General features: G+C 42.9%; 1 protein-coding gene across 1 annotated transcript; it reads left to right on the top strand.

The window, feature by feature from the left end:
* The first annotated feature begins 35,026 nt into the window (after window positions 1-35,026).
* Window positions 35,027-62,015, top strand: ISX (intestine specific homeobox). Its single transcript, XM_065626684.1, has 5 exons — window positions 35,027-35,198; window positions 42,551-42,793; window positions 56,229-56,380; window positions 60,987-61,103; window positions 61,779-62,015. Exons 1-5 carry the CDS (start codon window positions 35,027-35,029, stop codon window positions 62,013-62,015), a joined length of 921 nt encoding a protein of 306 aa, XP_065482756.1.
* Window positions 62,016-72,089: the final 10,074 nt, after the last annotated feature.

Raw genomic sequence — 72,089 nt, 5'->3', positions numbered from 1 at the left:
CATGCCTAAATCTGTTTATTCTAATGTTTCCCTTAGCACATGTCATCAACAAAAGATCTGTTAGTCAGAATATTTTTCTCTCTCTGACTATCTTCCTGTCTGTCTGTTTTTAATTATATCAGGATTAGGTGATTGCTGCTGTAGATTAGGTTTACCTGAAGAACATCCACTGTGATGACTGTATTTTCGTACCTTAGCATAAGCCTTTTGGCTTAGTACAACGTTAAAGTCTTGAAATCCAGTACTCTGAAGGTAAGATATCCCAAAAAATAATGATGTGTCTGCAACAGCATCTCATCTGCACCTAGACACCCTCTATGTTTGAAGGTCATATATTAACAAAAGCTGTAAGATGACATCTCACATATAACAAATGAATCTGGAATAGAAAGCAGTCAATGTGTTCAAACTACTCTGGCTAATATTGTGGAGTAAACTTATTTTATGTCTGATGCTTGAATGATTCCATATCACAACCTGAAGAATAAATTATTGACAGTTAAGAAAATAATAATCTGGTTTTCTGGACTATTACAAACAAAAACAAACACTAAAAGAACTAGACTCATTTGTCTGTGAAGCTTACAAAGTCTGTGTCAGATGAAGAACAAACCTCCAAAAGTAGTAAGATTCATAGCAGACAAAGAGCTGAACTTGAGGTGTTTGGGGCCAACAGAGCTAATGCAGTTTTGGGGTATGACTGGAAAGGAAGAGTGAATAGTGTATTGAAAAGGCTCTATCTCCTGTGCACAAGTAGCAAGCTAGGAGGCTTGAAGCAGATGTATGTTCTGCATGTGGAAGCCCTTGCCTCTCCCTGGGGAGAAATTTTTTTTCTCCTGGGGAGAAATTTTTTTTCAGTGGTACCCAACGATAGGATGGGGGGCAACAGGCACAGACTGAAGCACAGGAGGTTCTGTCTCAATATGAGGAGAAACTTCTTTACTTTGAGGGTGCCAGAGCACTGGAACAGGCTGCCCAGAGAGGCTGTGGAGTCTCCTTCTCTGGAGACATTCAAAACCCGCCTGGACACATCCCTGCGTGATCTGCTCTGGGTGAACCTGCTTTAGCAGGTGGGTTGGACTGGATGATCTCCAGAGGTCCCTTCCAACCCCACCCGTTCTGTGACTCTGTGAAATGCAGAGCTCACACCCGCTCCAGGTGATGCAGGCAGCCCCACGCTCCTTGCTGAGCCCTCGAGGCACTGAGGAGCAGAGTGCCATATGCTGCAGCAAGTCCCTGTCTGATGGCACAGCAGCTTTCAAGTCAGGTCTGCCCCACACCAGCAAGAGCTCAGAAGAAACCAGAATCCAGCCTGTAGCAGGTAATTAGTGATATTTGAGTATCTGCAGGAGTTCGGAGTCCAGAGAGTTGTTTGGTGTGATTTTTTTGTATTTATTTTCTGTTTGATTGTTTGTTTTAAAAAAAAAAGCATACTGTTTACTATAAAAATACTAAAATTAAAAGTTCTGGCATGGTTGATAACACACTAAGAGCATTGCAGACAGAAGAACACTGAACTACCCATTTTATAGAAAGGTACCTCAAAACTAGACAGGAGAGAGAGGAGAGTAACAAAACGTAATTCAAAGACAGGGGGTGGGGAAAGAACAAAAGAGCCTGCTGCCTTTCAGGGAAAGACTTAAGAAGTTCAATCTGGTTTTGTTAATCAAAAATAAGATTGAGAAGCGGTGTGGCTACAGAGTATAATTACCCACATGGGGAGAAAATACTGGCTACAAAAGGGATCTTTAACCTAGCAGAGAGACACATAACAAGAACTAATTACCAGAAGGTGAAGCCCAGCAAATCCAATGTAGTAATGGGGCACAACTTCATAGGAGCGCAGATGATTAATCACTGGAACAAAATACCCAGGGAAATGATGGGTTCTCCATCTCTGTAGTCAGGTTGAGTGACTCTCTATAAGACCTGCTTTCAGTACGAGATGCCAGACTCAATAAGGACACTCCCAGTGAAAACCTATGGCCTGTGTTGCACCAGACCAGTTTTGGACTCTTCTCTCACATCCATTATCCCTCAGCATCTCTTCTGCACAGAGACTCTCAACCCCACACCTATAACACCACTTTCTCACCTTAAGTTTGCCACTTTTTCTGCTGCTTCTTCCATGGCCAGTGCTGGCATGAAGGCTTGGATGCCCAGCCTTTTGCTGCTCCTGATCTCCATCCTCTCTGTGACCTGGACATCTGACCTGGACCTATTTTCCCCATGCCATACTATAATGTCTCTCCACTTTGCTTCGTACAGCCTGCTCTATTCCTTTGCATGCATCCCTACAAAAGCTGTCTGTGCTACTAAAGAGCAGAACAAATCAGAGCAAGAAGCTCCAGGATCTAATCTGTCACTATCAGCTCCCACTTGCAGGCCACCCATGCTTCTATCATGAGACCGTCCTTTCTGCAGTGGCAGCTACCCTCTGAGGGACACATTGATCCAGAAAGGGCTTCCCGGTCAGAGTTCTGCTGGTGGTACCACACACCTTACAGCATTTTGCCTTGGGGAGGTGTTTGCTCTGCCTCTGCTTTGCCTCCCCTTCCCACCCTATCAGTCTGACCCAAGGCACTGGAGTCACTCTCGCCACCACTCCCATTCTTTATTTACCCAAGTAGTTTTTCCCCTTTTTATATCCAACCTACACACACGGCTTCCCTGGTAATATATTCACTGCCACAGTTGGAGCATTTGTAACCTGCAGAGTCTGTGCCAATCTGGAGACAGAAGGTTTCACTGAATTGATACAGCTTTTAAATAAAATGACCCGACTGCTGGCATTTCAGGGCCAAATGTGCTTTTAGGGTGGTCCCATTGGTGAAGCCCATTTGTCAAGAATGGTGCAAAGCTTCAGAGTCCCACCAGGATCCTCACTAAGCCTGGGCAGCCAACTCACATTAATTTCTAAAAATGTTTTTTTTCATCTTCAGCTTGCAAGGCAACTTTATCTCTTCCTCCCAGGAGTGAGACATGGCTAACATAATTATGCATTTATCAGCATCGGCATAGATTATTAGAAGCAAAAATATCTAGACCACAGTTTAAGGTTGCCACTCAATTCCAGCTGGTACAAAATGTTGCCTTCTGTAGGGCTGAAGCTGTCGCATGCATGCAGAGCTTCTGCTCTGGTCCCTTCCCCAGCTGCAGATAGCCTCTGAGATCCATTCAAAGTCTCATTTTTCAAAGATGAAGGATTGAATCCCTGCTCCATGAAGGACCAAATGTCAATCTGTGACCTCTCTTGACAGCTGGGCTCCTCTGAGGCAATGCCTCTGAGAACTGACAACAAAACAGCTCTGATCAAAGAGAATTCTCTGTGGAAATTATTCAAGCAGGGGAGCAAGTACACTCCCAAGCCTGGGAGTCTCTGAAGGGTGTCACTAGGCTTTCCCTGGGGACAATTTTACTGCCAACACTGACACTAACAATACAACAACCTTTATTCCACCTCATGCCCTCATTCCATCCAAAGAGAGCAGCCATGCATGCAGAGTGCTGACCCCAAAAAAGGAAACTGCCAGAGGCCCCATGAACTCTATGTGGGATTTAGGGCCTTTTTTATTTACATGAAAACGTGCTTGGAGGCTGCAGTAATGGATTCAATATGAAACTCTACAAAGAACTTGACCCTGAGTTTCTAGGTTAGCGATCAAAGAAATAAACCTAATTTCTTGCACTCTGGAAATGAGTGCTGTATAAGGAAATTGAACAGATGAGGAGCGCAGCTTACAGGTGCAGATGAAGCCTAACCCAGCCAACTCCAACTTAATTCTAACATCAAACACGGTTCCAGAGCTCCCTCCAAAAGTACTGTCACTGTATCTGCATCATTTCCATTGCCCCAGGAAGACCTATGCAAGATGTTGCACCTGGAGAGTTTAGGTGTCCTGAGTTCTCCTGTGTCTTGCTTAACATCAAGATGCCTGAGCTTACACCCTTTTTTTTTTCCCTCTAGAGTTGGGAGGGGTGGGGGGAGCCATGAAGGAGCAATAATCCAGTACATTAAATATAAATGCATGTATATATATATATTTATAAAGAGAGGAGGGAAAAGAGAGCTAAGAAACTGCAAAATCCACGAGCCAATTACAACTGACTTTTTTCCCCTTCCATCTTTTTCCATTTATAGTGCAAAATGGGCCTTAAGTTCCAATTCCAAAATACTCATTGCAGTAATTCCCTCTAGCAGAGAATCATTCTTTACTGTTTGCATTCTCACTTCAAATAGGAAATATCAAGCTGGAAACATAGAAGGGCCGGGGTTAAAGAAAGGTACTCCCATTTTGCTCAGAATGGCATCCCTAGAAGCATTTATTGCCATATAAAAGCTGTGAATTCTATTAGAAATTTTCACTGAATTTTCAGTGAAAAAAATCTATTCTTTCTGGAGACTTTGTATATGATATTTAGCTCTTGACCACCACTATATGGCATGGAGTAAGACCACAAAAGCAAACACTCTTTATCACTCAATCACTGAGCGTTGGTGGGAAGCAAGGGGAGGTGATGAAAAACTGAGAAATACCAAAAAAGAACCATCGAACCATCTTGGTAACAGATGTGACCTCACTTGTGATGTCAGCAGACAAATATTGGTGATATTCTATTGAAAGTTACTATAAATCAAGCATCAGAAGTCATAAAATTACATTGGGATCATGCTTGCAGCTGCATCCAGGACAACACACTGATGTTTTCATCATGCTAACAATGCTAGTCAATTAACAAACCTTCCAAGCCAGTCTAGCAACTGAAAAAAGAGATGCTAATCCAGTCTCTGAAGTGCTGCAGTGCACGAAGTGTGGGCTCACTCCATATGTTCTCTCCCTCCTTGCAGAGTAAACGTCAGTGCTGCTTTTGCATGTTTAATGACAGTTTTCTACAACCGACTGAGCCTAGGAAATATTAGAGGAGCTATGAGTGATTAAGTTCTAGGGGAGTGAGGCCAACTCATCTCACCATTCTTCAAAATTGGTGGTAAATGTACACCAGTAAGAGGTGCGGGTAGTAAGTTCCCCAGTACTAAACAAAGCTGCCGCCCTGCTTAAAGTTTGCCCCAAAGAGTCCATCTCCCATGTGTTCATGCCTCAGCCCTTGCCATTCCACCATCTCAGGCTTTAATATTTGTTCATGGCCCCTACGCTACACCCAGCCTCACCCCGATCTGTCTACCATGGGACTAAGAAATTTATAGAGCAAATAAATAATGGGAGGCTATGAATCATGAAGCTATTATTCCTTCAAGGGTTCCTGTTCTAATTCAGAGCGGGGTCCTTCTAATGATGCCATCAGCTGCAAGAAAGGAAGCTTGAGTCATCATAGCCCCCGGAAAAGATGATATGTGTGCAATACACCGTTGCCTCTTTGTTTAGAGAAGCTGGTTTTGTTACCCACGAGCCCCCTGACTGCCTGTAATAAGGAGCAATCGGTTTGATACTCACCCCCACTGCAAGCTAAGAGCCAACATGCTGTAATGCCACTCTTTTCCTTCCACTTAAGTGCTGAGAGACGGATCACAAACAGCCATTTGCAAATCATGAAAAATGTGTCTTATTTGTGCCCGTCACGGTCGTATCATACACCTACTCCATCTCCACAGACCTTCACCCATCTCCCTCCCTCCTTCCCTTCCTAGGAGCTGTGATGTGAGTCAGGGGTGGGATATCTCACACATGGCTCTCCATGCTCAGCTCTGCCATGGGGCTCTGGTGTCCCTGCAGGCCAGAACTGGGAGAGGTCATCGCAGCTGCAGAACCAAATTTTTGGGCTGGTATCCTCAGACCGGCATCCCAAACCTGTGGTAAGGGCCCATGAACCCTATGGCTTATGAGAAGATGGGGTGGGTATGTCAGAACAGCCTGAATCTGGCGCTGAGCAACGTAGTGAGCATGTGGCTGAGCAGGGCTTAGCACTTGGGGTTTCCTGTCTTTTGAGAGAGTAGAAGTGCTCTACCCAGCACTACAGGGAGATGTTCCCATTCCCTCTTTGCAAAGATGGAGAGTAGAAGGTTTGCCCTTATCCAGTGGTGGGTTTGGGGCATTGTCTTCCTGGTGGAAAACTCAAGTTTACCTCCCTGCCTAGTAAAGACAGACTCATATGTGCAGAAGTGCAGGCTGGATGAATGCACAGTAAGATGGGTCATGAACTGGCTGGATGGCAGTGCTCAGAGGGCTGTGATCAATGATGCAGAGTCTGGTTGGAGGCCTGTAGTTTGCAGAGTTCCCCAGGGGTCAGTGTTAGGTCCAGTCCTGTTTAGCCTGTTCATCAATGACCTGGATGAAGACACTGAGTGCATCCTCAGCAAGTCTGCTGAGTGGGTTGGACTAGATGATCTCCAGAGGTCCCTTCCAACCCTAACCATTCTGTGATATCTACCTTTCTCAACATTTGAGTTGCTTAACAACCTGCCCATCTTCTAGGCTTTCCCAACCCTCATCCAACATGAACCATGAGGCAGGTAGGAATGGTCAGTCATCAGGTCAGACAGCAAGAACTTACAAGGGACTGTTGCTCTCTACTCCACTGATCAGAGCATTTGCCTGGGTAGGGAGAATATCTGGGTTTGGCATTTTACCCTAAACAGTTGTTGAAACGTTAAGTAACAGTTTCCTGAGGCAGAGCTTATTAACTTGGGCACATTAACATGACTCGAATGCCTTCAAACTGGAGCTTGCATTGCAATGTGCTGCTGCATTGTGGAGGTGCCCAGATGGCAAGTGGCTGGCTCTGATGCCTCTAGGCAAGTCTATCTTTATTACAGGAAGTGCCATACGACAGCAGAAGACAGAGCATGTGTGGAAACCATACATGCTTTTCCTTTGCTCAGATTCCCTGAGTGAGTGGCAGTGCTCTGATAGACCCTCTGATAACGTGCTTCCAGAGGTCTTCTAAAAAAATGTACTAGGTGCTTCAGCTGTGCTCTGTTAAGCAAATCCTTGCCTAACACCTACCTTTCAATGTCTATTGCTAACGTATTGTCTCTTGTGTCCACCTCCTTTTGCAGATGCCTGCAAGAATTGCTCAGAGACTGGAAAGCAAAGCCCAGTAGAAAGAGTTTCCCAGGCTTTTTTCTGCAGTAGGCAGTTTCCCTGTCACCTTTAATAGCTGTCGGATGGGACCTCTTTTTGTTAGTGTTTTAACCAGGCTTGCCAAAAGCTCGCTGTTCCAGCTTCAGCCTAGGAATTGCAAATGTTCATCTCTTGATCAACTGCCAAGTTCTTCTTCAGGAACAAGGAGAGGGATGGCTGCTTAGTGAAGCCAACCTGCAACCTGAACTACAGCTTTCCAGCTCCCGCATTTTAGATTGCACCCTTGTTCAGAGTGCAGCAAACAGAGGCCATATATTACATGAAGATATGAAGTCCAATCACAAAAAAAAAGATCAGAATAAAATTCAGGAGTGTTTTTCTTCCCTGTCCTGTGTATATTTCCTATAAATCACAGCAACAGGAGAGAAGTGTGTACACCCTAAGAAGAGTGCTTCTTTTGCTGGGAGTCTGGGTTCTTCAAATCTGTTTTAAGTTGTTAAAGCATTTGAAATATGATCAGATAGCTACAGTTTATGTCAGTAATACTAATTTTAAAAGCATGTAACCCTATTTTATAAAGACCTGCTCCCCATACAGGCTGTATGCATCGTGGTCATTCTGTTGGAGCCAAGGGAATGAGCAAGAAAAGTTAAGCACTTGTGTAAATCTTTCCAAGATTAGGGTTGAAAGGCCAAATCAGCGAAAGGGGCGGGGGGCAGGGGAAAGTGCCTTTACAGTGCATGGTCAGTATGGGATTTTCAAACGTCCATATCTCAGTTAAATAAAAATCAATTTATTTCACCATAAGGCTGGGCATTACAACTTAGGTATAGCTATTTCCACGGCAAATCAGAGTTTTCAACTGTCAGTCATTTTGCCCGTAAGAGCTGTTGAAAAGGGTCACAAAATACAGCAGGAGAAATATATTCTGCTTCTCATATTCATTTGAAAATGGTCTGAATACTTTCTGTGTAAACTTTTCAAAACTATCCACAAAGCATGGCAAATTTTAGCCTAGGAGATGGATGTTTCACAAGTTATAACTATTGGAAAATACAGTTTTATAATGAAAACCATTTTCCCATCTTAAATATACACTTGTCACTTTAATACCTTGTAATATGGTTTTATAAATATACAAATAACATAACATTTTGCATCTGGTACACTGATTCTAGGTTTTTAAGGCTGCTAGGAAGGAAAAACTAACCAAATATGAAGGAACATGATAAAAATTCAAGGTTTTTTTTCCATTCACTTCTGAAGCACAAGAAGCATAAAGGTATTAGTGTTTGCAGGTGCTGGAAGAACCGATAAGGTATTGGCTTACTTGCTTTTACAGTGGGATCATTCTGCTATAATCTTCCAAGAATTTTAAAGTGATAAATATAAAGGAGTTTCTTATGCTTTTTCCTACACTAAACAAGAGACACCATCATCATAAACCATATTCTCCAACTTGGGGCCAGGTCTCTGTTGTGTAGCAAAAGCTTCTTCAGAAAACGAACTCTAACACCAAGCAAAAATCCAGTGCCTTAAACTCCATTCCACCTCTCAGGAAGAAGCCCCCACTACCACAGAAAGCAAATATTCATCCTCACAGCAAGCTCCATCTGGGTAGTGCTCAAACTGAATTATTTTTTTTTTTATCCATGCTGCAGTGTTACAGCTAATTATTTACTTTCCTCACAAGACTTAATTAGCGCCTGCTGTAGTCAGCGGAAAACCGCCTACCAACTGAATGGGAAGTGGTCAATCTTACAGAGAGCACTTGGGGTGATATGATAAATAGTGCAAAACAGCAGCAATATGTGGACAGATACGCTGGTTACACATGTCACAGCCACAGTTAATCACAGCAAGATTTGGCTCACTGTGGTATACTGAGGTTATATTTGTATGTCTGTATACATGTAGCTCAACATGGCTTTTAGCCCTCTGATCAAAGTTCATGTTGTGCCTGCAACACTGTTTCCCCAAAAATAAGACCTACCTCAAAAATAAGCCCTAGCATGATTTTTCGGGATTTTTGAGGATGCTTGAAATAGAAGCCCTACTCCAAAAATAAGCCCTAGTTACAATTCATTTAAAAAGTCAATTTAAATAGTGTCCAGGCAGCTATAGCTGTGAAAAAGTAATAATTTTTGGAAAAAAAATTAATATAAGACCCTGTCTTATTTTCAGGGAAACGGGGTACTTGCTATGAACCCATACCGCATTTTGTAGGAATTCTTTTTTAATTTTTAATGGAAGATACAGTGTGATTCCTTGTGGCAGCAGATCTGCTCCATAGGAAAGCTTGGTCTTTTGCGAACACAGGATGGCCACATTCCAGAACCACACACAAACTCCAGCTTCTGCCAGATACAGTTTCTCAGCCAGGACCAAAGCAGCTATGGAAAAACAACAGAAATGGCAAGAAGCTTAACAGTTCTTTCTAATGACTGGTCAGTACCTCGTACCAGAGGATATAATTCTAAATCTGCTCCTGAAAAATCACAATTTGCCTTCATTTGTATTGCACGTCAGGAGAGAAATGCTACCTTCTTTGTTGAGATATGTAACTCCACCTGAAGTGCAAAGATTTTCTGTGTTGATTTTTGATTCCCTGTTCTCTCAGCATAAATGTCTTCTGTAATGTCAAAGAATGATGTAATTCTTGGTCATTTGCACAGCATATGCACTGGGCTGAATTCCGATTTCATGCAGAGATGTGTGAAATCGAGGAGTTGACACAGCAGAGCTGCAGCCTGCCCAGCCCACTGTCCTGCCTCCAACAGCCATGGATGCACGCTCATCTCCAAAGAGAAATCCCCAGTCCCACCCTCACCTCAGAACCTTTCTTCCTTTCTTCCACCTTTCTTCCAACGCTGCCTCAAAGCTTTCATGGCCACCAGGGAGCTCACAACCTGTCTGCAGGAGAGCTGCATCCCTGCATCCCTCACTTATGTTACACAAACCATGGCCTCCTAGAACCACTGCTAGGTGACAGGATAGCAGGGAAAATACCATTTCGGAACAGAGCTTCACAACCAAAAGAAAAAATGTCACACTGTACCACCCTAGGCAGATACCGTGGTACTAGCTGTAACAGTACAGTTGCATTTTCTTCTTCCCCGCTAGACCTTGTATTGGTTTGGAGCGGCTAAGGTAATATTAGCGGCTCCTCTGTTGGCATTTGAGAGTATGAAGATTTCAGGATGTGTCAGACTTTGCAAGGATGCAAAATGACATTCAAGACAGATCTAGCCCTAGGGTAGAGAAGCAGAAAATCAATTCAAGCAAATATTATTGAGTGATTTTAATACATTTGTTGTTCTAAGTATTTTTTTTTTAATTTTCTTGTTGGTATAATTGATCCTTTGGACATTAAAAAAGAAAGATTTGGCAAATTCATTTTGAGTTATAAGAAATAACAGCTTTTGGGACAATTGCAAAGTGCCTAAATTAGGACAAAATATTAATTTGTAGTCGCACATACAGAAAAAGGATAAGGAGAAATGGAAATTATGAAGTAACATTTATGATTTATGAAAAATGCCTCGTTTTACTACTAATCATAATGGACTCCTGCTGCTTATAACCTTATTGTAATCAAAGGGGTATATTCATTTCTTGCATAGTTATGTGCACATAACTCCTATTGAAGCTAATAAGTGTTATGTGCTTGCTGTGAGGGGCAAAGAGGTGCTACACAACTAAATCATTTACCATTACTGCATTGTAAATGATAAAAATGGCCCAGAATGTTAGGATTATAGATAATATCACCCATTTTTAATTTTACAAAGGATTTATAGCATTGGACCTTCGACCTTGTGTTTGGGATAAGACAGAAATGGTTGCCAGGCATTGCAGGCAGTGGGAAGACAGGTTTCTGTGCAAGGCTGAGCTCTCCACAGACCTCCAGCAAGTCTTGCTCCAAGCTGTAAGGAGACTGCTTAACCACTGTTAAAGAATAGACTGCGTTAGCTTTTTCCAATAAAGCTTCCCATGGGTGCCTGCAGGGCTGAGTAAAGGCTGCCCACTTCACCATGCCTGAAGCTGTGGAAGAACTGGATCTTGGTAAGACCGGACACCACGCCGAAAATATCATAGATAGCAGCTTTGGGGAAACAGCAGAGATGTTTGCATTGACCAGCAGGAAATTAATATCCCCTTTTCAAGGGTATTAAGGAACCTGCAAGTAATTGTCCTGCATATCTTGGTTCTGTATATTTCGGATGTGATCCATTGGTCAGAGTCTGACATCAGAAATCAAAACAGTGGCAGGACGTTCAGCCAGAGCAGTTATTTTATGCGTTCCCTTCTGGGAAAAGTGTGTCCAGATCCACCTTGGACAGTGTAACCACAGCCGCAGGTAAACTGGAAGAAGAAAATATTTATATATAAATAGTGCCATTTTGGCCGTATCATTTTAATTTTGTATGGCAAGCTGAGATGAACTTACAATGTTAAAAGCCAAAGTGCTATAGCTTAGCTATGAGATTAGAGATAAAAGCTCTTTTGATAATGCTTAACCAAAATGTTTCCATTGTGCTGAATGAGATAATTTCACACAAGGTGATGTAGATGAAATTGATGCATCCTAAAAAAATACTTTGATTTTGGTAAATTATTACTTTCTAAAAGGCAACCAAATTAATGTTCTCCAGTCCTAAGCAGTATTTTCCAAATGTTTGCATTTCCCTAAAGGAAATAATATAAAAAGAAAATAACAAAAAGTTCACACACCTGGCTAAGGGACTATGAAATTAAGTATCATAGATAGTGAAGAAGCAATTCATCATAGTACAGTTCAATGGTACAGAAGTGTTTGAAGGAGTGATATGTTAGGCTACTGAGCTTCATGCAATCCCAGGATGCCCTGACATGCATATTCTTGAATGTAGCAGTCACAAGGCACCTTAGGAAAGCAAAGATAATGCAGAAACCAGAAAAAAAGCACATTCCAAAGATGAATTCTTCAGAATTTTTTTGTCATCTTGAGTTTAAACAGCCTGATTTGGAACAAAAGGCACCCTGTGGACTGATGGAATTTGCAGCAGAACTAGTCTTTCCCCTACTTCACCTTAGAAATCAGCATCATAATCCTCTCATGTAACACACAGCATTCAATGGAGGGGCTGCTACCAGTAATTAAAGCAGCCAAATCTTCAAAGCTTGCATGGTACACACAAGACCATGAATATTACAATCTAGAAATAAGGACAAACATCAAAATCCCTATTTAGTTAACAAAATAAGTAGCACTTATTCTCAGACATACCAGACCACCCAAGGCTACAGTTTAATTGCTTTCAGAGGCTGTGGACAAACATCCTTCTTCAGATCCAGCTGTGCTGCTGGATGTTCCTACTGTAGCTGCTCATCTGTGGCATCCCCTGTCCTCCGATTCCCACCCCTTCCCTCCCCTAGTGCTAAGCACTCTTTTGAACCAGCCCGCACAGCAGTTTGTGTCAGCATTCCTTCGTTTGTGCCAAGTAAATTCATCCGGGTTAATTTAATCGGTTTAAATAGGAGGTGGCAGTGGTGACTGTAGCCTCGATAGGCACCAGTCTTTGGGCAGCAAGGCAAGGATGAATGGCCAGCGGGCAGCAGCCTGGGAGCTGATGAAGAGAACAAAGAAACTCAGGTGCAGAACAAAGGTAAAGTACCAGTTCGGACCAAATTAATCCTTTTGTGGTGCTGGGGAAAGACAAAAGGGGAAAAAAAAAAGTTGGACTATATGGGGCATGCAGCATTTGCACTTGCAACACATCTTCTCTTTCAGTCAGTGACTCCGAACAGCAAATCTTGTAGCCCTTCTCACTTAGGAGATGATTCAGCCTGACTTTCCCCCCTTTTGCCTAACCCCAGCTGTTTGAAGATGCTGCCATGCAGTGTTTGCTAATAATACTAACGTGTCAAAATGGTGGCATGACAAAATAGTAGCACCCATGTGAGACACAGCCCAATCTCCTCACCCCTGTCTTTGGGAAGCTTTGCCTAGTGATGCATGAAGCATCCCAGCAACTTTCTCCTCAAGTGAAGCTCGGCTGCAGAGAAGTTGGGAATCCCAAACCAGCAGATCAGGCTGGAGAGCTGGGGTGTGGGAGGGAGTGCAGTCCGTCAGAAATCAAGAAAGGATTAACTGAAGTCACCTTGCTCTCAGTGAGGACAGGTCATAATCCTCCCTGAGTCCCAGCGGGAACATAAGAGCTTAAACAATAAATTTCAAAGTCTCCTTTGTGAGGTACAGTAATGTCACACCTTTCTCCTTCACAGCTTGTCCTCTGCAGCTGTTTGATTCCCAAGGAATTGCAGTGAACTTACAGATTCTCCCCTAGCACACAGAGGAGGAGGGAGCATCCACCAAGGAGCTTGTCTCACATTTTCGATCACCTTCTGTCCTGCCCCAGCCAATTATATGGTTGTGATAGAGACTGTTAAAAAGTGACTGTATCCTGCCCCAGAGTTAGCTGCATTCAGAGAGGTCAGCGAAATCTGGGCTTCTCTCAGTTTCAGTGTCCTCTGGATTAAAAATTAAAGAGGAGTTATTTGTGCTAGCTTTTCTCATACACTGGAGAAGGATTTAAACAATTTGAAACCTCAGACAGCTTGTGAGACAGATTCTGCAATTGTGCTACCAGGCACAGTTATTCCTTGTAAACCTGAGGAAGACAGGGCAAAGCCTTCTGGTAACAAGTAGCACTTTCATGTATAGAGACAATGATTCTTATTTCCACTATCTTTACAATGGTGTGGGACCTTAAGGTGAAAGTAAACATTATTTTTGCACAATTTTTTCCTTCCGTCAGGGATAGATTTATATGGAGAAGGGTTGATGGGGCTGTAGCTCTGCTTACAGCATGTACTGGATGCCATACATATCCTTAGCCATAGGCTGGGGAGTGGCTGCTCCTCTTTTCCCACTTTCTTAGATTGTGGTCACATTTCACTCGACTCTACCAAAATGTGTAAAAAGACATTTCTGTAAACGAGAACAAAAGGCCATATAAATTTTTTTCAGATCCATCCCTCTGGTAGAAAAAAAATTATTTTATGTTCACAGTTGTGTTACAGATTTCATCTTGAAAAATTTCTAGAGAGGGATTATAGAGCAGAAAGCATCTTCTTGTGGTGAACAGAATCTGCATGTTCCAGAGTGACTTGAAGGCTTCTGTCCCCATTATATGAAATTATATGGTTCTTTAAAAGCTCAAATAAATTACTTCTTCAACTGAAGATGTTCAGCTGTCTGTGTACAATGTTACTGATTTCCTTGGTGCAAGAATAAAAAAACATTAAGCAGAGGCACGAAGCAGAGGTACCCAAAGTATTCCTCCTTATGACTCATGGCTGCCCATCTTCACGATCTTTTCTGGACTCATTGTTTGAAGTCTGTTTTGCTCTTTCCTTTCCAGAAAATGTTCGCACTCTGAACAGCCTGATTTTCTAGGGCCAATTCATCTAATTCACTGTAATTAGGAACATAGCAAACCTCTACTCGTGTACAAAAGATGAACGGTAACAACTAGTAAGTGATTATTTCTATCAGTAGGTTTCTGCAGAGCATTTCAGACAAAACACTCCTGCTCTTAATAGCTTCAATATCTCAAAAGAAATCCATGGTAACTTCATCAACAGTGTCTGAATCTTTTCACAGGCTGGATGCTTTTCAAGAAATAATGATATTTGAATCATCTTTCTTAATGAAGAAGATAGAAACAATACAATGTGCCAGTCCTGTTTCTTAGCCGATCAAAGTTGGCACTGGCTTCACATTAGGGTTGTTCACTTGATGGCTGCAGGGTGCTAAGGCCCTGATCCAAGAAAGTAATGAAGCACGTGTGTCTAAACATAAGCCCGAAGGTAATTCTTCAGACTTCCTCATGTTCAACACCATCCTCCTGCTCCAAGTACCTTGCAGAAACAGGGTGGGAAAGCCAGGAAGGAAAACGGGTGGTTTTTGCAAATATCTTTGACAAACAGATCCTGGCGTGGAAGAGCTGACATTATGCAGCACCTGGAGTGGTGGTCTCCTGAGCAGATCTAGGGTATGCAAATCATTCACATGAGTCTCCTTAATTGTCTGGAGGATCAGGAGGCGCAAAGCCATTGTACTGAACTGCACCACATTGGACTGCTCTAACTGGCACCTCAAAGCATAATAAACTCACTGGAGCAGGGGACCTGTTAATACCCTGTTTGCCCAAAATAAGACCTACCCTGAAAATAAGCCCTAGCATGATTTTTCAGGATTTTTGAGGATGCTCAAAATATAAGCCCTACTCCAAAAATAAGCCCTAGTTACAGTTCATGTAAAAAGCCAATTTAAATAGTGTCCAGGCAGCTATACATGTAAAAAAATAAGCATATCTTGGAGTAAAATTTAACATAAGACCCTGTCTTATTTTGAGGGGAACAGGGTAGTTCTGCTTTTCTTCCTGTGAGATCTATGACAACCAGCCTAAAATTACTCAGTTAAAATGATCCCTGCATCCACTGAGAGGTGTGAAGTGGGAACTACAGGCAGCTGTGGAGCCTAGGAATTATCTAAGCCCAAGTTCACCCTTTGTCATGGTCTGGTGGGTTGCTCAGACACCCATGCAACCTGCCCCAGGCACGATGGTTTATGCAGCTGGTCTGTGGGCAGAGAGGGGATTCATCTCCCTCCAGTTTCTCAAGATGAATGACCAACAGAATTTGATTTGCCCCATCTGCAAGCCTTCTGGTGTTAGAAAATAACACTGGCCTGAAGCAATGGGGGCTGGCCACAGAAACCACAGACCTCAAGGTTCCCAGATTGAGGAAAATCTGTGATAATTGTTGGGAGTTTATGGCTCTGCAGAGACATGGTAAAGCAGGAGTATGCCTTTGCAACATCAGTCTGTACAAGAGGGAGGATGCAAATGATTTGGATGCAGTAAGCCAGGCACACCTTCTTTTGTGGGGGCAGTTTTGAAAGAAGACATTTTTGTGTTTTATTTCAAGTTAATTGTGTGCATATTTTGCATCAGTATCCTATGGTCAGACTAGAATGCTGGAAACCTCTCCTTTGTTTTTTTTTTTTCCTCAGCTGCATTCCTGTTCTTTGCAGAGGCAAAATCACTCATGAATCTTAAACAGCTTTTGCATAGAATCAGCTCAACTAAGGAAAAACAGATAAGATTGCCATAATCTCTTGAATCTAAAGAGTAATATAAAGCACTGATTCCATCAGGATGAGGAAGAAAGAAAGACATGAGAAATATGGCCAGGTGCATTATGAATTTTTTGCAATATATTTCTTTAAAAAATGTGGGGAGGGAGAGGTGACAGTATTTTAGCAATACCATTATTTTACATCATCCTTCTCCTCATTACTTATGGACAGGCTGATGCTGAGATTTAGCACAGGAAACAGTTTTAAGAATCCATATATCCTTGGCCACAGTTCATGCCCTCAGACTGTGCCAGAACTTCAACTGAATGTTAAATAGCTAATCTACCTATGCATTTTTAATGTACGTGTTGCCATCATATTGAAATAGCACTGAGAGCTAATGGCAACTATTTTTTTAATTTATTTTTCTTTACAAATAAAAAGCAAGGCATTACCCAGAAAATATATTGAAACAGTAGGTGTAACCAAAACTGACGCACACTGCGAAAACCTATTATTTCTTCCCAGAGATGATGTGCCATGCACAGTATAGTAAAGAACACGGAATTAGATGTGATCACACTTGTGGATATGGTTTGCTGGACCAGGAGCTCTTCATTCGGAAGATTTAGGCAGGTCTGCAATTTATTTTAGAGCTGCCTCTCTGTTTTACCTCAGCTAAGCCACTTTAGGTGCATTTGTCGCTGAAGGCAAGATGAGTGATGCCTCTTCTGCCAATGCTCCCCAGACTTGCTGGGGAGGTGGACGCCACACCAGCCTGTCAGCTCTCCCACACCAAGCTGGGTCAGAGGAGGGACTCCGGTACAGGCACTGGACCCCATCCATGAGGCTTTTCTGGACCTGGGGTTTGTTCTAGGGTTTCTGCACATTGCTGTCCTGGGACATATCAAGGCACTAGCTTGGTCATGGATCTCTAATCAAATACTGCGTTGGGTAAATGTTTCTTTAGAAATTATGAGGATAGGTGGAGCAATTAAACAGGAGAGACATCTCCTCTTTCTTGCCATGGCTTTTCTTGTCTAGTTAAGCACTGATGGCTTCAAGGCCGGGACTCTTCCCTAGTGTTTGTGCAGATATAGCACAGGGGAGCTTCAGTTTCAGTGGCAGCTGCTAAGCACCACTACAATACATGGTAATTAGTATGAATTAATGGTGTATACCAAAGACACCAGCTGACTGGCAGGCCCAATGTAACCACTTCTGAAAAGATGATTAGCCCTTGATTTTTCTCTCTGCTTATAACTACATACATAAGTGTGTATACATATTTCTTTTCCACAGAAAATTTTCGATGATTGACCATTTACAAAATAAGATCTATAAGGCTTGACATCTGGAGAGAACGAGAGTAATGCTCCTAAACCACAAAATTTTCAGGCTTTTAAAATGGTGTCTTCCATTTGTAAAATTATTTCTGGAACAAACATACTAGGTTTTCATTACTGGTCAAGTGTCTGATCCATTAAGCTTTTCTCTTGAAAACAGAAAAAGACTCAGTGCAAGGGGATCAGCTGCTACAGAAGCAATTAAAACAAAAACCCAAAAAACAACAACAACAACAACAAAAAACCACAAAAACAAAAACAAAAAACCAAAAAAACCCAAAAAAAACACAAGAGAGATAATGTGTATCCCTGGAACAGATTGCTCCAAACCTAGTCCCCTTCTTCCTGCCTTCCTAAAATATACAGCTTAAATTATTCATTCATTTGTATTGCCTTCTGCAGTATTCTGCTCTGGTTTTGCCTATTAATCTAAAACATGTTTGCACCAGTAGACAGGACCAGTTCTGAGGAGAGATGCTTCCTTACTGGCAGATCTTTCTCTGATAGAAAGGGATGACACCCTGGCTAGACAAAGCAGTTAGAGCTCTGCAGCAGTTCACTAATGACTTAATGTGGGATGCTTCTTCAATAATCCTGCACCAAACAGAAATATTTATGCTTCTAATGCAAATACAATTTCTGGGGTTTGCTCACTCATTCTGTCACTGAGACACTTGAAAAGTATGGGTACACTGCTATGTTCCAAAGGCAAACAGTATCACACTTATTTTCCTCAAGGAAATAAAGTTCTCAGCTCATGTCTTTACCTCGAGGTGTCCAAAAAACACCATCTTCACTTCTTACTTCAGGTGCTGAAAAGCAGGGAAGGTGACTTATGGCCCTGATGTTTTAGTTGCTTTTCTTTTTTTCTGGGAACATGATACGTATTTTGTCCTTGTTTCCTCTGGCAAACCTGGTACTGTGGAAACACTGTGACAGTAAGAAGTACCTCAGTTGTCTGAAGAACAAGCAGCTAGTTCTCAACACCCGCTAAAGTTAGCTGAAATGAATCCCACTTATAGTCACTGCTACTTTCTGGGAAGCTCAAAGCTACCTGTTATAAGCTGCTCATGCTGCGCCAGCAGTCTTGCTTCAATCAATGCAACACCTCGCACAGTGAGACATGACCCAGCTAGAGGCAGAACTGATTTCCCTGTTCTTTAAATCAATGAATTCTGCCACTGATTTTCCTTAGGACCAAAATATTTCTTTATTTTTAGCATAACGATATGAGTATGGCCTTGCTGGTTGAAAGCAAAGGACTGTGCAGCCCAATAGATTTTTTAAAAAAGAGTTTTAAAAGCAAAGCTGGGATAGAGTGATTATTCCCATCCCCATATGCCTTTCCAGCAGCTAGAAACTCTTACTTCATGAGCTTGTAGTGTGTCTACATCACCAAAAAAAATATGATCTTGGGCCTAGTGCCAACAGCTTTATTTAAGTGTTATTGTTTTAGTTTCATTACATTTCAGCTCTCCAGATTTCCTGTGGCAATGAGTTCCACAGTGCCATTCTATCTTTACTTCTCATGGTGCTTCTTTTACACCTGCTGTCTAATAAATTGCACCCTTCCTCCAGTGAACCTTGTCATCTTCTTCATGAAGTTTCTAGTTTTATATTTTCCATATCTACCTCATACTTTTTTTTTTTTACTCCACCAGAAGACTAGAACTTCAGATAGCATTCAAGCTGTGAGCACAGCATAAGTTTGCATGGCAAAAAAAAGTATGATTTTATCATGTTCTCTATTTCCTCCTTCTAACATTCTATTTGTCTTTTTGACCACTGCCAGCTTTGAGCTGGTGTTTTTGAAGAATTATGTGTAATGATTCCCGAATCTGCCTTCTAAGTGGTAATAGCTCATTTAGAGTCCATCACTGTGAACATATAGTTAAGGCTGTTTTCCTCCATGTGCATTACTTTGCATTTATTGACAGCGAATTTCCTCTGCCATTTTATTATCCAATCACTCTGCTTCTCCAGCTCCTTCTGAAAGCCTTCGCAAACAATTTTAACTTTGACTGCTGTAAATAATGTGATGTCAGCAGCTGGCTATGCCAATTCCCTATTCACCTCTTTTCCAAACAGTGTATTTAGAGGCATGCTGGGGCTGTGGGGCAGCACCAACAACCTCCCTCTTCTGTGAAACTGCCCATACCTTCTAAGGTCTCCAAACTGCCCTCTATCCCAGGGGTACCCAGGCCACGTGGCTTTCCCCTCTGCCTTCTGGAGAGTCATGCTCACCTACAACTTCTTCGCATACTAAAAGTCCCTTCATTCATTCCCAGAACCAGGCCTCCTAGTCCCAGCCCTGCGGGGAGAGACGAGGAACATAGTCATAGCTGGCTTCCCTCCCAGGCTGCCCAAAAAAGTTCATCCTTCCCCTGGCGGGGGCGCAGCCGCCCGTCCCTGCCGACCCGCCCGTGCCCTTGGCCGGCGCAGCGTGGCGTCGACCAGCCCATCGGCAGCTCCGTGGCCGGCCGTGCGCACGGCTCCCTCTGGCGGCGGCCGGCCCGCATGGCTGCCCGGCGCGACCCTCGGCCGGGTCGGCACGGGGGCCGCCGCCGCGTCGCGGCCTCACTTATGGAGCGAGCAGGGAACGAGGTTACACGGCACGAAGGAGGCAGGGAGGCTGCCAGACCTGTGGCTGAGAGATACTGCATTATAATTTCCAAGGTTCCACCGGAAGAGCAGGCAGCAATCCAGAAGTTTGAAGCTTTTGGAGAGGAGTTTGTTAGTGCTACAGTCCCTGTTCCCTGCTAGCGGTGTCAGTCATTCCCTGCTGCGCTCACTGCCACAGTCCTTCCCAAGCCATAGCACTGTCACAGCACTTTAGAATTTATGTGGGTCCCAGCAACAGTGGAAGATAAATGCTTTTACGGGGGGGGGCGGGGGGAAATAATTCTGTTCTGTTCACATCTTCCCCAAAGGGAGATGGGATAAGAAAATTAAACTGAAGCTCTTGAATAACTAATGAAGAGCGAGCCCAGGACCTTGCCAGGGTAGTACTTTTCACTCGGGAACTTACCTGCCGTAACTCAGAGCTCAGTGTTTTTGTTAGCACGCTGCTAGCTGCTGGCAGACCAGCTGTCTGTGCTGTGCAGTGCAGACTGAGAAAAGCTAAGAAAGGAGCAGCTTTCTAGTTAATTCTTTGCTTGCTCAGAGAGAGGGCATTGAGAATGGAGTGTTCACCTCTATCATTCTGGGCAGCACTGTGTGTCAATGCAAAAGCCAGTGCTGTAAAAGATAACTGCTTCAGCAGGCTCATGCCATGGAACAGGACTAAGTAGCCTGTTGGGGACTCTCTCTTAACTGAGATAGTTCCATGGGTCTTAGAAGCAACATCTCAGTACAACAAAGTTCAGCACAACCCCACCTGGAGTAACCAGCATGTTTGAAATTAGCCCGTACATCTCTGCATTGCATGGTGTTACACCTAGAAGGAAGTTCAGATACAAACGCTTAAATGACAGCCATGGTTTAGTTCATCTCAGTACAACTCTTTCTACCAAGGGCAATGTGAAGACATAAGATTTTTGTAATATTTTTGTTTTCATGAGATCACTGCATTAATTGGGCACTTCTCATCTTGCACACAGAAGCATCTGCTTTTTCTGTACTTTTACAGCACCTCGAACAAGGAGGTTCCTAGGTGCTAAAAGAGAGGTGACCTGTAAACTCAGTCTAGTGCCTTGAAAAGTCCAGGTGGAAGATACATTTTGGAGAATTAAAACAACACAGACAGCAAGCTCCGTGAATAATATGACTACAATCCCCACATTAGTAGAAAATCGCATCAGTTTGGAACATGTTTCCAAGCCCGCAGCTTCCAATCTTTGTTTATGACTGCAGGCTATTGATCTGAAGGCTACATGCTTGGACTCTGCACGGAGAGGACCCACTGCAAGTTTGAATGCAGCCATAATGTGAAGGAGGGCCTGTGAAGGTACAGAGCCGTTCCCTTTTCCTCTGACCTAGTACACACGCTGTTCAGCCTGGGTGAAACTTCAGGTGCCAAATGAAGCATTAAATCATCTTCAGTCAGAAAGCTTTGCAATATTTGTAATTGTAAGCCAAAAAGCAAAACCTCATCTGATCAATATTCTAAGCCAGCCAACACATGAATCAGGTACATTGCACAAATTTCAAATGGCTTCACTCCTTTTGTCTGTGTTCCTGCAAATGCTCCCACTGCACTGTATAAGTGTGAGCCAAACCCTAGTGCTTCTTTCAGACATGAACTAAATCTATATGAGCAATGCAGATTCATAGAATCACAGAATCATAGATTCATTTTGGTTGGAAAAGACCTTAAAAATCATTGAGTCCAATGATAACCTAACTCTGGTACTAAACTATGTCCCTAAGAACCTCATCTATGTGTCTTTTGAACATCTCCAGAGATGGTAACTCAATCACTTCCCTGGGCAGCCTGTTCCAGCGCTTGACAACCTAGTGCATTAACCTTATCTCCTCCACATGTAAAGGTTTCTAGTGTGTTTGAAGGCCAGTACTTGAGCTGCGGTCCAAGGACACTCAGCCAGCACCCTAGGCAAGAATCTTGACTGCATGGATCATAAAAAGTACACAGATCATCTCTTGGTCATGTTTTGTCATGCAGAAGGTGGCTAAGAAAATGCCTGTTGTCATTCTTTCACAGGAAGCAAATAAAAATACTCTCAAGCTGCACTCATCACAGCTTCCTCATCACAGACACAAGCCTGTGCACACTCTCTCTCTCTCTCTGTATTTAAAACACTCTCTATGTATTCAGTCTTTTAAAAGGTCGCTAGGAAGATTTTTCAGGAATTCACTGTGGAGACAAAAGGGGGAGGAGAAGCCGACCATTAGGACTAAAGAGCAACTGCAAACTAGGCAGGCATGAGTCAGGCTAAGCAACCAGCTTGTACATGAGGTTTAAGATGTTTCCCCATCTTTGTCCCTGCTCCAGCTGCAAATAGAAGGGATACACAAGCTGGATTAATCTGCTGTAAAAAAGTGGAGTCTGGCAGGGTCTACAAAGGACCCTTGCACTCTCTTTGGGATGAAGTATCCTGGATTTGATTAGTTCAGTTACACATGGTGAAAAGTTCTTAATGGAAAGATTTTTGCAAAAGGCAGGAACTGTCTATTTGAGGGGAAAGCAGGAAATAAGATTATGCTGCAACTCTCCTTGGTTCTCTGTATGACCATTATCCCAACTGGATAGTTACTGTGCAGAGTCACCTGTGGATGCTCCATATGAACAGCTACGCAATTTCCACATCCAAAGAGGACATCAGTGTAGTGCTTATGGTGCCAAGTGGGACATTGTGGCTGCTGGACATTGGCTTGAACGTGTCAGCATTGACATAGTCTGTCACTGCACCCTTTTCCGTATTGCATCCTCCCTGTATGTTCTCTACACTATTTCAAATGCATTCAGTGCCAGCTGTCTTACTGCTTTTTGTGAATTGTGTTATACCATCTATATCAGTATTACCTTGCATTATCAAAAGAAAACAGTCCTTAGCTACATATGACTCTGTGTTTATGTGTTCATGGGCAATTTTTTTACTGCTCTGTAGCTGTGATGTATTAAGGTGGAGCCACCTGAATATTTAGTCATTTAGCTTGCTATGCCTGAGGTGGATTTTTATTGGAATATGATATTTCTATTATAAACTATAAGCTCTGAGTCCAAAATGTACATCTTCAGAACTGCTGAATTTAAAATAAAGTCTCAGAAAATTAATATTTCAGATGCATTTAGTAGTTCTGTCACTTGTGTGTTAATGAAAAGTACAGATGTTGCAAGTTTGATCTAGCCACCATCAAATGAACTTTTTATTTGATTTTATGGGAACCAAGTTGCGCCCCAAAAACACATTTCAACTTTTTAAAAATGTTTAAGTGAAACTATAGATCTTCATCTATAATATAAGCAGGAGGATGCTTGAACATGGCATTCAGATTCCTCAGCAGGAGAGTTTTGTTTATTTAGTACAAGTCCTAAATAACCAATACTAGAATATGAAATGGGATCTAGACATTCTTCCTGTGCCACTATTGTTAGTCAAGTGGCGTATTACATGTATTGTTAGCTGAGCACTGATTTAAAGGTGACAGATTTGGAGATGTAAAAACAATGTGAGTTACTATTCCGTATTCTTCATAGCTCCTCAAAAGAGTAAAATGAACTTGTTATTTAAAATAGGAAGTCATGGGTAATTATAAACTGATTCTTAACCTCATCTCGCCTCTACCATTAGTGTACTAAGACATAAATGAAATTTAGAAAAGTATTTACAAAAAAACCACCAAAGCTGACAGTGACTTTCTTGCGTATTCACCCAGTTATGTCAACAGTATAAGGATGGCAATTAGTATATGGTGTCTGCAGGGAGTCTCTGTGGATAAAGCACATATACAAGGCTGTACCTGCTTTTGCAGAGCCAGAGGAACAAATCTACATGATGCCCAGGACAGATTAATGCACAGGCACATGTCTGGGGCTCCAGCTCTGCTTTGAGGACAACAACAACTCTGTTTTCATTATTGAGAAATGCTTTTAGCCCTCTTGGCCATGAAGGAAAACTGGAAATGGAAACCTGCATGTCACGGGTTGAGCAACATCTGCTTGAATCTGCTGTCAGCATCCAGCAGAGAGAAGGGCTGTACCTAAAGCTAAAGTGAAATAACAGGGACCTTTTTTTTCCTTAAATAAATAAAGAAGATAGAAAATATTTTTCATTTTTAAAAATGCCATTTTCATGAATTTCATAAAAAGAGCACTGACAATCTGAAAATGTTTTCATTTTTCAAAACTTACTCCCGTAATAATACAACTAAATGGAACATTTCAGCCAATTAGTTTTAATTTTGGCAACCTAAATTGTGAATAAGCTTCAGTATTCAGTCAGAAAGAAAACGCACTGCCCTGTTACATTACTGCTAGTGTAGGCCGGGGTGGGGGAAGAGAGGCAGCCCCTGCACCAGCTGCCCCCAACAACCCTCATCCATCCTTGACCAGATTTCTCAGTGCTTTGCTTTGGCCATGCACAGCTCAGCTGCTCTGCGCTCTGTAGCAGGGGAAAGGGGAAGGGGGGGGTGTAAATTTTTGCTTTCTTCTCAGGGTGGGCCATGGAAACATTTACTGGATCAGAAAACAGCACTATTTTGTATCCCTTTTTCAGTGCCTGGCCAGCAGTGACTGACAGCTCATCACCAAAGGAGGCTGAATGAGCCAGGAGCAAACCACAGAGAGAAGCGATCTACCTAGCAGATCCTAGATACAAGTATTAGCCTCAAAACCCTTCTCTTGCATTCTGGGCTGAAAAATGCTCTTTCATCCCTCTCAGAGGTTGTCTGAACCAGGCAATGCTCCTCTGCCTCCTCCTCCTCTCCCCCTGTTTGCAGCAGAATGCCCTGGCATGTGCCACAGCCACCGTGGTTTTAGCACCTACTGGAAGTTGTGGAGGACACAGACAATGGACCAAAATCATCAGAGAGAAGGGGGCTGGGGGCTATGGTTGAGGGAGAGTTCATGCAAATGAGTCACTTTTCAGTAATTCATCAGTCCTGGCTGTGAGACAGATCCTTACACCTTTTTCAGGAGTCTGACCATCTAGAAAAGCTTTTAGTATGTCCTAATGCATCTGTGTCTTAATGTATGAGCAGAAGCAATGTCAAGTCTGGCATTGCCTTAGCTTTCCAGTACTTGACTCTGCAGCCTCAGCTAATTATGCTCTTTAGATGGACTTTCCAGTACGTGATTTTATGGATAAAAAGCAGACAGTGCACTTGAAGAGCAGCCAGGTTGGCACACAACTATAGAAAAGTTGCTTTCCAACTACAAACTGCAAGAGGAAAAAAAAAAAAATTACTATATAGTCCAAAGAGTTCTCACAGCCTGTGGCAGTGGCAAATCAGAAAATACAGAAATATGTTTAAAATGTCTGTGGTTATAAAAACACGGTATGGCTTCTTGCAGGAAATTTATTTGAAATGCATGAAAGCAGATATGTTAGGTGTCATCTAGGGGAAATAAACTAGGGTTTTTCTGCCCCAAAGGCGTAGGAAGCTTTAGCAGCTGGAGCGAACCTTTGGCTCAAACATGTGTAGTTTGTGGGCCAGACCACAGAGGACCTGCAGCCAGCTGCAGGTCAGAAATGTCCATTTCCCTGCAGTTCTTGTGCCACTCCATGAGTGGAAATACTACAACTCAGAGAGCAACTTAAGAAGGAAAAACACCCAAACTATACTTTAGCCCTGTAATCGGACAATTTATTCTAGTACGCAACTCGACTCCCAGTAGACCCCCACACGCCCATATGGCTTTTGAGATGTCCTGCCCTCATCCAAACTCTAATGGTGACTTGCTGCTCCCTTCCAAAGATCCTGTAATTCCCTGAGCCACAAGAGTCTCTTTCTTCAGCATTTGGCCTTTTTCTGGAGGGACGCAACAAGGAAGCTCTTAATGGGCCCCCGTGGGACATCACAGGGAAGTCCAGGAGTGAGGAAGAACATCAGGCACATAATTCATGACCTGCCTCAGGCAGAAAGGGGCAAACAACAACAGCAGCAACAACAACAAAAAAGCTCTTCTCTCTAGAGTGGATTAATAGGAGCTCCCACTGGAGCCCATTAAACAAAACAAAATGCTGAAAGCCTAGGAATATTGTGTACTTCATCATTTTCTCAGGATCCCCAGGGAGAGGACGGGGAAAGTTGCAATGTTACCGAAGTGGAGGTAAGGGGCTTGACAGAGGGCTGGCTCAGGAGGAGAGGGCGCTGCCGGCAGAGAGGGGCTCATATCTCCTCAGTAAGTGTGCCTGCAGGTTATATTTTTTTCTTCTCTAGTCTGTACACAAATATCTTGTGCTCTCTCAAGGTTTCGCAGGGCCTCAGTGGACAGTTTGCTTGTTTTGCCATTCTGCCATCTGGCCAGCATGACATGACTGTCCCTGGCAGAGGTTGAATTTTTGATGTATTGTCTAAATTTGGAACTGACATTTTCCCCAGGTTTTCTAAGCATAGCTAATGAATCACTACTGTGCGATCTCTTTTACTCCCTCTTCACAGAGTTTGACCTGAATTTTAGCACTGGCAGAGATGATGTGTCGACAGGACAGGTTGCAAGGATAATATCTCCCAGTCTGCTCTGCTGATGTGGATTGCTCCTACCCAGCATCTTATCCTGCTATGAAGGCTTTTTTTCTACTGTTCTCAATTCTCTGTCAACAAAGAGTTTATTCTTCTCTTGGGACTTCCTTTGTATGGCTCTGAGGATACATCTTCATGCCCTCCTGCCATTCCTGTTCTGGAGCTACAGAGAAATTCGATAATACAAACCACCTCAGCTGCCAGTTCATCCTGAAATTGTACTTAAGGTCTTGTCAGGCAAGAGGCTGTTTGGCCCAGCAGGGCCTGGATCAGGATCAGTCCACTCCCTACACTTTGTAGGATAAGTAGGGTTTGGGGTGTTTGGCAGGAAAAAAGTATAAACAATTGTCAATTTTCCCGTTATTAATTTCTTTAAAATTGCATGTCTAGGTGTCGGGAAGTCTGAAGTTTAAAGAAGATAGCACAACTCTCAGCTTCTCTTGTGCTTTCTAGAATAAGTCACCCAAAGAAAAGGGCTTTAGTGACCATCCTTTAACTGGTTCGAATGTATTGGCTTTCTTTATAGATTTTGTATGCCCTCTACAGCTTCTTGAGGAGGGGAAGTGGAGAGGGAGGTGTTGATCTCTTCTCCCTGGTATCCAGTGATAGGATGCTTGGGAATGGTTCAAGGCTGAGCCAGGGAGGTTTAGACTGGACATTAGGGAGCATTTATTTACTGAGAGGGTGGTTAAACACTGGAACAGGCTTCCTAGAGAGGTGGTAAATGTCCAAAGCCTGTCAGTGTTTAAGAGGCATTTGGACAATGCTTTAACTTTTGGTCAGCCCTGAAGTGGTCAGGCTGTTGGACTAAGTGATCGTTGTAGGTCCCTTCCGACTGAAATTATTCTATTCTATTCTATTCTATTCTATTCTATTCTATTCTATTCTATTCTATTCTATTCTATTCTATTCTATTCTTTCCCATCCTGCAAAGCTGCAGAAGCCCAGATATGCAAAAAAATCAAGGTTGCTCTTGGCTTGTAAATCATGGGGCCTACTGTGTCAAGTAACTGCAGGGGAATCTTTGCATGGAAATCAGGTGGGGAGGAGTATCACTTCACATTCTGTGACATCTTTTCACCATGGGGATGACTCAAAGTGGAAGGCAAGGGTGTAGGTCAATTTTCACTTCCCCACCTGGGCTGTTGCAGCCCTGGTGTGCTGCCCCACAGGACACACTGCCCTGTCATCCTTGGCTTTGAGAGGCAGAAATGGTTGAAACAGTGATCACTTAATGCTGGCTCTGTCAGCCCTAATGTTGAATTAATTACTGGTAAATAAGGCATTGTTTCACAATACCATTTGCAAAGACTATCATGCGAAAGATGTTGACTGGTTGAAATCCATGCAGGGTGTCAGAGACAGCTGGGAACTTTATGACACAGTTATGCTTTTTTCTTGTGGAAATCAAAGCAGATTTAGAGAAAGGTAAGGTTAGAAAATTTGTACACACTGAAATCTGTGACCATCCCAGACAGATGAAAGTCTTGTTATGCATGCACTATAGAATTTCTTTATTCCCACAGAAATTACTTATGCAGTAACTGTTTCACGGGATATTTCACAGACTGGACTGCTGGATTTGAGAAAAATAGCTATGGAAGTTGAGAAAAAGCCTTTGAAAAAAAGTGGGCTGAATAATACAATATGACTAGTTAGTTAACTAACTCTCCTGTTAATCAGGACAGACAGTAGACTTAGGAAAAGCATACATAATATCACTTTTCCTGAATATTTTTTGGAAAACTGCTGATTTTCCTGTTGCATCCAAGAGACTGGGAAACTGGGTCAGCAGCAAACACATGCATTTGCTCTGCACACACCGTGCACTACACCACCAGGCTGGTGTTGTTTGGATTCACTTTTTATTTAAAAAAAAATAAATTCTGAAAAATTTTTCAAATTCTTGAAACATGTTGTTCCAACAGTTTTTAAATGTCGTTTTTCCATGTTTGAGATTACTTCTTCATTTAAAAATAAATTCATTATGATGAAAAAGATAATTGGAAATTCAACAGCAAGACAAAACATTTTACTGTTATCAAAATGTAATGTTTTTATTGAGCTAGGGCTAATGAACTGAGTTTGGGGTGGGGTTTTTTTGAGTCCTTGAGAGTTTGACTTTTCATTCTGATTTAGTGTAGGGGCATCTCTTGAAATCTCAAAATACTCCCAGCATGAGAAGGCTACTTCCCATGAAACTGTATCCAGGAGGTGAATGACATTAGACCAGTCTTCTCAGGAATGAGACAGTAGCTGGCAGCTCCATCCCATTAGTATAGCATAAACTTTTCCCATACAGCCAAGGCATTGATGATCAGCTCAACCTCACTGACTTCTCTCTACTGCAAGGCTCACTTTATTCGTGTGCACTGTATTTCACATGAGCATATTGAAAAAAAGCTGTCTACCAAAACAAAACAGTCCAGTGCACATGTGGTTAAGAACACAGGACAAAAAAGGTCAATCTCGCATTCCCCGTCTGTGCATTGCATGGTTGATTTGAAGTGGGGGGAGCTTCCCATACTCTAGGCAGCTAACTATGGTAATTAATCTAAACTACTTGAGCCTTTCCCTCTTGAAAATGTGGAGAGACAAGTGCCTCCTGAGGGAGGTTACGAACACCCTGAATTGCCCATTTCGTATTGCCAGTCTCCTCCCGACTGGCAAATGAGACAGCTTACCATGGTACTGCTTAAAAGATTATCTTCTGCTGGGCATCTCCATAATGGAAAATGCAGTAAAGGCCTAATTCTTTAATTGCAGATATCACTACAAAACTTCTTTACATCTGAATGGGTCTGCAGGTGGGCTCGAAAATTAGAGCAGTCAGCAAAGGTCTGGTTGCAGTGTGTACAGGAAAAGGGCTTTTCACCATGATTCATGGGAGGATTCCGTGCCTTCTCCACATCTGGATGATGAAGAACCATTCTGGGATACAGGAAGTTCATTTTCATGCATCACTATGGACATTTATTCACTACCAAACTACGACCAGTTTGAAATAATGAGCTAGAGGTCATGGACTTTCTGTTTTACTCTGTTATCGATTCCTGGAGCTCTTTTTTTTTTTCCCTTGATGACTGTTTTTACTTATGTACATGTAGCCTCTGTAGCCTTCTTCAGTAGGTGGGGAGAGAATTGTTTTTCCCGTTTTTGCAGGATGGGCTACATTAAGCACATTCCTTCTTTATTTTTAACTTTCCATCAGACAAACAGCAGATGGATCAAAGCCAGTTTATAGCCATGCTGGACATCTCTCCATGGCAATTGCTGCTCAGATGCCTGAATTGCTGTGAAAAGGACAACCTTTCATCTCTCAAGCCCTTCCCACATATAACAGCTTCTGCTCCGTTTGAAGTTCCCCATGGCTCCTCATCATGGATTAGCTAAAGATTTTTGATAGAAAAACCTCTACAAAGGGCTTTAGGGGCCTGGCAGGGGAAAAGAAGCATTATGAAATACAAGAATGGATTAAACAGAGGGTGAAGTTGCTAAAAATCACCTCCAAACTATCTAGTCAGTGACCTGGACTCAAACTGTTTGTGTGATTTCTCTCTTGCAGTCCTGCTGGTGCTGCTGTTATTATTTTTGGCCTGGGAGAAATATATTTCTGAGTCCATTTCACCTTGATGGATTATGATGCCATTTTAAATGTCAATTGATAATAATTGTGCCATAAAAGCCCCATAATAAATGTTATCAGTTTAAACCTACAGTGTCCCTTTTATTAATATTTCTAATTTATGAGGTTCTTGAGAAATCTGCAGAGAAGACGGGGCTAATAAATCTGAGGTTAAAAGGACTCCAGAAGGCAGGCTGCATAGACTTTCTGTTAGATCATTGCCAGCTGTTGAACTTTTAGAAGATCAGAGCAGCTCAGCTGTCACTAGGGACATTGTCACAGTCCAGTAAGGCGGAAAGGAAGGAAGACAATGTACAAGGACATGAAGCTCCAGGGGTGATGTGGGCAATTTGCAGCTGCACCATCACTGGCAGCAGCTGATGCACCTACGTACCGGTGCCTCTGACTGCCTGAGCTCATAGGCTTGCTCAGAACATCTGGCAAACCACAAGCCCTTGGAGGTGAGGTGTTGAGAGCTGCAGCATCCAGCCTGTGCATAAATACTGGAGGGCTCTGACTCTGCGTCTCGTAGGAAAGTGGGAGCTTAAAGGAGATGTTTCAGAGACATTGGGTGGAATATCATCCCCATATCATCTTTATTCAGAGGAAGAGGCCAGCGGGGCAGGAACAGTCGTGCTTCCCGACTGACAGCATAAATACAATTCTTCTTCCTCTTCAAGACAGGCAATATAGGACAAAAAACTCCCAAGTATTGATCCCAAGTTGATTTCAAGTCCACATATCCAGGGGTTTTTACTTTCTAAAAGCACACCATATTTTAAAAACCTCACAGGCTTTGTGGACCACTAGAGTTGCCTGGCACAGGCAGATCAAGTTGAGAAAATCAACATGGCATGATTGTGTTCTAGACAGCTGCCTTCTGGTGTAAAGAGTTGCCTTCAGAGCTCAGCAACCCCAAGGGAAGATGTGTTTCCTGCCTCGGGGAATTTATAGACTAAATTAGACAGGTAGGACAATAATTGTAACAAATGAGAGTCATCTACATTTCCAGGTCAAGCAGAAATGTAAAAATATCCCCAAACTACCCTACAAAAGCCATCGTATTAGAACTTGGCAGAAAAATAACTTCTTCGTTCTGTGGTAATTTAGAAGTAAAGCATTTCTTGTTTTGAACATAAATAATTTGTTACATTTCAGCAAGTCAATCATTTGGAAAAGGGGGTCAACTCAACTACTTTAATTTGCAAAATGTTTATTTGCATTTCAAGCTTCTATGCTTCTATTTTTTTGTCACTCAGCTTTATTTTAACATAATACAAAGTAAAGAAATTCCAAACTAGCAGTCATTCTAAAGAAAGTATTTAATTTTTTTAGTTAGTGAAATAGTGTATTATGTGTTATACTGTATTTAAAAAAATATTAAAATGTTCAAGTCTTTTGGTATTACTTAAGCATTTTGATATCAAATCTAGATTTTTTCTGAAGAAACTTTTGTACACAAAACATGGGATTTATGCATCATTACACTGCTGCTTTCTAATTCCCTTTCAAGATTTGTCACTTTTTCATCCTATTTCCTACTTTAGTGCTTGTTGTGTTTTTCTGTATAGAAGAACAAAAATATATTTCTCAGTTGGCATTGCCTTCAGTTTTAATAAAAAGTACAATACAACAAGACAGAACAAAAATAAAGCCTTCTCAAGGAAGCTTTCAAGTTGTAAATTTGCATGCGCACATCTCATTTAAACGCACACAGAAAATCAACTTGTCCCTGCGAGCAGTGTGAAGGTTTAAAGTCACAAAGACAGAATAGTTATGCAAACATGCACTGTTTGATTTTGTGACATGGGACTACAGCATCGTCTCAGCAGGTGTCTACCCAGAGCAAAGTTGGTGGCAGTGAAGACAGGCAGTGCATATTCTCTGAAGGCGGAGATGCTCTGGTTTCGCTTGGTACGTTTTGTCAATGTGATCACTGAATAAAGGTTTTTCACCAAGATGACAACTTAGAGTGTGCCTGCCTCAGCTCTCTTCAGAAAATTCATAATGTGGAGGCACATGGATTTCTTTGGTGTGAACGTTCATAGAGACATAACTGCCAGGAGTCTACATTTCTTCCTTTCAGAAGAGTGTGTGTTTAACTCAGCAAAAATGGAGCTGGAGCAAAGAGGAGGGAAAAGAGGTGTATTTTTTCCCTGGAGAGTCTCTAAGCTAACTTACCCAGCCACTGCCCACAAAAGATATGACTCCTCTCATAAGGAGTGTCGGGACCCATCAGACCTTCCCATGAAATCCATCTCCTCCCTCCACGGCAAGAAATTAGCTTCTCGAACACAAAGAGGCTTTAATAACAAACCAAAGCTAAAGCTTTCCACAGCAAAGGAAAAATGTGTCCTCTCTTGGGCTTCACTTGAAAACTGAAGCAGATAAATCCATGGACTTCACTCCTGCACTTACACAGAGCCTTTGGAAAAATGGACAGCAGAGGAGGCTTAAAATACAGAGGCTCCCGGTCCCTAGAGCTGGTTACCCTGTGCCTGAAAGCTTTCACATAAAAGGTAGCACAGTAAATATCGTACAGTCCAGGCATTGTCATATATACTAAATTATAACACCAGAGGCTGGATCAAGCACATTCAACTCCTGACATCTGAGAAGTGAGCAAGATTTGAAGCCATTACTCTATAGAAAGCCAGTAAAAGCAAGACGAGTGGCCCCTTTTTTAGTACCTTAGGCAAGCTGAGTAGGGAAAGTAAGGTGTTTGTAAGAGAATGCACCAGGTTTTTCCTTTTGCTTTTTCATCATGTTCCATGAAATTCAAAACTGGTTTTTGAATCAAAAAATCACAAGCAAAAAGAGGAGTGTTGTTATTAAATAGGCAGATTTCACTAAGGGTGTAGATTCAGAACAACTTTCTTTCTCTTCCCTTCACGTACAGATGACACACTCGCTTCTTCTCAATCTATAAAATACCAACTCTCTCCTTCTGCCTAAGAAAAGAAGGAGAGGACATCCCTCTCAGTGTGCCTAGCCAGAATTACAGGCACTGGCAGCAAAGCAGGAGAGGACGGCTTGGCCAGAGCGGCATCCCCCTGCACGTATCAACTGAAACGGCAAGCTGTCCTCTGCTTATGGAGAGGTCTACAAGACCTTTTGCACCCACACAACAGCTGCCGCCTCATCACACAACCAGGAAGACATGAGATCCTCCCTTACACAAAGGGCTCCATTGAGCCACTGGACAGAGGGATGCAAAGGGAACAAAGAAAAGTGCTTCCCATTCTCTAGTCCATGCATTTCATCAGTGTGAAAGACACTCACTTGTCTACCCCGTCACCTGGGGAGAAGCTTGATTAATAAAATCAGGTAATTAAATATTCTTCATCACGACTGGCTGCACTATTTCTTACCTTTTTCATTGTTCTTTCCTCCACCGCCCCCACCAGTTTTCCAGTATCTCAAACCCAGAAAAAGCCGAAAGCCTTTCATCTTATCAGGTGTGTTTTATTGCACCCTGGTTACACAGTAATTTTGGTCTCCGGTCCATGAAGAGGTCATATGATGGGATATCAGCTCAAGAATTGTCAGTTCATTGGACAAATAAGGCAGGGCCTGCCAATACAATTATGAGAGCCCGATAAGGAAGGCACAGAGCAGAACCAGCAGGAGAGGGAGACACAACCATAGCAATTTAAAAGGTATGGGGCAATCCCAGAAGAAGGCAAGAAAAGCCAGTGGGGGCAGGGAGAGGGAAGGAATGGGGGCGTAACTAACCACACATTCTTCCCAAAATAAAAATTAACAAGAAGATAAAAGTGGCTCAGGAGAGGAATCACTGGTATTCATCCACATTATCCAGGAAATCATGTCCCTCTGCAGTGGATGCCTGCCTGGGAGGCTCTAAGGACTGGTGGGATGATTATCAAGCTAGCTTGCCTCATAGCTCAGGAGAGAAAGAAAATGTTTTATCTTTAGGAGTATAGGTGGGGGGTAGAGGGCACTCATTCCTATTCCTAAGTATGTTGCAAGGGTCATCTCTTTTTCTCTTGTGACTGATAAGTTGGGATGATGTTGAAAAGCACCTGTTCGGAAAGTTCAAAGGGTTTCCAAAGTAAAAGAAAAGAGAATCTGAAGCAAAGCTGATGGCTGGAGAGGATGGCTGAAGGACAACCTGGAAATTGCTGATGAGGGAGGTTTCCATGTATGACACCTCCTTGTATGCGAGAGGTGTCTCTCTTGCTAGTAAATGGCATGAGGGACAAGTATTCACCCTGCCAATTATTTTGTTAACTCCATAATAGTACAAATCCAGAGGGCTTGTCACAGATTTCATCCTGACAGCAGAAAAGGAGGATAACTGCCCCACAAACAGGATTTGCCAACAAGAAGCAATCTTTCCCAGGGCATTTTTCACTTGGGTCTGTGAGGAGCACACCTCCTCCTGGGACGGCCATGCGATTGTTCAGAGCTCTGCAAATCTGTGCTGGCCGGGGGATGTTTGGCAGTGGGTGGGGTCGGTAGGACTTTTCACCTCCACTTCTAATGCTGCCTTCCCCGGACACAGGAGCACAGGTCTTGGTCCCAAGCTGATCAGCAGAGAGGAGCAGACGTGTGTGCTCACTCGTGGATTGCCTTTGTTTCTCCTCCTGGTGCTCCTGCAGGTCGGCCGGGCACGGGTGGGGAGAGACGTGCACTTTCGCAGCTGCATGTTTCTTGGGGTGCACCAAGAGCCAGGAGAGCAGGAGCAGAGGACTGTCTGCCCCGTGGCCACTTTGGCAGGAAGATGACAGACCCTCAGGTATGTGCTGGTCAGGGGAAGCCCAGCCTGTCCTTTTCCATTGAGGAAATCTTAAAGAAACCTTCTGCCAGCACCGCCCTGAGCAGTGAAACCAGGAACAGAAGTAACTACGCCGAGAGACCTCCAGCCCTAAAAGCAGGGTCACCACTGGCCTTTGGTAAGTACCAGTTATAACACTTAGTTAAAATGCTCCTTTCTTTTTAACTTCTAAAGCTATCCCATATGATTATGTAGAATTTTTAGTCTTCAGCTTTTGTAAAAATCTGGGATTTCCCTTAGCGGGTACAAATCAGTCATTATATCTACAGAAATAATCTTTACAAATAATTTGCTTCCAACCTTGCAGTAGACTGGACTCTGCTGCCAGCCTTTGGTGACATTTTCTACATTATGAAGCCCCAGTGTCATTGGAGATGTGGGTATGCAACCTGAAATGTTATTGCAGGTAGCTCTCCAGTAACAGTGAGAAGTGCGTACGGTAAAGAAATACAACATCCTGGCGTCTTTCCCTTTTAAAAACAACACTCTTGTTATATAATAATAATAATAATAATAATAATAATAATAATAATAATAATAATAATAATAATAATAATAATAATAATAATAATAACCCGTCATAAGGAAGGACAGGCATTCAAATTCAGGAAGCAGTTCTAAAACTGCTGCAGCATAATGAAGTTGTTGGAGTTTCACTTATATCAAGAGCTGACCGTTGTCTGGAATTACAGCCAAATCTCATATCAGAACCATTTTCTGATAAATTTGACCACTCATCCTCAAGCAGAAGAAATGGTCTATAAGGGTAATGGTAGCTAAGGAGCATTAGAACTCAATTGCTGGAACAAGAAAAGAGAAAGCATTTGTGTCTAATCATTTCTCCTTATCATCAGGGACACTAGGTCCTTTCATGAACTAAATAAAACCAGCTAGTAGAAAACTAGCATATCTTCAGTCTTAGCAAACCAGCAAGTACCTTAGCCTTTTTGACTTCAGTTTCCTCAATTTAGTTACTTCAGCCCTGAGTGAACCTTTACCCTCACAGAAATTGTCTGGTTTTCGTTGAACAAAGACCAATGGCCAAAATTTTCCGAATTTAGTATTTCTTCTTTTTTAATCTACATCTTCCATGAAAATGAGGTGGTTTATGTATGTAAACACACCCACTTAACTGAAAAATGACCTGTAGTTTTGACAGAAAATTTCTGCTTACCTCTCACTCAACTGCTTTTAACAAAGCTTAATGCTACACTTTATTTTCCGTAGCACAGAGACATGTTTTCATAGATCAGGACCCCATTTCCCAGGACACTGGATGAACCATCCAGTAGTAAGGGAGAGAGACTTTTTGCAAAAACCTGGCAGACCAAGTAACCATTGCTTATTTGGATAGTTTCGGATCTTTTTATGTCCAAACTGGATACCGACCTGGACTGGAAAGCAAACAAAGCCTAAACTGGTCAGGAAACTACAGTGAAGTGAGCACCATACTCACCAGTATAACATTAGTCACCAGCTGGGCCTGAGCCCTGTCCCTCTGACTCTGCCTGTCAGCCGTGCTTTGCACAAGATTAGCACTTGCTTGTTCACCTCGGATGCAGGGTAACTTCAGTTGCTCTGTAGGGAAATTGTTTCCTGACCATGGGGCAGAGGCAGCCCACAACATATCTCACAGCTATGGGAGCCCCAAGCACTGGGGCTGAGCATGCAAGCGCTGCCTTTGTGCCAGTACCTGTGACTTTGCACAGAAACGTGTGTATGAGGAAAAGGGACAGTGTGATGACAAATTTTCACAGAAACATAGGATAACTGAGGTTGGATGGGACCTCTCGAGGTCATCTGGAAGTCCAGACCATTGCTCAAAGAAAGGGCAGTTTCAATGATAGCCAAGGTTGCTGAAGGCCACAGCTAGTGTTGTTTGGTTCTTTCACCCCTGGTACTATTGGAGGACTGCAGCATTTTGAGGTTTCCCAAAGCTGCCAGTGCAGATTGCACCTGAACAACAGCAGACCCAGGCCATGTTTCGAATATAGTCCTGAAACAAATGAGAGCTTGGTAGGTCGTAGAGGCAGACAAGGACCTCGCTGATGCTGGTGCAAGTGTAATGGGGCCTATGTGCCGATAGAGCCCAGGTGCCAGGTTGCCAAGGGGGGAAAATGCTGGTGTGAACTCTGTGGGAGTGAGCTTTTGTGAGCTGAAAGACCCTTCCAGAGAGCCCACAGCAGTTATTTTGTGCCACTGGATCTAAAGTGAGACAGATAACACCACTGAAAATGAAGTCAGCGTTGTTCATAACATGAACCATAGAGCTGCATTTAAACAACAGGAGACTCTTCTCTGGGAACAGAGAAGCGTGGCAGAGATGGGACCTTTTTATATTAAGTCTCTTTTGCGATCAATATGTTGAAGCCCTGTTTCACTGTGTGTCTCAGCTAAGCGTGCTGCTCCAAGCACAAGGCCTGACAAATCTGTATGCAGGATGTGGCAGGTTCCTAGGATTGCATGACTGCACTGCTAGTGCTGTCTCATCCCAAATTGCTCCACCTGAGAGTACAGTCAGTTTTTCACCTTGAAAGCGATGCAGGCAGAACAGCCAGGCCTTGCCTTTGACTTCACTTCATCACCTAGCCACAGAGAGACTGTAGCTGTAGCAAGAGAATATAGTGACTCTTCTCTCCCCTGCTAGAAAGCAAGGTTGGATTAATATACTTGAGGCAATGTAAAATGCTAACTAATGGAAATAGTATATACACATGGAGAATCACTGAACTGTCACTAGAGCTGGGAGAACAGGAAAGCTGTAGAGATACTCCAAAATGTTTTTGTGCGTTGCTTTTGCCATTGATCAAGAATGTTTAAAAAAGAGAATGAAAATGAAGCGTTTTCGCTGTTGGTTTCTTACTAACACCAAAGAGATACCTAAGTTTATTACCCTTTACTTTCTCAGCAGAACTGCCAATTTTTGCAGATAAGGTTTATTTATTTCAGAAGTGCAATACCCTATGCTGTACATCTTGGGATAATTGCTGCATTTCATCAAAGTCATGCAACTTCATGCCATATAACACTGGCATTAAACAAGTTGAGTAAATAGTCAGCCATATCTAATTTGGCTCAGTCAGTGAACTGAAATGAGCTAGGGAACTTGTTGGAAATTCCAGGATGGGCCACAAATTCGGCTTCTTTCCCAGAACAGTTCAGCAGCAGCAGAGAAGGAAGTACTACAGGTCAAGGCTGAGTTATATCTTACTGTGGATTTTAAGAACATTTCCCACATCCCATGTGGTATGTATCTGGGCCAAGCTGTGATCCACATGAGAGCAAGACCTGGTACCCCACACATACTCGTGTCTACCATAAGTTGAATACCCAGGCCAGAAATTGTCATCCAGCTCATCTACTGATTTAGGCAGTCTATATACCAAGATCATGATTGTCCTGAAGTCTAAATCTAGCCATTAAAAGCTGAGGCGATGGGTAAGACCAGAGGACCAGAAGATGCAGATTATCAGAAATGAGGGACAGACACAAAACTTAGCCTGGAGTCCTTTCCCAAGAAAACCCAGGGATGCTGAATCAGATAACTTTTGGAAGTTGCTTCTAACCTGCATTATTTTATGACTCTTTAACAAAAACAAACAAAAAGATGTTGTGTACAGTGCCAGCCTCTCACAGAAAGCTGAAGCAGGACTTGATCATGTATGAGAAGATTTCTGCGTCCGACTCCTAACTCCACAGGTTTTTGTGAGTTTAATTCCAGTAGGACTTGGAATAGGAGTGTGCAGTCTTCTCAGGAGTGTGTGACTTCCCAGTTGCAGCATTAGCCATTTGTGAGTTTACTGCAGAAACACAACTACCGGATGACATGGAACTGCAGCTGTTGATCTGAAGTCTACTGAAGTCTCTGAGTTTTTGAAAGACTCTTGCCGAGTTAAAAAAAGAGGAATACTAAACAAAAAGACATTTTAGTATTCACTCTATGCTTTCCCCTCTCTTCTTTTGTCACAGTCCCTAGAAAGGGTAACCATGGCCTTTACAAGGGACACAAATAAACACCTAGCAAGTGCTGATCTCCTCAGTGCCAACTCTTTCATTTTAAACAGAGAAGACTAGCAATGCTATTTCAGAAGAAATGCTTCTTCTGAAATCCCTGGGAACTTGACTTTAATGTGCTTGAAAGTACATCTGAAATAATTGTTCATTACTCCCCCAGTTTCTGCCAGTGAGGTTCCACCAACAGGAGGTCCTTTATCAAGTCAAGAAGAGCTTGGGATGAGGAAGTTACACCTGGGAAATTAATAGCAAAAGCAGTAACAGATACGGCCATTTTGTCATTCTGCCTGCGTTATGCCCCATTATGTTAAGGATATGCAAATTGATAGGAATATAACTGCTGCTTCACACACAAATGTCAATATGGTGATTGTTTACTTCACCCTTAGCAACACCCCACCCAGCTTTATTGCAAAAGAGGAAACAGCTGAAAGAATATAACTGAACAGATACCACCTGGCTCATATCACCAATTCACCCCATCTATTACAAGGGAAAACAACCCACCTTAAAAAAAAAAAAAAAAAAGTATGGAAGCAAGGGAAAAACAGCACAATAAAAAGCTGTTTGCACTTCACAGTGACAGATTCTGTTCACAGTCTTAGTAAGACCCTAAAAATCATAAGCCTTATGCCTACAATAGGTCTGTTTCTCTCTAGTGATTGCACAAAAAGGCTTAAATGGAACTTAGGTCATTTGAAATAACCTCCTGCTTCCAAAAAGAAATCTTACTATCTTGCCTGAAACTTCCCATGCTTTCCTACACAATTGAAGGTCAAGCCAAAAAGACCCTTTTGAGCCACAAGTCAAAGTCATTTCTATGCACAATAGTAACTAATATCTCATGTTGTGCCAGGCTGAAATGTCATTGCCATCCCTGGAAAAACCCAAAAAACCAAAAAAACAGAAAAACCCACCTGCATTCCCTGGAGGAAATTTTACCAGATGGCAATTCATAGGTATTTTTTTAGAGCTCTCTGCTGGAGTCACATGGATATGCACCAAAAAAACGTGGCTGGCCAAAACAACTACCACTTCAGACAATCTCTTTGCTTGTTCAGGACAGCAACGAATAGAGCAGGCTGCAATGCAAACATTACTTCAGGATATAAGCACCATCGATTCTGTAACACATTCGTCTTCGCAGGATCCCATCAAACAAGGCAGCACAACTAGTCCTTAATTTAGGGATGGGGGATTGAGACAGAAATCCTGGGCTGAGAACCTATGCCAACACTGGTACCCTCTGAGTTCTTGAGCAAATCGTTTAACCCCAGCCCCATGCTAGTGACCACCCTGTTTGTCCTTCTCCTTTATCCCACAAATGTTTTTCAAAACCTCACCTGTTTTCCCATCAGAAAACTCAAACCCAGTTAATCCTAAAGAAACTAAATGTGTTTCATTTTGCACAATATGCCTCAAACACAGAGGCAGACCTCATACCAGGTATTTAAGGTCAGTATGGCTGGACACATGCAATTGTGTTTAGAAGTTTACACAATGATTGGTGATAATTTGAAAAGATAACACTTGAACAACCATATTTTATTGACATGAGGCTTTGGCTAATTTCCAGAGCTTTTGTAGCTGCATTTTCTTGATGTCAGTGTCAACCCTCCATAAAAATCCTGCTGTGTGGGCTTTTACTGAGGGCAGAATTGTGCACTTTGTCTCCAGATGTTATAATTATCATTGCTCCAAGGCTGATTACAAATAGAACTTGTTATTTCTTCAGAAAATAAAACTCTTGCAAGTCTAAAAAGTTAAATGCTTTGCCAATTCTAGATACTGCACCAGAAGTAATATATATATTAAAAAATGGAGTGTCTTTCAGTACAACCCATTGGGCTTCACACCTGCTGCTATTTAGAAAAGAGAGGGGAAAGGGGAACAGCTGCAAATCCCAGAGCCTAGATGTGAGTGACTGCTCAGGAGTACAGTCCGTTCTTGCATTAAGATTCTCATGTTCTTTGGTTGCAATAGCAGAGAAACCTGTGCTGTTACATTTGCTTCAGGGTAATGCTAACCATGGAACCTAAATTCCCCAGTGGGTTCATTATGCTTATGTGTTGCCTCTTACTCCACCTTTCCAAGTAAAGAAATCCAGGCATGAAAGAAAACTAGATTGAATTCTAGGTTTGCCATTGAAGCAGCATAGACCCAGTTATCTTGTCTCTGAAGAATCAAGCCAGAGCCTTGATTGCATCTACCAAAGGTAGAGCATAAAGCACTCAGAATTGGGGCTTATGGTGAGGTTTTAATGTAGAAAAGAGTGGGTGGGAGAATGGGAGTATTTGGTATACCTCTCCTGGGATGCTAAGAGCCACAGACAGCCCACTGCCTTGAACCATGAGGCTTCCCAGCATGTTATACTTCAGTGCATGTCTTCGCAAAGTCTGTTTACCTTTATAAGGAAGAGTAAGGGCTCATACTATATTCACAAGGGCAGAAAACTAATCTGAAAAATCTTTTCAATGCCCCTGCTACACACAGAGATGATGGTGTTAGTAATAAGGCAACACCATGGCAGAAGAAAGATCAAGGCTTCTGTGACCAATTTCATCACCATGCAGGGCCAGGTGTCCTAGCACATGTCACCACTGGTTACTGCTGAGGCTACCTTCAGCTCCCACTGAGATGGTTTATAATGCCCATGCTCAAATCTAAACTAATGTTATGTCTGCACTTCATTAAAATGGGTCAATATGCACCTCTCTTATGTTTGTCCTGTCCATAAGAGCATGCAGGTGATTTAATGAAGATGAGTTGGCTGTCAGTACCCTCCTAGATATCACCAATGTCACCTGTCACAAAGGCAGATGGGAGGTGTTGACAGCCTGGGAAAAGGCTGCCTTTAAAATTATCTAATGCCTAAATCTGAGCATCAGGCAGCACAGATGTAGAAGAAAAACAAATGGACCTGAATCGGGGAAGACACTGACCTTTAGCCTATTCTCTGGCCTATCTTCCTATAGGATAGATGTATCTACAGGGGTATTTAAGAAACGAACAGATTTTTTAAAGCATTTGGGATCCAGCAAATTCCACAGTGATCTTACCACAGATTTTCAGCGCAGCTCCACATCTACTGTACTTCTGAGTTCTTCAGAAAAGGCAGCCACCGATTTGTATACTGACAGAGAAGCTGAGCTTTCTTGATCATTTGATTGTGTTTCCTTACTTCTATGGTCCTTTTTTGAATATCTCCCACAAGGACCATTCAAAGTTTTAAGGTGGAAGAAAGCAGACAACAGGCTAGATTTTGGGGATCTTGCCCCTGCAGCATCGGGTCATCCTGGCATTGATGCACAGCACAGAAGGTTTAAGGCCATTTTACATATGATCAGGTTTGAATGGTAAAGTGTCTGGACCACACTTCTTTTTTCACACAAAATGAAAGGTGTGCTAAACAATGGTTGCTTTATCCAAAGCTGTCTTGTGCTGTGTCCTTCGCAGATTCCAGCAGCAGGAGTCAGTTAGACTGTGAGTTACCTTCAGCCAAGATGCTTCTCCCTGCCATGTGTGCTACACCCACGGTCAGGGCAAAGAAAGGGCAGGCAGCTCACTGCAGGAGACCTAGTGACAGCTCAGCTTCCCTCCTGGGTGAGGACACAGGACATGAACACTTGGAAGGCGAAAGAAAACACGAGGAAGAGGAAGATCGGCTGTGTGATTTCCCAGTGGACCATCCACCTCATGGTGAGTGCCTCTGTATCCCAGAGTACCAGAAAACACAGCCGGTATCTTACAGTGATGTACGTGGCAACACCTACCAGCAGACATCACAAATATTTCTACTGCTAAGCTCCTGGCTGAGTCACAGGGATGGTTCTTTAGTCACACCATCAAAAACATGGAGACCCACCATTTGAGCTAAAGATCTAGCTCAGGCCTGCCAACCTTACCAATTTTAGTAATAGGGACTGCTTTAGGTGTTCATTGCCCTGCCGCTTGGGGTGGCAATCTACGGAGTTACCATGTTCAGCAGCCTTGGTCCCTGTGTTGTGCAATGCCCATTTTCCAGGAAATGGGCATTGCACAACCCAGGCAGTGAGGCTGCTGAACATGCCAAATCAGCTCGATGTGTTCAGTACCCCTTGGACCCACTGCACAGGTGATGAAGAGTTCATGAGCATGCGCACAGGCAAACTGTTGAAGTGCAGTAGGTCTGGCACACAGGATGCATCAGGCACACTTTTCAAGCCCGGCCATGTTGGTAGGTCTGCTGATTTCATTAGTCACGAGCACCAATAAACAGCAGTCTATCGCTTAGCCAAAGCAAAGGACAATATAAATATACCTTGCCAATATGTTGCACAGAGACTTTAAGCTAAGAAGGATGCATGGTACCTGAATAAGACAAGTTCCTAACAGACAGACTGCAATTTATTAGTAGCACGTGACAAAAACTGCTTTAAGTACCTTGATTTTTAGGAAAGGCTAATAGAGATGATTGTACTACACTACAGAAAACAGGTTCTCAGCAGCAGCAGTAGGGTGTTTCCTGCATACTTTGTTACTATACAGTTCATTCTGAAAGAAAAAAAAATAAAAGGCGATTTCAATTAAGTCCATTGAACAGCCCTAAAGGGCTGGTGTGACCGCAGATCCAGGGTTACTCAGCTGGCTTCACTGTGATCCACACCTCTTCCTTGGCCCATACTCTGCAAGTTGGCAGAGGAAATACATTTGAAACAAAAGCCTTGTTTCTGCTGCTGCTATAGTATACATGAGCCCTGTGACAGGCTGCTGTCACCTCCTCCTACAGGAGATTATTTCTGTCTTGATGCAGAGAGAAGCCTTGTAATATAACTGGACATTTTAGCCTATCTCTGCCCTGTAAGCTGCAGGCAGCTGATGGCAGCTGGGCAATATCACGGTGCCTCCTTGCAGAAGAGCCAGGGCAGTATGTGTCTGCTACTCAGAGCTGCCTGTGAGTGCTAAAAAGGAATATATTTCATGCAGGAGGGAGTCACACCAGAGATCACACTGGAGCTGGGAGGTGGCTTTCCCAGGGTGACAAAGGAGGGAGGTGGGTGTCCCAACTCAGCACTTAGCCTCATTGACCTGCACAGTGGTCAATACCAGCCTCATCAGCAAAGCAGGGGAGGAAACATAATTATCTGCACAAAACTGAGCCGAGCCGAGCAGGTGCTTTCAACGACAACTTATATTTTAAAGGCATTTTAAACAAAATCCCTCTGTTCCCTGGTGGCAGTGGGGTTTTGAAACCAAGCAGAGATTTAATGATCTGCCATTTTCTAGGCTACCGGTTCCTGCAGTTGCTGAGCCTTTGATAGAAACTGGCTGAAGGAGGGGGGAGGATCCTAAAGCATCGGACTGGCATTTTCCCCACAGTGCACAAACAATGATGTTTCAGATCCTGTTCACGCACTGTGTCATTCTTAGCAGAGAGCGAGAGGCCTGGGTTTAAAATCCTTTCCAACATCATAAGCTTCAGCTTTCTTCCTCCACTTTGTGTTAGAGGGGAAGAGCTGGCATCTCTTTTTCTCCTGCCTCTGGCTGTGGCTGGTGTCACCTTCCCAGGACGAGGCTGGCACCAGTGCCCACAGGAGAGATAAACTGGCACCATCCTTGGGAGCAGTCTGTAAACCTTACAGCTCGAGCTGATAGCAAATGGACTTATGTTTCCATATCTGTCAACTCTGCAGTGCTTCAGAGGTACTTTCGGCATGATGGCTATGGGACAGTTGCGGGTTCTCTAACAAGGCACCTGGTCAGTGCCAGATGCCCACAGCATTTGCCATGGAGGTGTCCCCAAGACCTGCCTCACACCCACACTGAGGATGCCTTCAACATGCACCCAGGGAAATGACACAAACCTCAGCAGTGAGAGAGCTTTCTGATGTGACAGACACCAGAAATGCTTGGCTGAGTGTTCCCTCATACCTTTCTCACAGACTTCCTCCATTTATCTAAAACACCTACATAATTTGTGAGGAAGGGCTCTGACTAAGCATATACACCTGTGTAGTTGTCAGGGAGCAGAAGAAATCAAGCGTGCTATGCAATCACCTTGGAGGCAGGAGGGCTGGAGTTTGTCTTGTGCTTTTTTGGACAGGAGGAGAAAGATTATGAGGAGGTCATGACAATATGCCCTTCATGGGCATATTGAGATACTAAGAGCACCTGACTGTGACTCTGAGTGTGGATTTGGAGCATATTTCCAGGCAAGCCAGTAACACTGTAGTGTTCCTAAAAGCTTGATTTTCCCACAAAACAGCTTCTGTGACTAAGCAGTTTAGAAATATAGTGTCATTTAAACTAAATAGATTTATACCCTTATCATTATCACAAATCTTTTATAGGAAGCAGTGCCTCTTGCACTTTGAACTTATAGGCTGCATTGTAAGCAAAAAAAAAAACAAAAACCACAACAACAACAACAAAGAGAAAAGCCCTCATATGCTAGAGATATGCTGACAGTAGCATATAATTTTGCTAAGCCCCCATTTGAATTTTGAAGTCTTTGTTCTGAATGCTGGGTGCTTTCTGGAGATCATCTAGTACAACCCACCTGCTAAAGCAGGTTCACTCAGAGCAGATCCCACAGGAAGGTGTCCAGGTGGGGTTTGAATATCCCCAGAGAAGGAGACTCCACAACCTCTCTGGGCAGCCTGTTCGAGTGCTCTGGCACCCTCAAGGTAAAGGAGTTTTTCCTCATATTCAGATGGAACCTCCTGTGCTTCAGTCTGTGCCCGTTGCCCCTCATCCTGTTGTTGAGCACCACTGACAGGAGCCTGGTCCCATCCTCTTGGCACCCACCCTTGAGATATTTATAAACATTTATGAGATCCCCTCTCAGCTTCTCTTCTCCAGGCTGAACAGACCCAGTTCTCTCAGTCTTTCCTCATAAGAAAGATGCTCCAGATCCCTACTCAACTTTGCAGCCCTCTGCAGGACACTCTCCGGTAAATCCTTGTCCTTCTTAAACTGGGGAGCCCAGAACTGGATGCAGTACTCCAGGGCAGAGTAGAGAGGGAGGATAAACTCTCTCGACCTGCTAGTCACACTTTTCCTAATGTACCCTAGGATACTATCGGCCTTCTTGGCCACAGGGCACATTGCTTACTCATGGTCAACCTGTTGTCAACCAGAACCTCAGCAATGCTGCTTTCCAGCAGGTCAACCCCTAACCTGGTCTGGTGCCTGGGGTTATTCCTCCCTAGGTGCAAGACCCTACACTTGCCCTTGTTGAATTTCATCAGGTTCTTATCTGCCCAGTCCTCCAGCCTGTTCAGATTATGCTGAATGGCAGCACAGCCTTTTGCTGTATCAACCACTCCTCCCAGTTTTATATCACCAGCGAACTTGCTGGTGGTACACTCAGTCTCTTCCTCCAGGCCATTGATAAATAGGTTAAACAAGACTGGACCCACTACTGACATCACAGCAACACATCCATGTAAACCTGCAAATTAAGTACTGACCTCCCACTTTCCTTTTAATTCCTCTGTTCTGTATGATGCTCTTGGGACTTGACCAATTCACAACAGCTGAGCACTGGAGCCTGAAAGGATTACATGTCCCCATGCCTGCCTGACCTACAGCAGCTCCAGTTGGAGACTGCCACGTACGAGATCTCAGCCTAGTTCAGACCTCATGGGCAATTCTTTTGCAATGTATTTTACACAAACTGAGTTTGATTGTACACATTTGTGTGTGTGCACCATAATGATTTACATCCAAAGGCAGTGGATAAGTGTGCCCAGCATTACACATGGGTCATGGTTCCAGTCCCCTGCTCCAGCAAGGGAGTAGTCAGTGCCCTGGAGAAGCCAGATAGCAGCATCACCTTAAGACACCAGCAGATGCCACATCTTGTGGGATTTCTTCTCTGAGCAATAATTCAAGCACAAGGTAGATCAGGCTTCCATGAATCGAGCTGGCTAGTAATTCCACCAGAAACTGGGGTTTTCAGGCCATAGAAACAACTGGACAATGTTATTTCTTGCAGTTCCTATCCCCATTATTCACTGTAGAGGAGGCTGCCATAATGAGTCAACATCATCCAAATATTTCCATAGCAGAAATCCTCTGCACATTGCTGACTGAGAGCTCAAGGATCTTGTTATTAATCTAATAGTTTTATAATTACGATAGCATCTTTGATCCCAAAGCATATTAACAAATTCTGGTGGTAATTATCATGAAGACAACAAGAAATACAGAGATTATCTCAGTCCTGGAGAATTTCCAGTATGAGTCATGTCCCCTCTGTATTAATGCCAATTTCAGGCATATTTAGCTTGGTGTTTATGTTTTCTCTGAAGCCATAAACTCATTTGTACTGTTCATTTGTGGACAATATGGTCAAATCCACGTATCCCTGTGAAACAGCATGGTTTATCTCTCGCAGACCAGTCTTTTCCCCAATATGCTGACTTATCTTAATGCATTTATAAAACACCCAAGAGACAATGAAGCACTGTATAATCACAGTCCCAGATAAATATCGGTTGCCCAGAATATGCCAGTGGGACTGAGAGAAAGGGCACAAGCATCCCATTGTCCTGCATAACAAAAGAAAGCAATAATAAATGAAAAGGGAAAGCAGGAGGAAAAACTAAATGCCTATATATATAATTTTGCTGCCATTAGCTGTCTTAGCAGTCTTCTGTTTGTCAGTGTGAATAGTCCCTGCAGCCCTGTGTCTCTGAAGTGCAGTATTGCTATATACATTTAGAAATGCAGCAGACCATTGACCTTGTTTTGGTGGGTTTATCTGGGCTATTGTTGAAGGCTGGTTCTTTGTTTTCCTTCTTCTTTGAAGAATGACTGCTTATAGTCACACCCTGGATATTAAATGAAAGGCATGAAACCCAATTCCTTTACTCCCACCCTTCAGACTATGTTCATACAAAGTCTCACTGATGTAAGCACTGAAGAAAGCAAAGCTGTCAGCAGTTTAGGGGAACTATCATAAATTCTGTTTCTGTTGCTTCTTCATTTTTTATATTTTTAAAGCAAATATTAGCATCCAATGCTTTCTTCCAGCAGCCCCTTCTTTCCTGGGAATTTTGGATCCAAAGGTTACATTACACAGGACCCAGAGGTTAGTTTGTTCCTGCTAGTCACATCTGTGTGATGTGACCACTCGAAAAGTTGATGGCATGTCTTGATAAGCTTATTTCAGAGGTCTTCCAAGTACTTATTGGCTTCTCGTAAATTGTCTGAGAACTTTCATTACACCCCTGGGATTCGATACTTTTAATTACTGTTCTTTAAAATTGAGGGCAGACCTTTTACCTACTGTATTAGCAAGCACTTCATGCTGAAATGGGAAATAGCAGAGACTACACACTAAAATAACGATGGAATTATGCTTTCTTGGAGGGAGCACAGACTCTGAGGCAGGGATGTAAACAAGCATGCCTGATTGATGTCTAGAGGTTTGCAGGAACAAATAACCACAAACAGGAATTAAGTAGAAAACAAGCTGTCTGTGCAACCTGCAATAATCTCAGCGTTCTCCATGGGCAAAAGGCTGTTTTCTGACAAAGCTGGTTGACTAGAGAGCATGGGGAGAGTGGTGGGGACCCTGTTTTCTCCAGTGAAAACTGTTATTGGATTAGGCTGGTCACTGCTCTCTCATGTTTAAGGTGAAGTTTGGCAGTGGATGAACATTCACAGATAGTAAGTTTCAAGCATGAGATTTAGCTGAATGGGGAAACTACACATATACCTACCCCAAATCCACTTTGACCTGAAGGAGTTCATGAAGGTACAGGTCATTTAGCCTGAGTACAGATCAGATATCAGGTGATGGAGACTAACACAGGCCCATGTCAGTTGGGGTCCCTCAGACCATGCCCTTCGTGCTTCTTCCTCCAGATATTTTGCAGACCACTGGCTGTGCCAGAGTTATGCACACCACCATTTCAGGGCAGCACTGTTTGCAAAAACTGTTCTCTCTCTCTTGGCAGATAGGAAGGGTTAAATTCATCAGGGGCTCAGGTTGATGGTGAGCACCCTCCTCCACAACGAACTGTCCACATGAATGGTTTCATACATACCATCTGCTCCTTGCCGATTCCTCTGACAAGCAGACTAAGAAATTCCCCTGGCCGCTGCCACACAGCTTGCTTTAACAGTTTTCTGGCCTGGTATTTTTAGCATTCCTGCTCACACCGCTTCAGGTCTGTGCCTCTCTGCATTTCAGCCTTGCTGTCAAGCAATTAGTCACTGAACTCTGTGCCAGGGTGGAAGCAACTTGGACTGAAGGGACGGAAGTCAAGCCTTTAAAAGTTTGAGTCATGCTGCTCTGTCTTATCTTCTACAATGCCTGAATGGCCAGCAGCTGGATGCTAAATGCTGCATTCTGCTAGCAGGAGGCTCTATCCAGAGTACATTGTACCCATCCAAGCAGGATCAGTCTTGCTGGCTATGCCAGTCCTTCTTAACAAAGGCTAGAAAACCACTTCAATAAAGATTAGCCACATCATCACATTCCCACCTAAATATTGAAGCAGAAGATCTTTTGCAAACTGGGAGCCACCTCTTTAACTATGAGAGGGACTTCCATGGGCACAATTCTATATACAGACTAGCATGTTTTGTCCTAATGCCATCAGCACTCTATAACAATTCTTTGATAAAGTTGCAATTGTTTTTGCTGTCGGCTTGGCTGCACGAGCAGAATATCACCACGACAGATTAATATTCAAAAAAGCCAAGGGAAGGAACTGCCTGGGATACCCACATACCTGTAGTTGGTTGCATTAAAAAGAAGAGAGGTACTTATTTTAAAGGGGCTAAAAGTGAAAACCAGAACTTAACCAGATATAATGAGGCTCTTTTTCAATACCCCTGAGTTTCTTTCTGAGAAACAAATGGTACAGTCAACTTTGTTACACAGAGAAAAATACATATTTCTGAGGATATGTAGCTAAAGCCACTTGCTTAGATTACTGCATTCTCTCTTCTTGTCAAAGAAGAAGCAAAATCTTTGGATCTAGTTATCGCATACCATGAGAGGGTGTCTGCCCAGAAATGACAAAGAGGATTGCAGCAAGATAAACTCATCCCACTAGTTTTCAGCTACCTAGATTGCATACTCCAAAGCAAATATGTGCCAGCACTGACTTCCAGCCCTTCTCTTGGATTTTTATTTCCTTATCCCTCCAATGTATGCACCTTTGTAATGACACCAAGTGGGCTTGATACAGTCTTAGCCTGACAATAGGCAAAGTGCAAATGGGAGATGCAATTGCAGAGATCTCACCAAGGTAGCATTTGTCTATGGGTTCAGGTACAGAGGGCAGCTGGAAAACAGCTCTGCAAGGTGTACTACAGGCTATTTAGCCTGGAGAAAAGGAGGCTGAGGAGAGACCTTCTCACTCTCCACAACTATCTGAAAGGAGGTTGTAACATGGAGGGTGTTGGTCTCTTCTCCCAAGTAGCAAGTGATAAGACAAGAGGAAATGGCCTCAAGTTGTGCCAGGGAAGGTTCAGATTGGATATTAGGAAAAATTTGTTCTCAGAAAGGGTTGTCAGGCATTGGAACAGGCTGCCCAGGGAAGTGGTTGAGTCACCATCCCTGGAGGTGTTTAAAAGATGTGTAGATGAGGTTTTTAGAGACATGGTTTAGAGGTGGACTTGACAGTGTCAGGTTAATGGTTGGACTTGATGATCTTAAAGGTCTTTTCCAACCAAAATGATTCTATGATTTTATTATTTGACTACAACAGACTGCAGTCCAGAATTAATTTGCCCAAGAATGGCATTGCTGAAGCTGGGTATGTTTTACATAGCTAACTCAGGTACAAGCACTAGTCTTTGATATTGATTTGCTCATACCTCTAATAGCTCGTGATTATGTTATACCGGACAGTGGAAACAAGCTTTAATATGCTAAGCTAAAACTGTGTAAATAAGCAATTGAAAATCAAGCTCCCTGAGCTTAAACTCCCTTTTTAGGAAATGAATGATGAGAGACCTTCAGACCATGCGGATATTTGGAGGTTAGAGATCACATAATAAAGTAAGTTAGGAGGGTCCTCCAGAGACCATCTTGTCCAACCCCAACTCTAAGCCAGGCCAACTTAAATTAGATTGCTTAGGCCTTTGTCCAGTCAAGTTTAGAATATCAAGGATGGAGACTTAGCCTCTCCAGGCCCACGTCGGACTACATTCATGGTGAAAACATTTTTTCCTATTATGTAATCAGAATTTTTCTTGCTGCAACTTGTAACCATCAATCTCATCCTTTCACTGCACACCTTCAAGAAGAATCTGTATTTCTACAAAGTTCCAATGTTTCAACTTTCTCCAAGTCTGACCTAGTAATAAAGCTAGATCTGCAGAGGACAAATGGAACCTGTTACTGAATTTAAAGGAGCTATACTGCCTTATCAACATGAAGAATCTGGCCCTTCCAATGCCAACAGTAAGGCAATGTATAGACAGCTGTATCTCTAAGCATCTGCAAATGCTGACATATTTAGCTGCCTGGTATTTTCAGGCTTGGTTTCAGCAGTCAGCTAACCTGCAAATGACTTCCACAGAGCATAAAAGCACACTTGAATATCCCCAGCTTTTACATAGAAAATAGCTCAGGAAACTCAGACAGAGTCTTATTTCCCCAGAGACTATAGAGCCACGTTTGTAAAGCCAATGTTACACTTCCAACACTTTCTAGCCTTATATCTTCCACCCACATTCTTTATTAGACTGCAATTCTGAATGCTGTTGTTTGCTGTGGGATCTCTAAGCTAAGGTCCCAAGGCAAAGGGAAGTATCAAAGCTACAGTCAGAGAAAGTTTCATCTTGCAAGGGAAAATGTCAACATATAGCCCTAGATTTTTTGTATTTTTTCATAGATTTTTTTAGGGGAAAAAAATAGAGTTACTTATTACTTACAGAAAAAAAAATGTGCTCTTTTACATTTCCTACCGGCAAAGCCTTAATTAGGTCACAGGAGTCTATTTTGTTAGCAATTTAATTTCATTTCCAGTTGAAATCAAAGCCTGTCCTTCAGTCTCTACTGGCCCATAGCTGACCTCATGTTGTTATATTTTGTTTAATCTGACGAGTTTCAGCTTTGAAAAATCTGGTTTCAGTAAGATTGACACTTCTGAGCACTGTGTAGATCCTTCCCTTACATAAGAGTTTTGTCTATAAAACGGTTCACCTCTCAATAACGAAAAATGTGAAGGATGTAAGAGTGAACTGAAAAGGAGTTTATTTTGCCCATCACTGAGTTTTCTGGGTCATTTTCATACTGAAGAAGCTGGTATGAGACACCAGAACCTCACAAGCCTATTTTCTCTGAAGCCATGCTCTCTAATCCTGGACACTTCTTAGCTGCCAGTGGACACAGTACAGTAAGATCTGGCAGATCCAGTTCCCATCCCATCTCCAGCACAACTGGGCCTGGCAATGGGTCTGTCTCTCAGGTACCATAAGATGGCCCAGCTCAACTAAAAGTTTCTTCCCAAACTTACACCAGCTGTGTTCTTTGTAGGATAGACAGTGCAGCTCCTTCTAGACTCATGATCTTGGCTACTGAATGTGTTCCACACTTTGGCCCTGTAGAGATGGTATTGCATGGTTTGTAACAGCTGATTTCTGGAGTCTATCTAGGCTGACTAATCCAATGGACTCTGCACTAAGTGTCCTGCCAACACCCACAACTAGTTAAGATGGTAGACAAGGACAGATATCCACTTTATTGTCTCTGTCTCCAGTATGTATGAACATATTGTCTATGGAGAAGTCCTGCAGCTAGCATGACCTAATAATTCAAACCACTCCTTTCTAACCCAGGTCGTATTCTCTGGGTTAGGCACTAAAAATCTTGGCCTTGGCTTTGATTCCACATTATGAAAAGGAGATGATGGCTGTCATCTTCTGTGCTCACAGGCAAGAACTAATGATCACTGTTTGTATGGTGCCTGCTGCAATGACATCTGATATGGTTGGTCTTTGGCATTCACTTCGGTCATACCATTTCTCTAGAGTCTATTTAATATATGAGACAGAAGAGTTTATACTGAGCTAAATCATTATTTGCTATACTCTAATGGAATACTAAAATACACTTTTAAAAAAAAATCTCTGATGTGACATCTGAGATTTTAAAATGTTGACAGTTTCTTTCTTGCTTTGCATAGTCACGAAATTATATTTCAGTTCATTAATCTAATCCATTTTAGAAAAACTATGGGGCTTTTTTTGCTAATTCAGAAATCTTCCAGGAGGTAGTCAGGTTTGTCCTCTTTCTCCTGGAGGCTTTCTGATTGCTAGAAGGTACACAAACTGCTTGGGCATACAAAACCTGGCAGGACAAGAACCCTGACAGCATCCCAAATGTTGACGTACAGTTGGGACTACAGGAACAGGGATGTGGTCACAGTTTGAGCTTGGATCTCTTGCTCCACTCAGGAAATTTTGGAGGTGGACTGCACCTTCTCCCAGATTTGTGGAGCCTATCTTCTACCCTAGATCGAAGCAAAAGCTCAGCTCAGTGTTCAGGGAGACAGGACATCTCAGGGAGGCCTCCATTTTCTGAGAGCATGACAAGGTCAGGGCAAACTTCACTTGTTATTGGGATCTGCGTTATGAATTGCCCTGTGCTAGAGAAATATAAATGCCATCTGTTGCAATGATACAAATATAGCAGAGAGATTCATTAATGTATGACAGAACATGATGTGCTCGACAAGATATCACCTTCGTACTCAATCTCACCTGTCTGCAGCATCTCCCAGGAAGATATGGAGGCCCGCCCCCCACAGAGAAGTGTGAGGAGAAAGAATTTCAGACAAGAAACACCATTATGAACCATTATCTTTATCATATCTACAGGGGATGTATTGTTCTGAGATTCATATTCTCAGTACTGGCATTTCCCTCTTAATCCACATAACAATAAATCCCCCTTACAGTCATCTTTTGAGAATGTTCAAGTAGATGAAACTTTGAAATCATGGCTTCTTAGGAGAGAATGTCCGTTGCTATCTTCAGCATAAACACACAAAAATATTTCTCATTTCAGCTCTCTGCCCCAGTAGTGCCAGCAAGATTCAATGTAAATAACATTTCTCCTTCATGGCTGAAGCTGGTGCTGCAGTCTAATGAGTAGTACTTTGATAAGCTGGTGAAGAGTTTAATGGTATGGATTTAACTATGTTGGACATCATCTTTATTAGGCTGTTTCTGAGGTATGAGAGTATTGACAGTGTTTACGATAAATGACGTTCCTCAGTTATTCTTGCATGGCTGGTTTCATTTCAAAGTACCAGCAAGGTTTAGAAAAGATGAGATATTCACAATGGAATATATTCACTTACTGGTCCCCAGATATTGTGTCCTAGGCATCTTCCTACCAAGACAGTGGAGAGAGTTTTTTAGTCCTTATTTTCTGTGTCAACAGAGTCACAAAGAAGTTTTGATTACAGAATGAAAAATGTCATTTTCTGGTTGGCACAGAGCCCAATTTATATTGGCGAAGGTGTTTAGTTACTTTTTTTTACTGATTCAGCCCCCAAAAGGAAAAGTTTATGCTAATGGTTGAACAAAAGTGGGGGAGGAAGTAGCAAGTCTCTTTGAGGGACTAAGCTAACCTTCTCTTGTTAACCGTTCCCATTAGGAAGTGTATGCATCTAGTTACACACTATGAATTGGTAGTTGTCATCAGACCGTGAAGACCAAAAGCAGTTATTCAAAAAGGTCATTTTCTTGAGCAACGTCGTGTCATTGCCAATTACTTCAGGTCACTGAGTAGCAAGCTTATCCTAGTCATTACTGATATTAGAATTTTTATGCTCCGATCAGACTGCAGTTTTCCAAGCTCGGTAGAAAAAGCCCTGTGACTCACAAAGCTTGGGCCATGGCTTTTTGCACTGGTCATTCAGTGTCAGGTGGAAGATACTTCATATGTGTACCAAAGAGGATTCCAGCCTTGGGACGAGGCTGAACTCCATGTTCTGCAGATCAGCTGCCACAGCTGCCACTTCTGCTGTTCCTTTCTCCTCCTTCTTGCAAGACATCAGCCGTTCAGCATCATTTCAGAGCAAGCTAGACCTTATTCTAACTTACACCAAGTGGCATAAAGAGTTCATGATCTAAATAAAATACCCTGGTGTAGGAGGACATTTTCAAAACAGTGTAGCAGTGCTGAAGGAAGACTTTAGTCTACTTCACAGTAGGTGAGAGCATGGAGCAATCTAAGAGCCCCCTTAGGAATTCACAGCACCCGAAGTTCTCCATATTCTGCTCCATAGGTTTTAAGGCCTTGTAGCTCTTAAGGTTAAGCTTGTTTAGAAAATCTCTACACCACAATGGTGCAGTCAGGAGAATACCATGACTTTTCTTTGTAAGGTAACATTTTTAATGCCATTGTCACACTGCAGTGAAACTGCTGGCTACCCCTAAATACTGTCAAAGCAAGGTATGGGAAGAGAGAGGCAGTCGGTCAGGCTGGAATGGTTGGCTTCGCTCCACAGCGTTCACACGCTTTGGCTACTCTTTGATCTTGCTGGCATAGAGGAGGAGTAAATTTGTCAAACTCAATAGCGTGACAATGGAATGTGGTCATACCTTAGAGCTTGAGGAAAGCTTAGTAAGAACAGTATGACAGGAAAAGACAGGGATGGAAAATTTATGAGCTGAATAAAAATGGTGACTCATTACAGGCATGAGAACAGCACCAAGACAGAATGGAGTATCTTCTCCTTCATTTCATATACACTAAGAGTTTCTTCACAAACAGTTAATAAGGGATCATAAATAACAACAGATGTGTACATGTGATGGACAAGAGCAAAAAGGGATCAAAGGTTGGTCCAACACTAAAGTACTTTGATGACAAACCCATTGCAGGGCTAGTGTGGTTAAAATTAGAATACATAGGGTTCTGTAGCTTTTGACACACAGTGGATTAATGGGGAAAATGGGCACTTTTGACTCACTCATTGAATGATAAAGGAGTTCTTTCACATTCATTGCTGGGTCAGGAGACAGTCACCTATGTTAAGTAGATTTCTAGAAGGTGTTGGAGGTGCCATTCCAGCTGCATAGCAATTTAGAGGAAATGCTGGATATCTGAACCTTCTTGTGGCCCTGTGGCCTTTTCCTAAAAAATGTGATACACCTTTCCTTATTTCCACAGTTGAGAGGAAAGGGAAACGGAGAATTCGGACAACATTCACAGCAGAGCAGCTCCAGGAACTGGAGAAGATTTTCCAGGTGACTCACTACCCAGATATCCATATTCGCAATCAACTGGCAGCAAAGATAAACCTCCCAGAAGCCAGAGTTCAGGTACATTGTGTCTCCAAAAGTCTATGCTTACTGTACCAATTCTTTGTTCAGAGCACTTTCTTAATAGTTTATGCCTTGGTGACAATGGTAATGAAATACCTGACCTCTCTGTTACCTTACAGAAGGAGCCAGTATTACTGCTCTCCTTTTACACATAGGGAAAAAAGCATTTGTCACCCAGTTGGGACTAGTCAAATGGGATTCATCAAAGGGTTAACGGGAGCTTTAAGCATCCTAAATGCATAGCAAATAGGAGTTACAGATGGTTATGAGCAATCTGTTGGACTCTGTAGCAACAGAGCGGCCATTTATGAATATATTTATTAATCATTTATCAACCTTTTATAGACTAATGTACATCCAGTGCAAACTGTCATCCACATCCATCTTCTACAGGGTCTCAAAAAAAGTGAAAATAACTGCCCAAATGAAGATGTTTGCTTACTGTTCTGTATTTTAATATCACAGACTATGAATGCCCTGGCTGTAATTTCAGTGCATGAAAACTAATCCAGCTCCCTCCAGCTGTAATGCAGTCTTGCTGACTGAGCTCAAAATTGACCCCAAATGTTCATTGCATAAGAAATCTGCTACATTGACATATCTATCTATATATATATAGATATAGACATATAGATATATATAACTGTGTATTGGAACTTGGTGTTGTTTACCAGGCACTGATGTGATTATTTTTGCACAAGGCTGTTTCTATACTTGCCATAATGCTAGAGTCATCGGCGTACTTCTATGCACATATCTCACTCTAACAACCAAAGTTCAACATAGAGCAGTTTATTGACTATGACATGCCTGGGACAACCGACTAACCATGGTGATATTGCCTCATACTTAGGTGACAGGGAAAACTGGAACAGCATACCTATAATATGCCCATTAGTGATATCACTGCACCCACAATGCATTTCCAATGGTATAAAGCACAAGCTGGGTTACCAGTCAGTGTTCCCAACACAACAGCAAATCACATGAAAGAACAAGACAATCTTCTGTTTAAAAAATAATTTATGATCTGAAGGGGAAAAAAAAAAAAAAAAGAAAAAGAGATATCATGGGAAACATCAACCTGAGATATACACAAAGGAAGTTAAAAGCACCTTGTGTATGAGTTGCAGATGGCAAATACCCAATTCAGACAGTGTTATGCACGACATAGGAAATTCTGCATTTGACCTCATCTTGGCTGATAAACTGACCACAGAACTAAAAATTAATAGTAGCTATGGTACAAGTTGCAATTTGTTGTAATTTTGATTGATTTCATTTATCAAATATAAGCAAAACAGAGTGCAGAGAATATGTATATGCTCTTGGTAGTTTGAAATAATAGTTTTGACAAAGCAAAAAGCAGTATAAGTCAAATCACTTCAGTGAGATAATTTAACTGGGCAAAAAAAAAGTGAGCAGCCCTTGGGCAACCAAGCGAAATGTTTCATAACTTTGCAAAAAGGTTGTGTCCTCCAATCAAGAAAGAAAGCTATGATTGCTGTGAAACTGTTTAAGTAGGTAGATGGAATTATATCCCTGCATGTGTGCATGCCTACATGCAACACAAAATGAAGAAAGATGGATGAGTAAATGCTAGGGGAAAAAAAAAATAATTATAAAAAATGAGTAAGCAAAGCAGAAGGATACAGGTCAAAGCTTTGGTGAGAAAAATTAGGGATCATCAGAAACTCAATAAAAGTCCATTAAGAACAAACAAAAAAAAAAGTGAAAAATTATATTTATCTGTTGCTTTATAGAAACAGTAAGACTGTCAAGGATAATGTAGAAATGGCAGAGATGTTCGGTCGTAATTTCTGCTCTATCCTTGGAAATACGTTAGGTAAGGTGGTAGTATCACATGATGATGATGAAACACTTTCCATAAGGACAATGTTGAGCAGCAGCTGCTACAGACAGATCTATTTAAACCCAGACATCTAGGTGACTTGCTTCTAATAGTTCTTAAAAAGCTGCTTGAGAAGCACTTTGGGTCATCAGTGTTGATATTTAACAGTCCTGGAGCACAAGAGAAGTTCCAGGGGCCTTGAAGAAAGTTAATGTTATGTCAGTATTTGAAGGGTAAACAGGATGACCAGATAATGACTGGCCTGTCAGCCAAACATTGATTTCTGGCAAAGCAGTGATAAAGATGATATGAGTCTCAGTTAACAAAGAATTAAATAAAGGGTAATATATTTAATTCTTATCAACATTGGTGTATGGAAAATAGATGTCATTAAACTCATGTTTTTACAATGAGATTATTGGTGACAGTTTTAAACTGAAAAATGATAGATTTAGATTGATTTAAGGAAGAAATTCTTTACTATGAGGGTGGCAAGACACTGCAACAGGTTGCCCAGAGAAGTTGTGGATGTCCCGTCACTGGAAGTGTTTAAGGTCAGGTTGCACAGAGCTTTGAATGACCTGATCTAGGGAAAGATGTTCCTGCCAATGTCAGGAGGGGTTGGACTAGACAATCTTTAAAATATCCCTTCCGACCCAAATCATTTTATGATTCTATGGTTCTATGTTCCTGTGTATTTGGTTGACAAAAGTAATAACATCGATGGCATGTGACTGTAAGGACCTTGCCTTGGATCAAGAAAACAGAGCAGATCAAGATGGCACGTGCTAGTAGACAAAACGCTATGTCTGCAACAGGTGTCCAACTGCAAATGAGGACATTTCAAAGGTAATGTCTCACAGGAACCATTTACTGACACAAAGGTGAATTTGGACTATATAATCAGTAAAATCTTTAACGATAGTGCAATTAAATGGTAAGAAGATTATGGGACTGGAGAATAACTAAAAGGCTGATTCTTTAGTACAGCAAGTTCCAGATCATTGGTCATGTGTCTGCAAGAGAACAGCAAAGGGGCAATCTCACAGAGCAAAAAATGGAGGCAGTTCCTACAACATGGGGCACACCAGCCTCCCTCTGCACTCTGTTTTAGTTCTTGTTTCCTAGGACAGCTTGCTGACTACTGGGAGGACAAAGGAGCCTTTGTGAAGTCTCAGGAAGGATTAAGCAAGCACTTGTCCCTGGCTTAAGCACCGGCGTGACTTTCATGAACACACGTTGGAATACTGTGTTCTGTCTCAGTGCCATAGCTCAGGAACACTGGAAAAATGGAGATTAGTAGCATGCAGACAATAAATTATATCAGTATCCTGTTATCTGTGGTAGACAGAGCATGGAGAAATAGTTTTAAATCCCAGTAAAAGAAATTCAGAGTGGGCATCAAGAAATCATTTTAGGGGTAAGGGTGCTGGAGATCTGATTGAGCAAAAAAGAGCATTTTGGTCTGTGAACACAGCTTTTCCTTTATTTAAAAAAAAAAAAAAAATCCCTGAAGTGAGGACTTGTTCCATGTGCAGACTTTGGAAGGTGCACTTCAGAGGCTGAATTTTGGCTTCAGTTCCCCTCTCTGCCCTCAATCACTTTGTTGGTGTTAAAGAGGAGTCATTTTTATGCTGCTGTTTCATCCTGCATGGTAGAAAGGGAATGGAGCAGTTCATACAGATTAAGCAGTTCTCAAACACATGCAAAGCCAGATAAACAGGACTGTCCTTTCAGTAACCTCAGATACTGCTAACTACCAGCAATATAACAGAGGGGTCCTGACATTCCCATTACTTCCTAGGCAAGAGTTGAAGAAATAATTGAGCTGCTCATTACTGGGTTTAAGATACATACATATTTACATCCAGCAGCAGCTGGTTTTGATCAATAACACCTTGTGTTCATGTGAATCACTTGCCTAGAAAGAACGTTTACATTCAAACAGTAAGTTCCTAAGCCAGCTACAAACTACAATGGAAGGGGGATTCAACTTTTCACAACAATGCAACAAGATGCACTACTGTGGCTCATACTGCACCTCACCCAGAAACCAGACAGGTCAAATCAGCTGCCACATGAAAGAAGCTCCCTTGAGAAAATTAGTTATGTGTTTTCCAGTGCCAAAGAGATCGCAGATAACATATTCAGACTACTGAGTGATTTAGAAGGTGGCATCTCCCTGGGACTTTTGCTTATATTCCTCACATGAATTTCAAAATGTTACCAGCTAAATATAGGAAGAATCCTGTTACTACATTACCATGAATGATGCATTTTTATTGCAGCCCAGCAAAATATCTGGGTGGGTCTTTTCCCAGTCTTGGGAAACAGGTTGAAAGAGCCCTATCATGCAACAAATCACACTTCCTAGGGAAAGCAGAATGTCATGTGCCTTGACTGCTGCAAAGCTTTGACCACGAATGGGTCTGCTTTCCCAGAAGAGCCCTGGAAGACCTGCTGCACCCCATCCCACCGTCTTTCCTTGAACAAGGAGATCCTAGCTTCTCTGTGAGCTGCGAGAGAAAAGAGGCTGTCATGATAGTGCAGAGATCCCACAAGCTATGCAAAGTGCAAAAGGTGCTGTGTTGAACCCAATGTTTCCCTTCAGGTTCAGTCCCTGGCTCTGCTGAACTGAAGGTCCATGTTTTCTGATGCTTACTTAGGCAGTAGGGAAAGTAGATGGATGTGAGCAGTTCCTCCTTCGTCTCCTGTTCATTTCTGGGCATTTTCTTTCTTGCCTGTATCCAGATCTGGTTCCAGAACCAGCGAGCAAAGTGGAGGAAACACGAAAAATTTGGCAACTTTGGTGGCCTTCAGCGTCTGACAGAAGCTGACTTCATTCCTGCTCCCAAGTCAGATATCACAGTGAGTATCAGAAGCTACATATAAAGCCACTGAGGGAGAGAGCGTTATCCTGCATCAGGTCACCTCTTCACGTGGGACTATGCCAGAGAAGGAGGACTGGAAAAGAGAAAAATGGCAATATGATGAAGATAAATCACAGCAAATGCAGTCAAATAACACGTTTAGGAATAAGTGTTTCTCATTAAATGAAACCTGTTCTGTGAATATGACATGAGGTTTCTATTGCAGGATGATCCTTCCCCATTTTACCATGAATCACACTTTGGATCAAAATCTTTACCACCTTTACCACCACTTTCCTGAACAAGAAGAAATATCACATCTGCAACTATAAAGCCATGCTCCTTTATAGACAGTCAGTATTTCCTTATAATGTCCAGCTTTGTCAGGCTGACCAGTGCTTTTTGCCCTTGATCCATGTCCTTGCTAAGTCTAGGACAGTTAATGTTATCTGGCACACAGACTCTTCCCTGTCAGGAGTTTTTCCGTGGCTAAAACAAAAGGTATTTCACCCTGCTTCCTGGGTGACAGCACATCACCAGGTTTTAGGGAGTCTATTCTAAACTTTCCTTCTTAATTACTGAGCACCAGGGAAACAAACAAGGTTGGTCGTAAATTGTATCTAACTAAAAGTCTGTATTGACTCACCTGAGACTTCATTTTTATTCTTGAAAGGCTCCTAGCGTGACGCCAAGAAAGCTCACTGCTACCGTCCCTGCCGTGGGATACTACTCACCGCTGCAAGGGCAGCTGACAACTGCCTGGCTACCTAGCACGTTCTCCTTCATCCCCCACCACTTGGAGCTGCTGCCTTTCCCAAAACCGCACTTGCTCTTCAATGTCCTCCCCTCTTACGGCACACCACTACCCCACAATTTGGAAAGGAGCAGTATCTGCGCCAGCTCCACATAGAGGAGCATATGGGGGAGTGGGAGACTTTGGGGGCATGCTTTTCTCACTCGTGACTATTTTGGGCGTGTGCAGTTCCTCTCCTCGAACAAGCCTACTGGGACGATGGGTGGTCTGTGGTGCGAGGTCAGCTTGCTGCAGGAGTGCCACCACAAGTCACCGCAGCCTGGCAAACATGGGCAAGAGCCACCATGGACCAGGAAGGAGATCCCCATCTGCCTGAGGAGCAGCGTGCTCTGTAGAAACCCAACCGCTCAACTGAGATCCTCTCCCTGGGAGGACGGAGCACCAAACAGCCCTGCAAAAGGACTAGAGTTTTACTTAGCCCTGAGATAACGCTGGATGACCCTATTGAGCTGGTGTCTTGGGGCAGGCAAGATGCCTGCAATGAGATGTGCGTAGCCCCAAGGCACAGCCAGAAGGTCTTTCCTCCGCAGGTTTAGGTCGCTTTCCTCATACATTCTGGTCCTCATGTGCTGGGGGGTGCAAAGCACATGTTTAGGTCAAAACCCAAACTTTCAAGATACTTTTTTTTCCCAAGTAGTCAATGAGGGAGAGGAGTGAGTTTGATCTGCTGTCTGTGGCTTTGACTTGAATAAAGGGGCACAAACACAGCTTGAGCTGAAATACAACAGTCTGAGAGGGGTAGCAGTGCTGAGCCCTGGATTTGGTATCATGAGTCCCTGGGGGGAAGAGAATTCTTCAGCTGGTTAATTAAAATGCTTATGAGGAAGCCTCTCATTTTTTGACCTGAATTAAGAACACTCAAAAACCCCATCAGAAACAATAATGAAAAGAGACAGCCTGAGTTTAATCTGCAAGACATAATAGGATGGTATGACCCCACAGTTTAGTTTAATTGTAGATCAATAATGAGATCTGCTTGCCTACTTACAAAATGTCTGTATGCCTCATTGTTTACATAATATTCATCTCCTTCTGACATATGGTGCTGTTTTTTCCATGCTAATTCACGGTCCAGTCCTGCTTCCACTAATGGTTCCACTGACTTTCATGAGAAGCAGTGTTGGAAAGCACCGTTTAAAGGGTTGCACCGTCTTCTGTGTTGCAGCCACAGCACATACTGCACACTGACAAGGGAAGCCACTGAGGTAAACCATTAAAATGTGGTCTCCCTCCCAGGCATATCACTCACAAGGGTGGCCATTCATGACAGAGTCCAAAATTAAAGCAAATCGTGACCCAAAGGCTTGCTGGGGAGGCTGTCCTGTGTACATGGGAGTGTAGGTAGGTTAGTGACTCTGAACAGGTTGCTTACTTAAGAAATCCCTCTGGCCAGACTGCAGCTGCCAGGTCTTCAGACTTCTTCTAGCTGCTAATTGTTAGTTACATAGTAGATTGCAGTGAGTCAATAGCTCTCTTGTTGTCTGGCTGGTACCAGCTTTCCATGTACTTCATGTTTGGGAGACCTGTAAGCTAGGGAGTAGCTGGTTGCTGTAGGGGAAAAGATAAATCCTACCCTATATGTGTTTCATTTCTCCAGGCCACAAATAAAGTCACTTGGTTTGTTCAGCCTGGAGAAGAGGAGACCGAAGGGAGACCTCATTGTGGTCTACAGGTTCCTCGCAAGGGGAGGAGGAAGGGTAGCTGCTGAACTCTTTAGTGACCAAAGACAGAACCCAAGGGAATGTCAGGAAGATGTGCCAGGGGAGGTTTAGGTTGGACATGAGGAAAAGGTTCTTCATGCAGAGGGTGGTGGAGCACTGGAACAGGCTCCCCAGGGAGGTGTCACGGCCCCAAGCCTGACAGTGTTCAAGAAGAGACTGGACAACACCTTCAGACACACGGTGTGAACTGTGGGGTTGTCCTGTGCAGGGACAGGAGTTGGAGTTGTGGTTCCCTTGTGGGTCCCTTCCAACTCAGGACAATTTATAATTCTGTGATTCTATAACTATTCAGCAGAAGTCAGATAGACCGTGTTCTTCCTCCTATAGGTCTTCTACAAGACCTTTTCACCACAGCTGCTTGGGTCTTTATATCCTCTTCATCCCTGTCATCTTATCTGTCATCTGAAGGACAGTCCAGTCAGATACAGGACTAAATTTCAGCTCCAACAAAGGGGTTTAAGCACCTAACTGATTAAAATCAAGAGGAATTATCTACGTTGTTCACCTCATGCAACTTTAGGTGACTACATTGCAGCCACACACACCTGAATTAAGCACCCTGGGCTCCCTTTGAAGAAGAAAAAGTGATGACACTAAGGTTTCTAGGTTAGGAGAAGTCCACGTGCTAGTGCCATTTCCAGGGTGTGAATTGTCCCTGTGCTCTGATTACCTCTAATATAGACGCTGGCACCTAAAGCTAAGGGGGCATGACTCTGCACAAGTAGACCAGGGCTGCAAGCCAGCACCTGCACTGGGACAGCTTATCCCGCAGGAATATTTGTGTAGCATAGAGGAGGATTCTGAGATGATACTAATGTAACCAATTTTCTTGGTCTTTTCTTGGTCAAGGATATGGAGCGTTTGGGTTTCACCAATCTCTTAACAGAAACCAAGCAGCTTTCCAGGGTTATTGCTTGCTCTCTGTCCACTCCACATGTTTGTCTGATAACACCATGCCCAGGGTTCCTACATATCATGATGACTGCCCAGAATCTGGAAGCTCAACTTCATGCCTCTGAGGTCCTCTAGAAGCCCTGTTTTGGAATAGAGGGGTGAGAAGAAGAGCTGCTGAGCAAACTTCATCAACTTAATCTTGAAAAATCAAAGCCTTAGAATTCCTCTTTTGCTAGCAGGCTCAGTACTTGGAGGGTTTGTTTTGATATAGAACATTTTTGCTTGGGCTTTCTTGTTTATTTATGAAGTTTCAGAGTTTCCCACTGAACAACAAATTTAGGTTTCAGGGTAAGTGTAGCATCTCTATCCATATGCAGCTGGTCAAATCCCAGAGAAACTTAATACTATTACCATGGTTTTCATCAATGTCTTAATTTTATTCTGAGGTGCAATCAAGAACAAATTAGCATGGAGTGGGGCAGTTTCTGGCATTGGCATCTTGTTAAACCCCGGCACCACCTATTCTTCTAGTTTCCACCCCAGCTCATCTAATAGTTGTATATTTTCCTTCCTCTGCACCCCCTATCTATCTTCAAAGCAAGAAGTAAGAAAGTCCACTTGTTTTATGGCTGTGCTGGTCCTCAGGATGCTATTTTTGCATTGTTTTATACCCTGATGTTTCCAGAAAATGCCAAGTTGGACACATCAGTCTTTGGGACACACTAAACACAGTCCTTCAGACATATAGGATTGCTTTGGGCCTAAATGTATCTTAAACCTGTCAAAGGGTTGCTGGAGAAACAAGTCATCTGACGAAGCTGACCACACACTAGCAAGACCTGCAGATAGTAATGCAGTCCTAGTTTGATCCTAACTTCAGAGTAATAGTCTGTGGTATTCCATGAACAGGTGGCTGGGGAAAAAATGAACTAGATTTCTCACAGCCAGTGTATGGCTCTGGCTGTGCTGCCTCAGAGTGAACCAGTCTATGAGATCTCCCAGCATACAAGCTACACTTGTCCCAGCCAGAAACACTCTGACCACCTCTCAGCAGACTCATCCCACTTCTCAAATGAAAATGTGTGGTTGTCATCTCTATTCAAAGAACCTGACAGAGAGCTCAGCCTCAAATCCAGCCATGATAACATTTAGTTCCCCTGGTGGACCCGAGTCACTTCTCCAAGGCAGCAGCAATGAGAGGCGACAGCATGGAGCTACGTGGTCCTCATCGACGGACATCCTGGAGGGCTGTTGCTGCAGTGTGCTCGATCAGATCACATTAGCCTAATAGAATCTCACAAATGAGTGACAGGAGAGCCCCTGTCTTAGTCCCTGACAATAACGAAGGGCCATTATTTATGGCAGATACTTAGAGGTTTTGCCTCACCTGATTTCAAGTGACTTAAACCACAGGGCTTACAGACCCCTCAGAAGAGACCCCTCTGCAGTCTCACAGATCTCCATGATGTTCCACTTGCATTTTCCATATGGCAGTTTCATCTTTTAACCCCCATAAAACCCTTTGTGACCTGAACCATTCCTCCCCTTGGTTCATGGCCCTGATTTCCATATTCACACTGACTTTTATCAGTGAGCCACGCCACCAATTTCAGGGAAATTAGTTCTCTTCGGCATGAGGGAGACACAATCCTGCTGATGGTGTTTGCACACCACAGAAACCTCTGAGCCCTCAGACCGCCCTGGCTTGTCCTTTAGCTCACCTTCCTATCTGATGTCCTTAATCTTTCCTTGTAAATCCCTCTGGGAGATAGATATTGAGGGCAAAAATCTCAGTTGGATTCAAAACAATTAGATGGACGACCAAGGTCCGAGAACTGACATAAATTAGCACCAATCAAGAGGGCGGAGACTGGGACAAAGTCCAAAGAGATGGCAATGGAGAGGGTGGCAAGTTGGCAGGGTTGGGAACAGCTTTGCCCATGTATCGGCTACCTAGGAGAAGGGGCCCTGTGCTGCTGAAGGGGAAGAGGGCATGACGGGAGGAAATCTGGGCTTTAGAAAAGGGTCCCACATTAAAAAATGGATATGAGGCTATCTGACTCTTATTTAGACAATTTATTGCAGAAAATTTGCTACATATCAGACTGAAATGCATACCAGTGGGCAGAGCAAGAAGACACGTGTGCAATGATTGCTCTTCTGTTCAAAAGCTCATATGAGGGGTATTTTTTAATCCTATTTGGAGTTTCCAGGTTGGATGGCTTTTAACCATACCACAGTAAGAGAGCCCAGGGGCTTCTAGAAAGCTTTTCTGTTATTGTTGCTGCTGTTGTTTTGTGGGGGCAGCTAGAAAAGAGAGCTGGGGTTTGAAAGGGGTTGTTTACTTTTAAAGGTTCCTTTTTTCTTTTTTTTTTTCCCCTGCGATTACCATGTGCTCTGATCACAGTCAGAAAGAGAGCGTGCAGAGAACATTGCTGCCTGCTCTGCAATTCCAAACAGGTATGCACTAGACCTTGGGTCAAAAAAAGCTGTGATTTAAAGCAGCCAAACATCTGGTTCTTCATGCTTGTTGACCAAGTTCTCCATCATTTTCCCACTCTGTGCTCTGACCTGACTTTGCGAAGCAACTACAAAGTATCCTTCCTCTGCTACCTCACATCTCCCCTTAGCCTGGACTACAGGTCTCGTGTAAATGCCTGCTTCTATTTTCTTGCTCTGTTTTTTGCCCTTTTTGCACTTTGGAGCTTGGTGTATTTTTGTGTTATGAGAAAATGCTATCACTTCTAGCTCAGGGACCAAATGAGCCCACATCTGGTGCATCTCAGGGAGATCAAGCAGGACTTGGCGTAAATAAGGACTTAATTCAAAATATAATGGTTGGTGAAATAATTCAGGTGAGCTTTTATCTAACCAGGAAATCTTGGCTCTTCCAAGAAGGCCTCTTGTGGAACTTCCTCCTTGCTTGTGTCTTCATGCAAACCTACTCTGTTCCTGGGCCAGTTTTTACACCATTCCATGACATGTTCTTGCTTTTGCTGAAATCCATCATTTATAGTGTCTATGCAAAGATACCTGTACAGATTAATTTTATTTTCAAGTGGCTAGCAATAAAACTGAGCCCCTGACCTCCTGAACCCCAGCAGAGTGGAGAGGGCAGGAAGGCAAAGTGCCTTTCATTCCAGCTCTTCAGAACTGGAGCTTCTGAAAGGACTCCAGAAATTGATCAAAAATTAACCTGGTGTCAAAACCACAAGGGGGGTTTAGATTAAATGCTTTAAACGTAAACCCAAACAGATTTTTTTATTAATCAGCTCAAAGAAAAAAAATTCTATGTCTCAAAGTAGCAAATGATTCATTATTCAGACAGCCATTTTCATAGGCATTTCAGGGAGAGGATGTCCCCTCATGGAGTAGCTCACATTGGTGCTATAACCATTACTGGGACCAGCACATCGAGCGGTACATGTTGGCCACCTGAACAATCTGCAGTCTGTTAAAGAATTAAAGAGTACCAGCCAGGAACTGCGTGCCAGGAATTCATAGCAGCTGCCCCTTTTTCTGCATTTCAAAACTCTCATAGTCACATTCTCTGCCATTGCATTCCCTGTCTTTGTCACACAGCTGATGTCAAGCTTATGGGACAGAAATTCACTGAATCCTTCATCATCTTCGATTAAATATAGATGCTGCTATTTACAGTCTTGCAGACCCCAGGCCTTGTCAGTTTTTAATGGTTTCAAATGCTTCCAATAGCAGAAAAGAGCCATTTCGTCTGCTCCTCAACAATAGGAAAAGCCAATTGAACACTTCTTTCTTTCTCTGCAGGAAGCGTGTTCCTGACTCTGGGACAGTACCTTTCACTTTGTTTGTGTCTGCTGAAGCTAGGAAAACGTTTAGGGCTCTCAGCAATATCAACCTTGCCTGCCACTAATTTTCCACTCTCTGAAGCCTTGCTATTCACCCTCTCCTTTGTCTCCCCCATGCATTAACAGAAAAAATACTAATCTCTTTGCTGCTCTGAATTTAGGGCTGTCCAATACAATGCTGCCAGGATTTCCCAGGCAGGAATAGTTGTGCACTCCTTCAGGGGCACCAGATGGTGCAAATCACCCCTCACTGCCATGAAATGGTTGCTGGTGTAGGGAGCTACTCAGGAGAGGCTTTCTCCTTCATTTGCCCAGAGGAGGAAAAATAGGCATTGGGTGTTCACAGTGTGCCGTATGATTCCCAGGGTTATCCTTCTCATAGTTGATGAAAAGCAGGTCCCCACCAAGGGGTCTTTAATCTCAGCCTGTGTCACAGGTGTTTGGGCAATCTTTCATTTATGGCATTTTACAGTACTCCGGAGTGCAATTCCCCTGCACTCAGACACTTTGAATTTTACCAAATTTTAACTTTCAAATCTCAACACTTTTCTGTGTTATCTGTCTGCCTCAGGCCGATGTCTTAAATCCAAGCAATTCAGCCTTGAGGCTGGGGAAAGTGTGCTTTTTTGCTCATGGTGACAAAATTCTGGTACCCTTTTGAGAACAGCACTCGGATCATGAGCTTGAAATCTCACACAGAGGTGGCCTTTACTGTTAATTGTGCTCTTTGTCATCATCGTCACCAACTACTGTTGTCTGGCCAAAGTATAAGTCTTTGCAAAGTATTGATTTGCACAGGTTTATTCTTATTCTGCGTCCTTCAGCTTATAGCAATTCCATTCCTTGTGGAGTCGATGCTCCCTAGTATATGCCTCATGGCTCAGCACAACTTCCCCCACAAGCTCAGTTCTTGGCTTGCTGTGAAGAACACGTGGCCCTGACTATCATGACAGCTACCAGAGCCCTCTTCGCCTGGTTTCTGAATGCTCCACCACCTCAATGACAGGATCAGGATAGTGGAGCAACCTCCTCAAGCCTCATAGCAGGACCAAATTCCCTAGAGAAGGTAGGGTAGCAGGGAGGGGTTGTGGCTGGAGAGGGAAAACAGGACAAGGACTGGTAGAGGCAGAATGGGTTGGCTGGGTGAGGAGATGCTGCTGGGGAGCAAGGGAGGTGTGACAAGAGGTGATGCCAATGGGTTCATGGAGCCAGGATGGGTGAGGAGCAGCAGACTGCACAGGGACAAAGAGCAGACCTGAGGCAGTCTGAGGGGCAGGTTTGGCTTTACCTGTTTATATGGGATGCTCAGCTGGTGGCTTGAACTGCAGGTTTCACTCATGCAAGGCTCCTTTTCCTCATGCCTGCCTCAGCTGGATCGCAATCGCACTGCAACACTATTTTGCACTGCCTGCCTGCAAAAATGAGATCCCCAAAATCTGACAGTGGCATGCCAAGATCAGGAGTGCTCCAAGCCTTTGCCAGCCTGTGCCCCAGTTCCTGCCTGCAATATAGGGATTGCACACTCCTGCAATACACGAGTCTGTGGGGCCCAGACACCACCAAGGTGGAGCACTGCAGAGAGCCGTGTGGGCTGAGAATGCTTCTAACACCAGAGCAGTCAGCAGCTAAGGCCTGAAAGCTCACAGTTAATAATAAAGAGAATAAAACAAGTCTTACCTAAGGCTTGTTTTTCAGCAAGTCCTTCCATCCTGTGCATTCAGTGAAGTCTGATCCCGCAGGGAAAAAGCATTGTGCAATCATTTAATTAAGGACTCTTGTCACAACACCAGCACAAAAGGGAGAAAAGCTGAGGATTCACTCCACCCTCTTGGGGCTTTCTATCCTTTTCAGTGTCCAATTTAGCTACCTTGATAGCTTTTTCTTTACTCAGCTTTTGCCTGTGGTGTTGTGCAGAGCATCACTGGTGAGGGGGTGAGTGGTGAGGAGAATCCTTTGTGCCATGCAGAGCAGAGTGTGATGAACCCTCATTGACTGATGGAAAGAACTTGATCAGACTAGGACGTATTTTATTATCTAATTATATTATGTGTTACTAAAAGGCAGCAAGAGAATAATATATAGATAGCTATATCTGATGAGTGTAGGTGTGTTTTCAAATGCGGGTGTATATGTACATGTGCATTTCTTGAATTAAACTTTTGAGAGTCTACTGGGCCGAAAGATAAACTCAACTGATAACACTGCTTATTTTGTAGAAACTGGGAGCAAAATAACACAAAACTACCCACACAGGATCAAACCCCAAACGAACACCCAGCCCAGTACCAGCAAATGCTCAGATGATCAGCACTGGATGTTTTCAGCATGTGCTACTCCACTTTGTGTTGTGTGCATTCTTCCAACTCATACAAACAACCCTACAGGCTGTCATTTCTCAATGGCAATCTCTCTGTCCTTGGCATCATCTCCTAGTTCTGATGTCTCCCTGGCCACCAGAACCCTCCATGACATTCGCTATCCTTTTCCTCCTCTGTGCAAAGATTTCAGTCAAAGACTCCTCCCTGTGCCTATTTCAGAACAAAAAATCAGAATAAATCCTCATCCTGCACAAGCACCTGCCTCCCTGGGTAGTCACAATCCCCCCACTTTTCACCCAGACTCTTTGAGGACTGACTGAAGTCTGAGGTGGATGCAAGCTGTCTTATGCAAAAAGCAGATCCATTTTCAACTCCCAAATATCCAAAATGCTCCCCAGGCATCAAGAGCCTTTGCTGACTCTTGTAACCCATGAACTACACATAAAACAAGTACTTTCCTATGGCCAGTCACAAAGCAAGTAGGGTGCTCTGTGGCAAACACTGCTTTCTGATCTAGACCTTGTAAAAATCTGCTGCTCAGCTTTTTGCAACTGGGTGCTAGGGATCGATCCAGGAAGGATGATGAGTAGCTGTGAGAGCCTGGTTCAATCTCTTTTGTTACCAACAGGAAAACAGGAAAACATCCATTGCCTTTGGCAGAGCCAGATTGGTGTATGCTGGAAAAAAAACTTTAACACCTACTCACTGAAAAAAACTACAGCTGGAGGCCCACTGATGTTGCACTGGGAGTCACTCAAGTGCAGATCAGCATTAGCACAGCATTCCAGGACATAATATCGTTCCAGGCAATTTATTGTTCTCCAATATTAAAGCTTCTGTCCTCATGAAAACAACAGCGTGTAGTGGCATCTCGTATTTTCTGTGTTTAGCTGAGCTACCTTAGATACACTGCTTTAATAAAGTTAAATCTGTAGTCATGTTACAGTGAACCACAGTGCTGAAGGAGCTATGAAAATTAGTTCCTCCTGGGAAGCCAAGTCTCCGCAGCTCTTGTCGGATCTGTTGCAGCACACAGCACTAGCCCAGGAAATGTTTTATCATGCTGTTATGCAATAACTGATTCTTATTCAATATAAGTATTAACTAGAAACAAAATTAATCTTGCGTCTTCATTTTCCATGGAGAGGATGATGATCAGGGAGACAAACCCCGGTCCCACTTCTCCCAGCAGATCACCCTGACCACTAACTAGGTCCTGGTCAGCGTCTTTCACATTTACTTTCCTTCCGGTCCCACAGCCTTTACGTTTCTGCCTGCACCATGATCCAGCCTGAAAAGGGATTACCCTCTTAACCCATATCAGAACTGTGCATCCCGTCTTCCTCCAAGCAAAGGAAACTTACGGCTCACGTCCTGGTGAACAAATGCTGTAACCAACAGGTCTGAGGT

Source organism: Caloenas nicobarica, chromosome 1 (genome assembly GCF_036013445.1).
Source record: "Caloenas nicobarica isolate bCalNic1 chromosome 1, bCalNic1.hap1, whole genome shotgun sequence".
Taxonomy (NCBI): Eukaryota; Metazoa; Chordata; class Aves; order Columbiformes; family Columbidae; genus Caloenas; species Caloenas nicobarica.
This window is presented reverse-complemented; position numbering and strand designations above follow the sequence as displayed.

Excerpts from the sequence above, each read along its gene's own strand:
- ISX (XM_065626684.1), top strand. The coding sequence starts at position 35,027 with ATGACAGACCCTCAGGTATGTGCTGGTCAGGGGAAGCCCAGCCTGTCC. Across the intron at positions 56,381-60,986 it reads TCCCAGAAGCCAGAGTTCAG|ATCTGGTTCCAGAACCAGCG; the intron begins GTACATTGTGTC and ends GCCTGTATCCAG. Across the intron at positions 61,104-61,778 it reads CTCCCAAGTCAGATATCACA|GCTCCTAGCGTGACGCCAAG; the intron begins GTGAGTATCAGA and ends TATTCTTGAAAG.